Raw genomic sequence first — 64719 nt, 5'->3', positions numbered from 1 at the left:
TAATACATTAAAATTAATCCAATAAAATCAATTGTGCAAATGAAAAGATGTTTAAGTCGTTCAGTTTTATTTAGATGTATTGGTCCGCTTCCAGATCCAATCACCGTCTCTAACTTTTCACAGGGATGGATTCAGTGAGTGTAGACTGATCTCCTCTCTGCCCTCCACCCCCCTCCTCATTCTCCACCCTGCTCCCCTCCCCGCTCTACTCTTCTCCACTCCCCCCCTTACATCCCCCTCTCCCTTCCTTCTCCCATTCTCCCTTCTCCCATTCTCCAACTTTCCCCAACGCCCCCCCGTTTGTGGACCCAGCCTGTGACCAGCGATTCCCCACACACTATCCCACACACGCTGGGGACAATTTATACAAACCTGTGTGCCTTTGGAGTGCAGGAGGAAACCCTAACCCTACTCCAGGTTGATAGGCTCGGTGTAAGTATAAATTGTCCCTAGCGTGTGAGGGATACTGTGTGGGGGGTCGCTGTTCGGTGCGGACTAGGTGGGCCGAAGGGCACTGTATCTCTGAACTAAATGTGACACAGGAGCCGCAGGAGTTGGACTCGAACCCCGAATGTTCTGCCTGCTCCTCATAGGAATTAAACTGTTGGCCATGGGGCAGATCACTCTTCCAATGGTCTCTCCAAACCCCCAGAGGCAGTGGGCTTTTCAACTGGGTACAGTTGTTCCCAAAGTCTGCATTTATCCCATAGTCAATGTTACTAAAACAGATGATATGGCCTTTGTGCAGTGCTATTCGTGGGATCCAGCTGTCACAGGCTGGGTCCACAATGGGGGGCGGCGGGGAAAGTATTTCAGGCTGTCACCAAAAATGTCGCCCAAGTGGGACAGCCCCTTTACAATCATAAAGGATTTTCATGAGTGTCTCTTCCCTGCTGGAAACAGCAGGAAAAATCTTAAGTGATTAACAAAATAATCATTAAAGGTGAGGAATCAGTGGGTGCAAGAGATTCAATGTAAGATTTGTTAAACCCAAAATTAAATTCCAGGGTTTCAAGAAACAATCGTGAGTCATGTGGATAGCTCCTACAAATAGCCATCCAAACATCCTATATATGATCCTATAAATCAAATCAGGCTTTGGTTTGGTATTAATTAGGCAAGGGGGTTAATGGAGTGGACAGCAGAAGGAATCAAATTCCAAAAGAACTAAATGTTTCATTTTAAACTCCAGGTTCCCACCACCATAGTTATATAAAATGGGAGCCCATTTACACATAAAAGTAGGTACTCAGTTGGCCAACAGAGGTGATTCAATTGCCGGCAGGATATACATATTCCTTCTACTTAAAAAAAAAATCTAATTTTGTCATGAAATATTAAATATAAATGGACAAGCTATTGCAAATAAAATATTATTAGAATAATTGGAAGTAAGCTTTGCAACAGGCACCTCATATCAGAATCAACTATCAGACAATATTCTGTAATGCTATACATGTAACTGCAGCCAATGCTAAATATAATCATTCATGTGCAGCAGCATGAGAATTGGATGATAAACCACATCATTATCCAGCACTCTTTTTAATGCAATGAATTCCTATTCAATATTTCAAAACTGTACCAATCATGAAAACATGACAAGAGTTGATTGGAGCAAGAGATTCTTTGCTGAACATGCAGCAGGAAGATGCACAGCACCAAATCAGGGATGAGGGGCCCCGGGTAGTAACAGAAACATTTAGAGGCATGTTTAATGTGTAAAAAAAGAAAATGTGAAGAAAAACATTGATAGAAGTGCAAGAAATGTTAAAAAGGGATGGTTTATGCTAAGTGAATAAAGATAAGCACATGGAGGATTTTTACCCATCAATATAGCTAAAAATAAAATCTTGAAAAACACATCACCTTGCTATATGTACTTAGGTGCTACTAGGTGAATAAGATCAAATTATTCTAATGGGGGTACTCACAGCTGCTAAAGTGTTGCCCTGTTTCTTTCAGGGAGTGATTGTCACTGAAGTAGATCAGTGGGCAGCTAACAAGATAGGAAGGGGCAGTCTATAAAATGACGAGTGAAATACCATTGAAGGGAACCCATCACACCTGCAAAAAAAACGTTAACTTTATCATAGAATGCCTCTTCAATGCTTTAAAAAAATCCATCAAATTTGGCACATTTTTGGATTGCTGGTTTAGTTAGCAAATAATATAAGCATGATTATACACAAGGAACTGCAGATGTTGCTTTAGGAAAAGGGCACTCAGTGAGTCAGGCGGCATGTCTAGAGAATATGGACAGGTGACATTTCGGGTCAGGAACCTCCTTCTGCATTCACTGTGTATAAACAATTCTTCTGAAGGGTTCATATGCTCCAGAGATCCTGCTTGACCTGCTGGATAACTCCAGCACTTTGTGTCTTTTTATGCCGCCACAAATCATTGGAAAATAGAAATGCTGTGATACAGAGAACCAGTTGCTTTTGCAGCACTCCACGATCCCATGCTCCACACCCCCATATTTTAGGGGTTATTTTTCTTGGAGTGCCCATCCAGGTCGCTTTTAAAAGACTTTCATAGACAATGAGTTCTGGATAATATAAGCAAAACATGTCAAGCTGTTTCACAGGTACAGTGCCCTCCATAATGTTTGGAGCTTACTAATCGCAAAGGGACTGGCAGGCCAAGGAAGATCTCCACAGCAGACAAGAAAATAATTATCTCTATAATAAAGACAAATCCACAAACACCTGTCTGACAGATCAGAAACACTCTTCAGGAGTCAGGTGTGGATTTGTAAATGGCCACTGTCGCAGAAGACTTCATGAACAGAAATACAGAGGCTGCACTGCAAGATGCAAACCACTGGTTAGCCGCACAAATAGGATGTCTGGGTAATAGTTTGCCAAGAAGTACTTAAAAGAGCAACCACAGTTCTGGAAAAAGGTCTTGTGGACAGATGAGACAAAGATTAACTTATATCAGAGTGATGGCAAGAGCAAAGTATGGAGGAGAGAAGGAACTGTCCTACAGCCAAAGCATACCACCTCATCTGTGAAGCACGGTGGTGGGGGTGTTATGGCCTGGGCATGTATGGCTGCTGAAGGTACTGGCTCACTTATCTTCATCGATGATACAACTGCTGATGGTAGTAGCATGATGAATTCTGAAGTGGAGACACATCATATGCTCAAGTTCAAACAAATGCCTCAAAACTCATTGGCCGGCAGATCATTCTATGGCAAGACAGTGATTCCAAACATACTGCTAAAGCAACAAAGGAGTTTTTCAAGGCTAAAAAATGGTTAATTCTTGAGTGGCCAAGTCAATCACTCGATCTGAACCAAATTGAGCATGCCTTTTATATGCTGAAGAGAAAACTGAAGAGGGCAGTCAAAACAATCATAAACTAAAAATGGCTGCAATACAGGCCTGGATGAGCATCACCAGAGACGACACCGGCAACTGGTGATGTCCATGAATCGCAGACTTCAAGCAGCCATTCCATGCAAAGGATATGCAACAAAATACTAAATATGACTACTTTCATTTACATGACATTGCTGTGTTGCAAACATTATGGTGCCCTGAAATGTGGGGGGGGGGGGGAACCACGTATAAACACTGCTGTAATTTCTACATGGTGAAATCAAAATATATAAAAATGGTCTTTATTAAAATCTGACAATATGCACTTTAACCACGTGATTTTTTTTCTATTACAAATCTCAAATTGTGGAGTACAGACGCAAATAAATAAATGATGGGTCTTTGTCCCAAACATTATGGAGGGCACAAAATCTGGAACCAAAGTTACAAAGCAAGGTATCAGGCCACTCAAAAGCACTCCACTTTCCCCTCCACACTCCAAAGACGTGCGGGTTTATAAGTTAATTGGCTTCTGTAAATTCCCCTTATTGTAGGATAGTGCCAGTGTACCGGTGATCGCTGGTCAGCACGGACTTGGTGGGCCGAAAGGCCTGTTTCCACATTGTGTCTCTAAAGTCTAAAGAAGTGATTACGCTTAAGTTAATACCCAATATTGCAGGCATATTACAGCCTGGTAATCCAGCAAATTACCTTAAATTTTGATATCTGATGAGCACATCAATAATGTGGGCATGTGGACGGAAGACAGTGGATACTGCATTCATTACATTTTTGAATTGAAGATGAGAACATTTCTCCATGGTGTGTTTTTGACAATGTATACTTAAATAATGTTTTATTTAATATTGTTATGACTTAAGTTCAAGAATATTGGCAAGAAACCAGACATTGAGATTTTTGGCCTCCCAAATTAATTTGTAATTAAGTCAAGCTATAAGAAAACGCTTCAATACAATCCACAAGTACATTTGCCAAATTGTGAGTTTGCTCGCCTCACTGATTTTATTGATGGGTCTTTTTTTAAAGAACAATGTGCAGCTTCAGATTGTAGAAAGCACTTACTGCAATATATTTCACTCAAGAATACAAGTACCATAGATATGCATTTTCTATCAGTTCAGAACAGAGGGAAACAATTTTCTTTTAAAGAATTAATTTTTATTGCTTGACCCGTCATTAGGACACTATAACAAAAGGATTATTTTTAGCACATACAGTAAATCCGGGAACAATACAAAAATGGTCCTTGGATAATCTACATTTTATCACACTATCTTCACTTTGCAAATTTGTTTTTGTAGGTGAGCTAGCTGAGAATGTCTTTAATTCCCATATAAGATAGCTAAGGCAAACTACATCAAACTGTGGTCGTTTGTACATACAGTTCTGATTGCACACAAAAGGTAAAGCTTCAACTGCATCAAATTATTCAATAAACTTATTATCAGCGGCTTTGTAATAAAATCATTTACGTAAATAAAAAATAAGGAAGTGCAACAAGCCAAAGCCAATTTGTTAAGTTGTCAGGTTTTCTTCCAAAATATGAGAATGCTCATAAATCAACATTTATTACTGGAATACTACATTAATATTTTTAAATGATTTGGGGCTCTGATAAACTGTATTGTGGAATGTTTTTAGAACAATCTGTCCAATTACCAAAAGTACTGGAGTTCATTTATCCATCACACTGATGTATCTGGAGATGATACTTTCCAGCAGCCACCCTGGTTGATTGTGTCCATCCCAGAAATAAAACTCAAGCTTACTCTCAACAATGGAGTATACATGATGAAGCAGGAATTACCTATTTAGAAAAAAGTATACTCCAGTTCAACAGTAAAACAGACATCAAATGCCACAAAAAAACAGAAGCCTGCAAACGAAGATTAGATGCAATTTATTACCACAGTGAAAACTGGGGATGGTGCTCCATGATTGCCATTTCATGGTTACTCAAAAGCATTAAACTCCAAATCAAAAACAAGTTTAAAATTAACATCAACCCTTCAATGAAATGCAGAATTCCACCTTCAAGTAAAAGGCTTTATGCTTTCAATATAGTTTTTTTTTCATAGATTTTTGTTAGCACTCTCTTCAATTTACACAGGGAAGTGCGTTGGCATACAGATTTAAAAAAAAACAAGAGTACCATCAATAAGTTTGTATTGTATGCTACATAGAAAGCAGCTAAAATAGTTCAAGTTTTTGTTTTAATCAGGCAGAGCAATATTTAGTACATGATAAATCTTTACAGAAATATTAGCAGACAATCTATAAACATCCTATGCTCAACCCGACCTCACAAACAATTTTGTTTTGGCTTGCCGTACAATCCAAATAATTCTAGCCCAAAGTCATTCTATATAGAATTATGGATATAATTTCTTCTAATTACAGCTATGTGGAATTAGTAGAGTGTGTGTGTATATGTGCGTGCGTGTATATATATATGTGTGCGTGTATGTGTGTGCGCGTGTGTATGTATATAATGGATGCATATTTAACACCAAGCTGTGAAATACTGAATTGTCATTAAGACTCAGCAAAGTTTCCACCTTTCTTAAAAGCCTCAAAATAAAATGCACTTCATGCCTTACTAAAAAACTTGAGTACATTTCAGAATGCCAACGTTATTGGCTAATTGGGATCAATTGTCCAATTTTTGGTTTCTGCCCTTTACTACAGTGTGTCTGGGTTTACATTTGCATAATACTGGCTGAGCTCTGGTGTATGTTAATAATGGAACAGCAGCGCCAGCTACTGAGAGCTATTGAAAAGTGCAACTATGATTAAATGCAAACTGCACCAACTTAAATATAAGCTATTGATCTTCATGTAAATAGCTATCACATGGCATCATTCTAGTCTAATGCAGGACAGTTAGTAAATAGCTATACTTGTCCAATGCTATGAGAGAACCAAGAAACAATGTATATTTTACATTGGGTCAGGACTGCAGCGGATTTGGTGATGTGCTGGGCAAGTACTAGTGCATGAAGTATCAGCATCAGTACTGGTGACGGTGCTGGTTTGTTTCTGAAAGGAATGTTTACTTTTTTTGCCCTTGGAATGAAATTACAAATGGTTCTCAGACACAGTCTTATTTTGCAACCCTTTCTCTAGCTCTGTCTCAGACAGATCGAAAGCTCACAACATGTGGCGAGGGAATAAATCCACAGATTATCTAATCATACTAAAAGGAACTCCTTCCATCCATGGGGTTATTTTGTTAAGATCCGAACAGCAAAAAGGGATTTGGTCAAAATCACACTGTGTCAAAACATGATCCACTCTTACAAAAAATACTTTATAATTCCAATGACTTTCACTGATTAACAACTGAAATTGGTATTTCCAATGTGGTCAGCAAACAGTAACAGACATTCAGACTGTTCGCCCCACATAAACAAAGGGCACCACTCTAAAATTGATCTTTTCACCTTGTCATCAATTTTAAAATTGAGTAAAAAGTCTTTGGAACAGAGTTATCATATTTCTCATCTGACCCTTAAACCCTTCCTTGTAGCTTTCAACATTCTAGATCTATACTCAATTTAGAAAATAGAATCTTCCATAGCTAATGCCAATATAACTTCACAACTGACCACAAGAAAACACAGGTTTTCTGGCAAGAAAAGCCATTTTAATATTTGTTGCTATAGATGAAATTGCTGTGTCTCCATGCAGTGCTCTATCAGAATTGGCAACTCATTCAAAACCAAACTCAATGAGCACATTCAGAACTAGTAATTTTCTGGCTACAACTCAAATGCTTCATCCTTAATTAACCAAGGGGGACTAATAGGTCCACTAATTACTAGTTCACAAAATAATATTTTGATATGGGGACACAACTTATTTTAAGTATCCATAAGGAAATGACTCTCTGATTTAGATCTTGTTATCACAGGTTTGATCAATTGAGAAACATGCTGACCCTTGAGCTAAACTCTACAAACTAGAGCATCACAGGGACTGATACTCTGCCATTTTGGCTAGCTCGGCTTTGCCAAAGTGTATTACAGCTGGAAAGCTATAACTGTTTCCAATGAGACATTGAGCTATATCTCCACGTGGCACATCCTGGAAGCCACAGTGACTGCAGCTGTAGGCTAAGAATCTTACAAGAAATGGTTGTTTAGAGCCATGCAGATCTACCATTAAAGAAACTAAAAATGATGATGGGCGACCTTAGTTGAAGTCTCTGTTCTCAGATGAGATATTAACTGTGGGAAACAATGCTCCCACTAGGAGTTGTACAAAGGCTCCCTTCCATTTAAATGTAGGCCTTGTGGTCAAAACTTCTCACGCATGTACCCTGGGGCACAAACATCCCAGGAGGACATTTTTTTACCTACAAGATCTTTAGCTTCCAGGGTGGCCATGCATCCTTCACCGACTGGCGATGATGTCAGGGCCTGTGCGGGTGTCGAGGATTTGAATGATTATGGATAATTTGTTTGATTGGATAGCCCTGGTTGAACATTGCATTTTATTAATACTTAGCCTTTTTAATTTAACTTTCTGCATTGCCAATCGCCAGGTAGTCTGACGGGTTGAAGAGTGAGCTTACTATCGTCTCAGGCAAATGATTCCGTTAATTTTAATTCTGCTTGTGATGATGATGGTATTTTAAACTCAGATTTTAGTGTTGATCTTAGGGGGTTTTAATGATGATAATTTTGAGGTTACTATCGGCAGTACTGAGGTTGTTGAGCCTATCAGGGCTAAAGGTGTTTCTGGTTGCCATCATGTCGATATAAGGATTGGAACTAATGATTGCTTGATGAGACAGGTTAATAATATGATGCTGAAATATTTGTATTGTACCCAATATGCATAAATCATAACTGAAGAGTATATTAACTAATCTTTTTCCTGCAAGTATCTGGCTGTCTCATCGCTTACACAAAGATGTCCATTATTTGGTAGACTACTAAATGAGATCAAAATTGACTTAATTTTCTTTCTTTTTTTAATGGTCTAAATGTAACCCTGTGTGTGAATGAGAAAATATATATTTGGAAGAATTGCAGGATCTAATAGAAGAGGGACTAAGGAGAGTCTAAAAGCATATAAAACAAATAACTTGAGTTTAAATAATTTTTCAAATTATTTTCAAAAAAATTTAAAAGGGTAACATTAATCATGGAACTCATTTGTTACCTATAACATGTCCAAGAGATCTGAACCTATTCCTTTTCCTTCCTCAAATTTGTACCAGGTGCAAACAGAAAATGCTGCTTTCAAAACACATTTTATCAGTCCTAGCCATGTTAGACATGTTTGTGGTAATTTACACACCAAGGGTTTAAAAAATCGTCAATTTTAAAGCTGCTCACCCAAGCCTAAAGATGATCAACTCGCACACATTCAGCTGATTCAAGACATGAATGCACTGCAACATCTTGAAAACAGAGCAAGCTAAAGGGTTCAAAAATCCTCTGTTCATTACCAAAGCTTATTACCTGGGTATTAATCACACTGTTTAGTTAAAACAGCAGTGTTTTAATTTTGATAGACAAAAAACATTCGGAGTTCTACACCGAGCAACAGAAAAGTACAATGAAGCTGGATTGACTGTTGAAAGCTGGTGCAATGTGAAAAAGATAAAGCAAATGCGGCATTGAATGCTACAAAGGGGAATGCTTTCTCTGATGGACAGGAAGCTGTGGGACTGGTGGTGGTGGTCTGCCACAGGAAGCGGCACTTCAGACAGACATGAGGCAGTTTGCTCTGGCGGATGCTGCAGCAGAGAAAGGGATTTCAGACAGACAATGATACAAAGCTGTTGTACTGCTGGATGTTTCGTTTAAGTATGTCTGAACAAGGACCCAGGACACGTTCAAATCGAGGTCTGTCCAGTTTCACGCACTTCAATGGACCACGTGCCACCACTGTGGCAGCACGAGGACGGTTCATCAGAAGAGCAATTTCACCTGAGAGAGAGAAAAAGGGGGGGAAAAAAAAAAATCAAATTCATCCGTAATTATGGGAAATTACAAAAAAAGAATCAAGCTACCAAACTCATGATGTTTTAATACCACACATTACATATTGCAAGCTTTTGAGATTTGATTCCTGCTGTTTGTCCCTGGTTAATTTAAGCTACATTTTGTTCTGGAACTGAAGATTAGCATTGTGGTAGTCAATGTTTCCATTAAATTCAGATTTGTAGTCAAAATTCCAATTACTTCAAAAGGGATTTTAATATTAAACCATAAAACAATAAGCAATGACAAACTCACCAAAATAATCTGATGGCCCCAATCTTCCAACTTCTACAAACTCTTCATTCTCTGACCTGCGTTGCAACACAGCTGCTGTACCCTATAAGATATGTGAAGCACACTTGAAGTAATGATATGTAAATCCATATATTCTCAACTTTGATACCGTAAACCAGGGTGGGCAACCTTGTTCTGCATAGGGGCCGGGATGCATGTCCGTGAGCGGATGCCGGGCCACATCTATCACATGTACACATGGGTCCTGCCCTCATCCCGCCCCGGATGGCAGGCATCAAATCACATGTTTACAGAAGGTAGACAAAAATGCTGAGGAAACTTAACGGGTGAGGCAGCCTCATGCAATCCTTACATGTCTCACCTGCTGAGTTTCTCCAGCATTTTTGTCCAACTTCGAATTTTCCAGCATCTGCAGTTCTTTTTTAAACGTGTTCACAGAAGGCGCACAGCCCTGCCGGCGGCTTTGCGCAGGATGCGGTACAGCCAGAGCTCGGCTGCGCTCTCGGCGGGCCGGATGATTACGGGGAAAAAAATCCGCCTGCGGGCCGGATGATTTTGGGTTACGAGCCGCATTCGGCCCAGGGGCCGTAGTTTGCCAACCCCTGCTGTAGACCAATTTGAAATATTGTTCTTAATATATCCAACAAAATACTGCCTGGTAATGGGGTTATTAATAACAAATGACTCATGGACATCCATGAGTGAAATGTATATTGAAAGAAATTCCTGACAAAGCTTAATCACTAAAATTGGATATTTTAGATTAATATTTCAGTTATAACAACTTGGACTAAAACTTTGCATATCATCAAAAAAACTTCACTCACTGAGACCAGAAGTCTGACTGCGTTACAAATTGGACACCAAAAAAATGACTAAAATGCAAGCATTTAGATCTTACAACTATCAAGTTGAAAGAAAAATTTTAATGCAAGCCCAACTCGTGAACCTGATCATCAGGTCATACATTAAGAAACTGATCCAAATTAAGCACCAAGTTTTACAAAATTAATCTCCAACTGACTGCCTAATTGCCCGGGAAAAAAATGGCGATGCCAGAAGATGGAAGACAGTTCCTCGCTGAAGTCAAAATATCGATGGAAACCCTCAATAGGAAACACCCTGAATTTAAATATGTTGTGGTTTGCAATAGATGCCAAAGATGTACATAGAGTATCAACCCTAAATAGATGCAATGCATATTTTGTCGATTCCAGGAAGAATTTGGGAGTTTACAAAGACAGTAAATATTTATGGGTAATTTCTTAATCACACAAATAGCATTCAGCAGGGTGATTCCAGGAAAACTGAACAAAGTAATCTCGAAACAGAACCCAAGAACTTAAGTGTCGAGCGTATGTACTTGAAATAGTTACGTTTCTGGAAAGCGGTCATAATTTTTGAGTTGTGATGTTATGAGGTTCTTAGGAAAAAAATTGGATTCCAAGTCTCATTCAAACCACAGCTTCCTTCTGCAGCTTCGTAATCAAGCTTCAATATAGTTATAATATTTGGTGACAATTTCTAGTGCGCTGTTAAATTGGGAATTCTTTGATTTGTACACAAGTCGCAGGTTGAGATATTGGAATTTTAATTATTTCAACATTAAATTTACTGAAAGAATTTAAACAACCTTTGGCAGAAGGCATGTACGGAATCAACAAAGATTCCTTGTAAAAATGATAAATTGATGAAAAATGACCTTAAAAAAACAATACATCAGCCAAGAAACCTCTTTTGCAGTAGAGCAGATTAAAAATAATAAAGCTTGCCAAGGTAAAACAAGGAATGTCTTCTAACTAAATCTTAAGGGACATATTATGTTCAGGTTTTTAATGCATTACTTTGCCACCAATTTAAACAGTATAAATCAAACATTTCTGGAAGAGACAATAATCAGCAAAACCGTCTTAACCAACTGCACCCAGTGGCTAATCAGAAATTTGCACACATCCATAAAGACGAGTTTGCTAAATATTTATTCTGTATTCAAATGTTATATTGTCTTACATTGATTATTCCTACCTCTAAAATAATGAAAAATTCATCGCCAGGCTCTCCTTGCACCACGATCTTCTGTCCGTCTTCAAACTGCACCGGTTCCAATGCATCGGCCACGGTCAACCGCTCCCATTTATCTAGCGATTCTGTTGGGGAGGGTGATGTGATGGAGAAAGTTACATTTACATGTTTAAAAGAATTATATAAATAATCAATCACAACATTTGCTTAACGTAACTGGCAAAATACATCAGTAATTGTAACTCTACTTTAATTATGGCATTCGCCAAAGTTAGAACGCAGCCAATTACCCGTAACAAATGTTGCTGTTTGTTTTTTGTTCAAGTACTAGGCAACAGAGTTCACTTTTTCAGTTGTAAAAGAAAATCAACAAATAACTGCAGGCCAGATACATGAATTAAACAAAGAAAATGCTGTAAACACTTTGCCCACAAAAAAACCCAACAGCAAAAGAGAAACAGGGTTAAAGCTTCAGGTCCAAAACCTTTTGTTTCCAGCATTTTGTTTCATTTCCCAATTTCAGGGATTGGATGGTCCTCAACAGGAGAAAAAAAGTCAATTTCATGATCATAGTGGGCAGGGCAAATGTTGTAAAATTAAATCTTAAACAGCAAACATCTTGTCTGTTCAAGTAGATGCAAAATGTTCCATGGTATTTATAATTCCAAAAAGCAAAATTCATTGTTTGCAAACCATTCAAATGGACCATCACAAGCTTCATTGTGCAAATATGTACATTTGATCAGAGGTTACATACAAATTGGTTGCTACATTTCTCTAAAACTTAGAAGTGGCCACTCTTCAGAAGACGTATTGGTATGAAACACTTAGGGACTTTAACTATTTTAAAAGTTCCATAACCATACGTCTTAAAATTCCTCAATCAACTGAATAAGAGAAAATTAAAGAGTTTTTTTCCTACCTAAAATGGAGACCTTACTCAGGAACTCTTCGTACATCTTTCTTTTTCTCAGCGTACTTCCCTACAAAATGAAATATTAATTATTAAATTACAAGAACAGTTCAATTTTAACTTCTCAAAGCATTTTGCACCAAACTTGAATTTTAAATGTGTTACTGACTGAATAACTAATACATTTAAGGTTTAAAGGATCTTTATGGCAAATACCCTGTCCCTTTATACACACTAAGCAATCCCCTATGGTATTGTAGTTTTGAGGTGAATCAAAACCATTTAATTGCATATTTTTGGTTAAAAGTTACAAATGTTCAGCAATTTGAAAATATGGTTAACTGTTGTACAAATGCCAATGTATAAAAGTGAACATTGATGGGCATATACAATTACAAGATTACATTTTTACAGGATGGATTCATTACTAATACGGATATCTTTAATAAATAACATATTACAACAATTCCATGCTAATTCAACAGTGTTAGCAACAGTTTAATAAAGTCGATTTCTCACAATTGATACACAAGGGGCAGGAAACTATATGTTGGTGGAAGAAAGGCCAAGCAATAGAAACAATCAATTGGGACCTAAAAATGATTGATAACATGATAGTTAAGGGTTTATATGAATTGAGAGAACTTTATTCCTCAAATTGGAAAGTTACTGATTGTACATCTTCATATCTTAATATTGTAAATATTGCAAGATTGAAAAGATATTCACATCATTTGCTTCCTTGTTCATAGTTTAACGTCAACTCTGACACATTTGGGGATAGTACCCTCTTGAATCATCTTATGAAGTTACATTTACAATGTTGTTAACCTGTAGCTCAGCAGCAATGAAAGAATACATGCAATTCCAAGTCAAGGGGATATGCAATTTGGTGTAGAACCTATAGGTGGTGTTATTTTCATATATGGCAATACTGAGGGTTTGGGGAAGTTCTTTTAAATTGCCAAATGTACCTTGCAGCTCTTATAAACTCAGACACTGATGGAGATGGAAGTGAATGTGTTCAAGCTAGTAATTAAGCAGCACGCCAATCAAGCAGATTGCTTTGCTTTGGACGGTGTCCAGCTTCTCCAGAAGCAGAGATTCCCTAACAGTCAAGTTATTCCATGGCAGCCACCAACATTCATGACTAGATATGCAAGACTACAGGTCTACTATCTGATCTGTTGGTTGTGGGATCACTTAGCTATTTGTTGCGTGTTAAGCACCTTTGAGGAGCAAGGTCACCTGCATTTAAACCCAAAAGGAAATACAGGATCAGAAAGACAGCATTGTTGCATGATTATCTGGATTGTCATGGCCAAGAATGAAACTCAACAACACGATGCTGAAATGAATGCATTGCAAACTACTAAGATTCAATTTTGGATGTTTATCTTTTCTCATCATATAACTGTCAAATACAAGTGACATGAATATATTGACTAGAATAATCAAAACAAAATTAATTTATAAAACTTAACTTACAGAAATTCCAGCAGTATCCATTTATTAAATAATTACCCTTACCATTAAGATTCTTCTGTAGCTGTCTCGATCGATACCCCATAATTTCACATTGGTCTTTGCACCAACAGTTGCAGCTCTTGGGGTTCCATAAATTAATGCAAGTTCTCCAAAACTGCCACCCTCTCCAATGCTAGTCACCCATTCATTGTTAACGTAAACCTAAGAGTAAAATAAGCGGAATCAAAACAAGTTAATGACAGATACGAGAAGCAAGTAGAAGGCAAGGCAGCATCTGAGGGGAAGGAAGCAGATTCAACATTTCAGGTCAAGGACCCTTCAACACAACTAGAAAAGTAATTTGGAGTTTAATTACATGGCTACTTGACAAATCAGTTACTTTTATTGGGCTGTAATACAAAGGAAATGCAGATGCTGGTTTATAACAAATAGTAACTCAGCCGGGCAGGCAGCATCTCTGGAGAAAATGGATAGGTGATGTTCTGGGTCGGGATTCTTGGCCAACATTTTAACAGTGCTATGGCAACACCAAAACTGTCAGTGCATCTCCAACAAAAAGTGAACTTCTAAAAAAAGTTTAATTTTTAATACAACTACTTTCTCAGAAATGTTACACAAAATCCCCACTCCCATAAAGTAGGGATAGCTGGCATAAAAACAACTAGCACCAATGGCGATTTACCAAAATAACAGCAATGTTATATGGAGTTCATTTTAATCCCTATTTTCAATCTTGCAATTTATTTTAAAATATGATCTACTGACAAGGTGCAATACAAAAATATTTCAAAACAAATTGTTGCACTGACTTCTCCTGTAACTTGGGAATGACAGTGTGTATATTTAATACATCTCTTGTATTTCTCAGTCAAAAACATGCCCAGTTTACCACGAAGAACTGTGAGGAAATAGGATATTTTGTCAGCCTTTAACATTTAATTGAGTTTTTGATGGGTGTACCACATTAATCTAGTGGTACTTTATGAATATAAGCAAGTGACATTTAGATCTCTGCATTTAAATCCGAGTCAAATTGGAGTATACAATTCGGTAACAATTAGCATTAATTTCCTGGCATATAGATGAAACAACCATCTCTAAAATAGATTATGCACCGTTTCATTAATAGACAAATTACAAGAAATATAATTCAGATATTTTGAAACAAATGCAAAAGTAGTAAATCACAATCCATTGAACAGACTGCAAACTTACATCCATCTCCCCTTGATCAATAACATAAAAATTATCCCCTTCATCACCTAGAAGACAAAAATACATCAAAACCATGGCAGAGTAAAATAAAGCAATATTTTTTTCATTCATACACACCCACCCCCTTCCCAAGAAAACATATTAACATTTTACCATAATTAAGCTTGCTTCACAGCCATTTCCCTCATTCCCTTGCCACAAACATAAACATCCAACTCTTCAAGTTTTAATCTAGCCTCACCACTTTTACACAAGAAACACACTTCATCCGACCAACTAACACATAGAAGAACACCTGGCCATAATCTCCCAAAGAACCAGTAGGAAAGAACTGCAGATGCTGGTTTAAATCGAAGGTTGACAAAAAATGCTGGAGTAACTCAGCGGGACAGTCAGCATCTCTGGAGAGAAGGAATGGGTGACGTTTCGGGTCGAGTCTGAAGAAGGGTCTTGACTCCAGCATTTTGCGTCTACCTCCTGAAGAACCATCTATCCTTGATATTTCATGGCATTTCCACCTCCAAGTTCCCGCCAAATATTTACTATATTTGGTTGCTATTGACCAGAAACTCAAGTGGACTGACTATGTAAAAGCTGTGGCTACAAGAGATGACCAGCAACTGAGTATCCCACAAGTCAAGATGATCAACAATGTCCTGGACAAAGAACCCCACTAGATTAGCATCTCGTTCATAGGCTGAGTATCATACCAACAATCCATACGATCTGTAAAGTACAATGCACTTCCTTGCCAAGACTCCACAACTTAAGCACCAATAAACCTATGACCACGACTACAAAGAACAGACACCAGCCAACACCTGCCAGTTCACCATTAAGTGGCAGAATACCTTGACTTTGAATTATAAACACTATTCTTTCAATATCATCAAGTTTGAACCCAGCAGTGCCTGAAAGCCAGCAGCAGATCAAGTGAAGGGTTCACAACGATCTTCATGGACAATTAATAAATGTTGGCCTTGCCACTGATGCCCACATCCCAAAAAAAGTGATCAACATCTTAACGTCCCGCTCCCATCACCATCCCCAAATTCCATAATGGTCATGTTTAGCTCTCAGAAGCTTTCTACTCCAAAACTTATTGTCTCTTATAATAATTATGAGCTCCTTCTTCCACCCAACCACACAAGCAGCTTTAAATCCCAGAGGACTAAATGGCTAGCTGCTCTATCTTCACTTAACCAAAAGATGTCCAGCTACTCCTGACCCATACATCTTCACTTTCACCTGATTAAACCATTTGAATTTGTTTCTATTATCACTATCTTCCCCATCCAATTCTGCTCATTGACAAATTCAAATGGTGTAGACTATTCAGACATACCATCAGAAGAAATCAAGAATAAATTCCCTGTAATAGATGACATTGAAAAAACACTTCTACAGCACTTTGTGCTTAATATCCTAACAAAACAAATATTTAAAATATTAATTTCACATATGTGGAATTAACAATGTACAAACTATAGGCAACAGGTCAAGACTGGTCCTGGAGCTGCCTCTAACCTTTTAATATATGGCTATCAAGCATATCAGATATTATTTTCCATCAAATATATTATATTTTCCTGATCAAACATTATTGTAATTCTTATTTTCTCAGTATATATGGATGTTAACTTCAATATCACATACCAAGGCAACCAATAATGGCACCAAGTTATGGCCAGAACTAAAAGCAATACTAAGCTATATTGTACCTCACACCATATAACTTGGTATTTACAGAAAAGCAAGTCGACAAAAATCCCACTTGCAAATCTACAAGAATTGATGGCTTGGACAGCAAGCTAAAAAAAAATAAAATAAGATGTCTTCATTTAATGCCACCTAACATCAGTTTAGAACTATGAGAAGTAAAATCATTTTGCTAGTAACCCACATGAAATTCAAACACGGTTTTCTTCCAGCGGTTACCTTGTTGTATGACTGTTTCACCAGCGATGTATGTGACTGGGAACATTGCATCAAAAATATCACTGCAAAATAAATAAATGTTAAAAGTGCACTTAGGAAAGGTGGAGGTAGTCAGTATTACAGATTAACCAAACAACAAAAGAAAAATGATCATGCATTCACCCTTGACATTCATTCCAATCAAGAACAGTGTAGCATATTAGCTTATTGCACCAGAGAAATCACGGACCAGTATTTTGCCAATTTCAGAGCGCCACTTTAAATCCAAAGATTAATTTACGGGTGAGATAGAGAGGAGGGAAACACAAGTGTCCAGAAATGACAAGAGTCCATAAATAAACGACAACCTTTATATAAATAAATTAATCTATTTAAGAAGTTATTTAGTATTGTGGAGTCTTCAAATCAAATTATCTCCCAAATAATCAATTATGAGATATCAACTTAACCCAAAAGGTAAAGTTTAGACTCTGGACACCAAATGTTCCATTAAACATTTTTCCTCTAGTCAAACCAAAAATCAATTCTCCACAACCAATATTGGTTAAGAAACCAAGGATATCTCAACCTAATTTATAATCAAAAAAATACTTCAGAAGTATTGTGTAGGCAATTTATATGCAGTTAATTCAATTAACGATAACGTACACAAACAGCCACAAATCTATTGTGAAACGCTGATTGGATGTTTTTTAGAATATCAGAACTTCATCTTTTTTTTAAAAAGACTTCATTGCAGAATTTTGAACATCTAACAGGCTGCAGTTTTACATCTTAAGCATAATAATAGCCTGCACAATATTCAGTCCTAACTACATGTCAAGGTCTTTATGTTAAACTCAAATGTAGAAATTTGATTAAAAAAAACAAATGCTGTCAAATCATTAAACCTTAGATAAACTATATAGACCAAATACTTTACATTCATTTATATTAGAAATTCCTCACCTTCTTTCATTGTCATCCAAATGCGAGAATAGCACATTCTTTTCAATGGCTTTAGCCAGGGCAGCCATAGTCTTGTAATCCTTAGTAATTACCTAAGTAGTTACAAAGTAAATATGTACTACTTTTAATAGGTGATAAAATACAAAACATTCTTGGATAATCTTCCTCTTTGGGTGCTATAGGAGATTGTCAGGTTGCAGATTCCAATAAAATTGATTTGCATCACCAAAAGCATGAAATCTTCAATAATCCACTAATCAAGTAGCATAAATTTATACTGTTTCTTTTCAGTTCATTCCATTGAAGTATATTTACAAGGGGCAAGAACTTTTATGAACCTCCACCAAAAATAAACCACAACTATCACTAACAATTACTTAAAAAGTGTACCGAACCATTTAATTTTGACTTTAATGGACACCAGTAACTTGTTGAGTAAATGTCTAGGCAATAAACTGATCTATAACTGAGCCAAATGTACATTTTCAACCACTAGACTGAATAAACATGTGGATTTGGTTGTAGTTAGATCCTTGATCTTGCATCTTGGTGTAGCTGAATATCTAATACACACCGATCGTATGAGATGAGACTCTATCCTAACACTTGCAATCAAATAAATTGTGGCTTTGATGTGGTGATTAACTAGCTTCCTATATGGAAACTATGTCCTTCGGAAGTCAACAACGGTGAATTATGATATATTACATTAAATTTTTCAACATGCTGGCCAAAATATGGACCTACCTTTCTTACATAAGATGCAGCATCTTCCTCTGTATAAACTTCAGCACTAATTGCTCCGCGCCGCCCTCGCTCTTTCATAATTGGATTCATGGGTGGAGGGGGAGAGATTTCATCCTCACGCGAGTCAGAACGAGAACCTGATTTCTGCTGACTGTGCATCTGTTTGGCCTCCTCCTTTTTTACATGAAGAAATGGGAAAAAGTCATTAATGAGATAGGCACCGAGACCCAAATGGCCTTCATCTGCAGATCCTGTATAAAATGAAAAACAACCAATTTGCCATACTGTTCATAACACAGAACAATTGCAATCTCAATTCAAGAAAAAGCATTTGCAATAGATAATACTGGATAGGAAAGAAGAATCGTTTCATCATTCCCAGTTCTTTGAGGGAACAATCTAACAACCATTTCACACAAGGAAAAGTTGCTGATTTAACTGGACATAGAATTCAAGGTTCCCTTCACTAAAATAGGTATCCAATGTGCAATAAACCAGTTTCCAGAGGCTGGAGGTGGAGAACCCATCATTGCCAAACCTTCTGGCCCAGAGTGCAGTCTTCAATCAAGTAGCTGGTTACAGGAGATAGCAAGGCCTAAGATAAGGGCAGGGCCTCTGAATGCAAGTTTGTGTTTTGCTATCCTGATTTTCTGGCTGTTATTCAAATTGAATTGAATAGATATTAAAGCGATTTAAAATAAACCATTCATTTATAAAAATTAAAAGAAAAGCAATGGAATAATCAAATAATTAAGAAAATGGACATTGTTCTTTCCACAACCATTTTTTTCCCCAAACTGAAATCAATGGACCTGCTGGACTTGTGCTAACCCGTTCAGGCACTTCCCCAGCCTAACCACTGTCAGTTGTGTGCCATAAGGGAGACAAGACCTTGGAACTCCTGACCACCCAGCCAATAAAATACGTATACAATTTGAGAAAAATGCATTAGAAACAGCTTTCTTTGAGATGTTTTGTTCTGTAATGGAGAAACAAAGTTGTTGTCATTTGTTCTTGTATGTCTGAAAGTGTCAACGGTTCCAATTACTTAAAATAGTTAAAATACATTAAATAGTTGATAATCTTTTTACCCCAAGATGATGCAATTTTATTATTTCAAAAAGGTTGAATTCTATTCTGTATATCAAATGTTTGGGTAGTAATTTGTGAATTGTGCCATACCCAAATGGCTATAATGTGGGATTGTAGATTTTCTTTCTACAATAACAAATGGAGTTGTGTGCAATGATTGCATAATGTTTAGTTCTGTAACTCTTTAGATAATGCATGTGTCTAGGATTTGGACAGGATTCTAGCTTGGGCTGTCAATACCATTACTTACCATTCACGTGTCAGACAATAAGCATGTCCTCAGGAAGAGCTACCCTCACTCTTTTCAGTTTTAGCAGCAAGATTATCATTATCAACATGAAATTCACCAATGTCCAGATATGCAAGTTAACCAGTTATAAATATGTGGTAATTACTGTTTATCAGAAGCTAAATTTCCCTTTCGTGACACACGCTAAAGGATTTGTTTGGCTCAAACATCGTGAACCAAAGGCTCCGTTCCCATGCTGTACTGTTTGTTCTATGTTCGAACAAACTTGCCTTTCAATTTCATGCCTTGTCACAATCTACGCAGGACAACACAAATATGACAATGTCAGTGATATTTTAAAGAAACTCCGTAATATTCTGCTTTCTTCATCAGCACCAATCCACCACTTCTCAAAGCAGCTTTGATTCTTCAGCCTACAAGTTGCAACTTTAAGGCTTCTCTGAAGGTGTATCTCAAATCTGGAGTGACAATGTCAGTAGGTGCATGGGACTACTACACATACCAACCTGGCTTGGAAATTAAGCACTTCTCACTTGCTGGAATTCTCTCCTTAACTATACTATAGGAATTCTAGATGAGAGCTCATCATCACCCAAGGATAATTGAAGCAGAGAAATATGTTCATATCCAGTAAAACAATTAATAAGAGGAGGCACAGCCTGTCCCATCACCAATTCTTCTCATAAAAAATAAAAGCAGTTTAAAATGGACCAAAGCACAGGAAATTGAATTGACCTAATGTTCTGCCCCAAATTATGCAATTTTATTCCCAATTAGAAGCAGTATTACTAATGGCACAAGGGAAACTGCCTCATCTAACACACCTTTAAAGCTTAAGATCAGCCCCTCCAGACTTATCAACTCAGAACTGGGTCTCTGCTAGTTCGTATGTAATTGGATCCTCTACTTCCACATCGGCAGACCACAATCAGTTTGAATTGGCAACAACACTTCCTCCTGATAACCAACAACACAACACCTCAAGCTGTGTTCACAATCTCCTGATCTACTCTCTATATTCATGACTGTGTTGCCAAAGCTCAAAAGCTATCTATAAATTCACCGACGATACCACTGTTGGAAGAATAATGGGAAACAATGAATCAGAGAACAGGAGGGAGATTAATAATCCGAGTCAATGGTGCCAGAACAATCTTGCTCCCAACATTAGCAACACCGAGGAATTGCTGACTTTAGGAAGGGAAAGTAGGGATCCATGGCGGGTCTTCGCAGGAGATTCAACAGGCTCAAATTTCTGGATGTGCATATTTCTGAAGATTTGTCCTGGGTCCTGAATAATGGTGTAATCACAAAGAAAGCTCATTAATCTCTCTTGTTCCTTAGATGATTGAGGCATGTCACCAAACACTCCATTGAACGTATGCAGGTGTATGGTAGAGCATAATGACTGGTCACATCAAGGTCTGGTTCTATAACTCCAATGCCCAGCAACAAAGTAGGGCACAGAGACTTGTAGACATTGTTCATTCCAGAGGTACTGGCCTGCCGACTATCGAAGGGATCTAGAGGAAGTACTGCCACAATGAGGCAGCCAATATCAAAGATCCACGCCACATTGGTCACCATCTCATTTCACTACTACCATCAAGAGGAAGATAGAGGAGCTTGAAAATCATGATGACCAAGTTCAAAAACAGCTTTTTAAACCAGGAATTATCAGACTCACTGTATAACAATAACCCAAAACTACAATCTTCTATGGACTGTGTTTTGGTTGCAATACTGACCTTGGTTTTGCACAACTACAGTTACCTAATATTATTTATATTAATATATTGTATTATTGGTACTCTATGGGCCCATTATGGGCCTCCAGAGAGTGGTGAATCTCTGGAACTCTCTGCCACAGAGGGTAGTTGAGGCCAGTTCATTGGCTATATTTAAGAGGGAGTTAGATGTGGCCCTTGTGGCTAAGGGGATCAGAGGGTATGGAGAGAAGGCAGGTACGGGATACTGAGTTGGATGATCAGCCATGATCATATTGAATGGCGGTGCAGGCTCGAAGGGCCGAATGGCCTACTCCTGCACCTGCACCTAATTTCTATGTTTATGCAAGTAAGAATTTCTTTATCCAACTGCCAGTTCACATAACAAATAAACTCTTTTGATTCTTAAGTAACAGTTAACAATTTCAACTTCAATTTCAAACGGCACGCCTGCATTTATTGGTCAGGGTGCCGAGTTTCAAAGTCAGGAAGTCCTGCTGCAGCAGTATAAAACTTTGATTAGGCTACATTTGGATCACTGTGTGCAGTTGTGGTTGTCACATTATAGAAAGGATGTAGAGGTTTTGCAGAGGGTGCAGACAAGGTTCACCAGGATGTTTCTGTATTAGAGAATATTAGCTAATATGGTTGGACAAACTTGGATTATTTTCTCGGGAAGTCAGAAGCCGAGAGGCATCCTGATAGTAGAAATATATAAAATTATGGGCCGCTTAGAGGGTAGACAGTCAAGAGTCTTTACAGCGAAGAAATGTTTAAAGGAAAATTACTTGACAAACTATATTTTTTAACACAGAGAATGGCAGGTGCCCAGAACACACTGCCAAGTAAGGTGGTGGAAGTAGATATGATAACGTTTAAGCAGCATTTAGATGTGAAAAAAAGGCGTGAAGAGGGGTACAGACCATGTATCGTTTAAATTAGCATCACAGTCAGCAGTGACATTGTGGGCCAAAGGGCACGTTCCCTTGCTCTACAAGCAATTCTCAAATGATGGGTTAAATTTTGCTGGAAAATACTAGCAGTTCCACTGTGAATTGCCAATGCAAACGGATAGGTATGCGGAGGTCTCAAAACTTGCTACAGATTCCAGTCATCCGGACTTGAACTAAGAATGCTCATGGATCCTGCTCCAGAATCTGCAAGCTCATTCACTTCAATGGGCATTTTATGACACAACAGAGAGATTTGTTTTTTTCGATTGCAGCGATTTAAAAAAATTAAAACTATTTTTATTAATTTTGAAAACCTAATTGCAGGGAAAGGTGGTGACATAATAGCTAAATTATCAACCTAGTAAAAGTTCAGAGATGTAGGTTTAAATCAACAACAGTTGTAAAATATTAATTCTTAATAATTTGAAACAAAAAAACCCACTAAATCATGTAAAAGCCCAGTTGCTTTGGAGAAGGAAAATCTGCTCCCCTTACACAAGTTTGGCTTCTAAACAACATCTGATCAACACTAATGTCATTGACTTTTAGCTGCCTTATGAAATGGGGCATTTGTTTCATAAACATTTCAATAAAATACAAGTAGAAAGCCAAATGGTGTTCGGGCTCCATCACAGATCCTTGGTCCCTGCTGGTATACAAGGAGGGGCAATCCTCGACATTTGACTTCCAATGTCAAAAATGGAAAGGGATATATTTTCTTTGTTATCACCCATCTTCTTCGTCTATTGATGAATCAGTGTATTAAACTTGGAAGAAACACTGAAAAGATACAAAGGCACAGAGTGTTCCTTGAATGAGGAACTTCAGAAACAGTTACGTGATGACACTACCACGTCTGTCTTCGATACTGGACTGAAGAATATCACCACCAGACAGGGTCAGTGGCAAATTGCAGACAACTAAAACAAGGTATAAACTTATGTTACACCAGCATGTTGAATGCACTATCTAACCCCACCTCCTTCTGAGAGTAAAGGGCCTGTCCCACTTGCATGCGATTGGCGTGAGGTCGCGCTAAGTTCGAGCGTGAGGTCATTTACATCATGCTTACAAATCAGCTGGGCAGGAGGAGGTGACGTCATCACGCAACCTCATGCCGGGCAGTGACGTCATCACGCAACGCCACGCTCTCGGCGTGCGCCATCAAGATGACGCCTACGACCGCAATGCGCCTGCGTGCGTAGGCGGGCCGACAGGCCGTTGGCGTGTGAAGATTTCGGCCACTGCAAGAATTTCGGAGCCCCGCGCGATGTCGGGACCAGCTCCGCACAACTCCGCGCTTCTAAGTGGGACCGGCCCCACGCAGCCATACGGTGCCCGTACAGCTCAAGCGGCCACGAGGTCGTGGAATTTACGAGTCAAGGTCGCGTAAGTGGGACAAGCTCTTCAGTCTTCATCAGAGAGCCAATTCACACCACGAGCCATCAAGAAACAGCTGCAAGCACTATATACAGAAAACCCGATGGAACCAGACAACATCCTATTTTAGTACCAAACAGTCCAGAACTGGCTCTGCTTCTAGTAAAGTTTCAAATATAATTAGAACTGTGATATCTACTCACTATGGAAACTTACCTAGAGGTGACATGAGAGTGACATGGGACAATAATAAACCACTTCCATGCTAATTCATAAAGACAAAAATAATGTACAAGGATTGTACAAAGCCAATCCAAATTATTTTAAATATCTTAATATTTTAGTGTTGCAATGTCACACTGCATAGATACAAGTCAAACTTAGTTATACTTCCCTCTGAATATTAAAAAAGTGAACAAGAACCCTTCACAAGGAAATTCTGATCACCCTCACCAATAGCTAACACATTCTACTTCATTAGCTCGGGTATCTCTGTTCTTGTATACAGGATTGAACGGGAGTTTAAAACATCAAAGATATAGTCCAAAAATACATGGTCGCCAATTCCTTCTCTCCACAGATGCTGCCTCACCCGCTGAGTTACTCCAGCATTTTGTGCCTACCTTACCAACATCACAGCATAATGAAGTAATGGTTACATCGGTTATTGCAGTTATACACTCTTAAAATGTCTTACCACTTTAATGGACTGCACTTTATTGGTACTGCTGGCTATCTTTCTTACTAAAAGTCTAATCTTGACCACTTCCTGTTGTTCTGTACATTGATTTTAGAAAAAACGCTGCCATTTACGGCTGTGATTTTTGGACATCTCAGGATAAGAGGATTTTTCCCATCGATGAAAAATAAGAGTTATTAGTATTTAAAGAATGTTGAGATTCCCTCTCTCCTGAAAGCCATGCCCCTTCCGGAGGGACTATAAAACCCGGAAGTCTGGAGGTACCTCGGTTCTCTACAGGTTGGGGGTGCGAGAGGTCGCAATTCTCAGTCTGAGCTGTGAATAACACTGAACACATGTCTACTAAACTGAATGGTTTTACTGACCTGGCAGTGCTCTTAATGGCTGGTTTGAAAATGCTAAAGTGTGTTTTGCTTTGAAAGTGCTAACACTGTGTTGCCTTTGGTTTTGAAAGTGCTAAAGCAAGCTGCGTTGCCTAATTAGAGCTACCTTACCTAATTAGAGCTGCCTTGTCTAATTAGAGCTGCCTTGCCTTCTATATAATTAAAAGTCTAATCTTGACCACTTCCTGTTTGCGCTTTACATTGATTTTAGAAAACACGCTACCATGTACGGCTGTTATCTTTGGCCATCTTACTCGGAGTCCCCCTCCACTCATCAGGTGCCGAGGATTTTTCCAATCGATTAAAAATAAGAGTAATCAGTGTTTAGAAAAAGTTTAGATTCTCTCTCCTGAAGGCCACGCCCCTTCCGGAGGGACTATAAAACCCGGAAGTGTGGAGGTGCCTCAGTTCTCTGCAAGATGGGGGAGCGAGAGGTTGCAATTCTCAGTCTGAGCTGTTAATTACACTGAACACATGTCTACTAAACTGTGAGTGGTTTTACTGACCTGTCAGTGCCCTTAATGTGGTTTGAAAAAGTAGTTTGAAAATGCAAAAGTGTGTTTTGGTTTGAAAGTGCTAAAGCTGTGTTGCCTTTGGTTTTGAAAGTGCTAAAGCTGCCTTGCCTTTGGTTTTGAAAGTGCGAAAGCGAGCTGCCTTGCCTTTGGTTTTGAAAGTGCGAAAGCGAGCTGCCTTGCCTTTGGTTTTGAAAGTGCTAAAGCGAGCTGCCTTGCCTTCTATATAATTAAAAGTCCCTTCTGGGGCAAGGGACTATAAAACCCGGAAGTGTGGGCGTGGCTCAGTCTCTGCAAGATGGGGGTGGGAGAGGTCACGACCTGATGTCTTTAGTGGCCTTGCACCCTGCTTGAAATGGTATGAAACTGCACTTGAATTTGGTGCCCTTGCACCCTGCTTGAAATGGAATACCCGTGAGTCAACTGCGAGCCCACCTGCCGTGAGTGAGCTGCCAGCAAGACAGGCTTGAGTGGCTGTGCCGCCAGTGCAAGAATCCATTTGGCTCACAATGTCCATACTAGCTCTCTGGAAACCAGTCCCTTCAGCGCACCACACCCATTCTAGCGCTCCAGAAAGCCCCCCCCCCACTCCCCCCACTGGCCACCAATACTGGAATTGGTGGAGAGGTGAAATATTACATTGGGGACCTGCCCTCCCTTGTGATGCTGGGACCCAAAGGGTCCCACTTAGTCTAGTACCATTATAAAGTTAGAGAATTTGTGATATAAACAGTCTATAAAAGCATTTATTCCATGATAATTTATTTAAATTGTTCCCAATTTATTAATGTTAAATACTTGCGTATGACCACTAATCCAGAGATAACCAGTCCATTCACAAACTTTATGTGCACAGGTCAAGTTTTTTAATATTTATAAGATGTTCCAAAATAATAGCAAGTCTGCTCCAAACATATAATGATGGGAACCAATATTTCTGCAAACATCCATAACCTGTTAACAACTATCAATATAATCAACTCCTACCTATCAATATAATCAACTTCTACCATCTATCAATTGTTATCTGAAGCAATTCAGACAGAGCAGCTCATCACCAAGCAACAAATGTGTGCCAAAAATGCAAGTTTCAGCGTTGTTACTGAAATCATTGTATTTGTGATACAAGACTTTAAAAAACAAAGAAATACTAAAAATTCCATGATATCCTTAAAGTTGCAGCAAAATTTGTTGGAGTATTGTGTGCAGTTTTGGTCCCCTAATTTGAGGAAGGACATTCTTGCTATTGAGGGAGTGCAGTGTAGGTTCACCAGGTTAATTCCCGGATTGGTGGGACTGACATATGATGAAAGAATAGATCGACCGGGCTTATATTCACTGGAATTTAGATGGCATTCTTGCTATTGAGGGAGTGCAGCGTAGGTTTACACGGTTAATTCCAAGAATGGCGGGACTGTCATATGCTGAGAGAATGGAGCGGCCGGGCTTGTACACCCTGGAGTTTAGAAGGATGAGAGGGAATCTTATTAAAAACATATAAGATTGTTAAGGGTTTGGACATGCTAGAGGCAGGAAACATGTTCCCGATGTTGGGGGAGTCCAGAACCAGGGGCCACAGTTTAAGAATAAGGGGTAAGCCATTTAGCATGGAGACGAGGAAACACTTTTTCTCAGAGTTGCGAGTCTGTGGAATTCTCTGCCTCAGAGGGCGGTGGAGACAGGTTCTCTGGATGCTTTCAAGATAGCTAGATGGGGCTCTTAAAGATACCAGAGTCAGGGGATATGGGGAGAAGGCAGGAACAGGGTATTGATTGGGGATGATCAGCCATGATCACATTGGCTCGAAGGGCCGAATGGCCTACTCCTGCACCTATTGCCCATAAAATCAATGGGATAAAGGGCTCGATTTCCATGTTTATCTTTCCATGGCTCTAAGAAATCTTTAAAAGTGTCAACCTCACCAGAGGCAAGGTAGGGCAGTATCAACCATACACAAGGTAGGCGGCGCGACTCTCGTCAGCAGGGGCCTCTGCAGCCCGTCTGCGTTTTTATTATTTTTTGTCTGTTTCTATGTAGTTTTTGTTATTTTTTGTTGGGGTGTGTGTGTGGGGGGGTGGGGTGGGAGGGAGGGGGTAACTTTTAAATCTCTCCCTGCACGGGAGACCCGACCTTTTCTTTGTCGGGTCTCCGTTGTCGTTGGGGCTGCAACGAGGAGCGGCCTCCAACAGGAGAAGACCGGGGACTTTGGTGCCGACGACTCACCTCACCGTCGCGGAGCTGGCCGAGTCCAGAGCGGGTGGCCCGACCTCCGGAGATTCGGAGGCTGCAACTGCGGGTCTGGCGGATGGCGGCACCGGGAGCCCGCGGGTCCCTGGAGGGAGACCGCTTTTCAGGGCTCTCGCAACGGCGACTTCTCCCGCCCGAGTTGCGGGGTTGAAGAGCTCCTGGAGCGGGGCTTGACATCACCGCCCCGCTTGGAATGGCCGCGGGACTCTGCGAGCGCACGCCGGGGCTCTAACACCAAGACCCGGTGTGCGACCTCGCACCACCCGGCGTGGCTTTAATGGCCGCGGGACAATCGCCATCGCCAGCCGGGGGCTTTGACTTGGACTCTGACGTCGGGGGGGGGAGAGTGCAGTGGAGAGATAAGTTTTTCTGGCCTTCCATCACAGCGATGTGATGGATGTTTATGTAAATTATGTTGTGTCTTGGGTCTATTTGTTTGTAATGTATGGCTGCAGACACGGCATTTCGTTTGGACCTCAAGGGGTCCAAATGACAATTAAATTGAATCTTGAATTGAATCTTGAATCTATAGGAAAATATATATTTTCCTCACAATATTTAACTGGAGGAAATGTTGACTGAAAAAGGATCATATGAACAAAGTACTAGAAAGAAAAGTTCACTACTAGAGGGACACAGCATATCAGGCAACATCCGTGGAAGGAAATGAACAGACATAATTTAGATTGGAACCATTCTTGAGACTTTGGTGCCAACCTGAAACATTGTCCATTTCCTTCCACGGATAGACACAAAATGATGTGAATAACTCAGCAGGTCAGGCAACATCTAAGGTAGAGATAGATAGATTCTTGATTAGTATGGGTGTCAAGGGTTTTGGGGAGAATGGGGTTTGGAGGGAGACAGACCACCTATGATTGAATGGTCGAGTAGACTTGATGGGCCGAATGGCCCAATTCTGCTCCTATCACTTATGACCTTATGATCTCTGGAGAAAAATAATGTCCATGGATGCTGCCTGACTCCACAGTTTGGCAATTTGCCTATTGTTCAAGATTTCAGTATATGTTACCTGAAAATTTAGATTTAGATTCCTTTATTGTCATTCAGACAATTATGTTACGAAACGAAATTATGTTGCCTGCAGTCATACACAGAACCAATAAAAACAAAACATACAATAAACACAAATTAAACATCCACAAAAATGTAGAGGCAATGAAAGTTAAGAATATCAAATTAGAACATCTTAGTTAAACCTAATATTTAGGTAAAGTCAACAAGGGATAACATACATGTGCATTTGGAGGGAACTAATAACACCAAACAATAGGCAACAGTTCAGAGATGTGTTGGTTGTGATTGGATAAGACTGGAAAGAATGTTTATACAACTGCAGACTGTCAGCATTAAATAATATAAAACAATTCACACGTCATTCCTCGACATTTCAAATGAAATGATCTGATATTTTAAAGATCTAACCAGCAGGAAATACAATACAATGTGGACAAGCGATAACACTTTTATATCTAACCACATAACAGGCTGTTGTTTTTAATTGCCAAGTAACCTTCTTTGTTTCAAACTTATTTGTACGTGCCTTCCCGATGTTTTGACTAACATGGTGTTCGTATCCTGCTTTGTCTTTGTCAATTGGCTCAACATAATGTGCAAAAACGTAAACAAGTCCCGTCCCATCCCCATTAATGTCTGTAACATTTAAATTGTATAACACGTTCTCCAACCAACCGCCACGAATTATATACGCATGACTAGGTTAAACTTACGTTTACCACCAAATAGGACCCCATAAAAAACAAGATCACGTTTGCTCCCCGCGCGAAAAAGAAACGTAAACTACACTCCAAACTCACTTTCTCGAGTTTCTCGAAGTACTCCCTGAGGTAGGCGATGGGTTTCTCGGGCCTGGAGATACAGAGCTGCACAATGCAGTCCTTGAGGACCTGCTGTATGTTGTGTTTGTGAACATATTGCTCGCATTCTCGCAGGCTGCGCTCTTCTTCCCCGCTCCCCGCGGCCGCCATCTTAACCACCCAGCCGACGCTCGCCGCTCACAGCCGATTCGCCAGGCCCTGAGCGACCCGTCGTCGTCGTGTCGTCGTCGTCGTCGCTGCTGCTGCTGCTACCGCCGCCGCCTCCTCCTCCTCCTCCTCCTCGCCGCCCTTCAAGAAAGAAAAACACGGGCCCGACGGTAAAAGGGCGACTTCTTCTTCCTCCGTCCGGGGAGTTTGAGGGGAAAGAGTCGAGGGCCGAGCGGGTATTGCAAGCGGCGGCTGGAGGGCCCGGTTTGTGCAACGGCGCAGGGCGAGTGCTCCCCGTCACTGTCACCTCGCACCGGAAACCAGCCGCGCCGACTGACGTCAATCCGCCCGCGGGGGGTTGGGGGGAGGCGGGAACACAGGCCGTCAGCGCACAGGCGCGCGCACGGTGCACCCGCATTCTGCCCTCTTCCCGGTGCACCCGCACGCTGCATGCTCCTTGCTCCCGGTGCACCCGCACGCTGCATGCTCCTTGCTCCCGGTGCACCCGCACGCTGCATGCTCCTTGCTCCCGGTGCACCCGCACGCTGCATGCTCCTTGCTCCCGGTGCACCCGCACGCTGCATGCTCCTTGCTCCCGGTGCACCCGCACGCTGCATGCTCCTTGCTCCCGGTGCTCCAGGTGCGCCCGCACGCTGCATGCTCCTTGCTCCCGGTGCACCCGCACGCTGCATGGTCCTTGCTCCAGGTGCGCCCGCGTGCTCTCTGCTTCCCAGCTGGCTGGGCAAGTGGGATAACATCGAACTAATGTGAATGGGTGATTGATGGTCTCTTTTCATGCTGTATCTCTAAACTCAACAAGACTGGGTACACTTCTTTTGGATGGGTGTTGTGAGGCAAATGAATCTTTTCACTACTCGTAATTTACTTAACTTTATTTAAGCTTTAAGCAACTTATTTCTTTAATACATAAACTCAGAAACGTCTGGCAAATATGGCTGATTCCCAGGCCTTTCCCGCCCGAAATACTTCGCACATGCGCACACTCCGGAAATGTCCTGCACATACGCACACTCTAGAAGAGCCCCACACATGCGCCCACTTCCTTCTCCCCTCCTATTTATAAGTTGAGACGGTCAGGAGGTTTAATACATCTTGATGACCGTCGCAGCACTGAAGCTTCAGGAGATAATGGCGTTTCAATAGCTGGTGGTAGATATATTGCTTGGTCATCAACTTCACTCGTATTGTTATTTAGATTTACAATTTTAGAATTTCTTATAGAAGTTTCCATAGGGGATGCTGGAAGTGTTGGAGGAAGTTATCGATTAGTGTTATCAAGAAGTGACGGAGCTGATGGAGAAGACGGACATGGTGCCAGGTCACGAAGTGAGACAGTTGACTTACGTCAATCCCGATACTTGATAGTTGCATAAGAAGGGTTGACATCAGTCAGTTCAACTTCATCAACAAAAGGCTCATTCTTATTTAATCGGACATAACGACAAAGCAACACAGGCCCAGGGCTAGTCAACCATGATGGCAGAGAAGTACCACTAGAAGAACGCCGTTTGAAGTTAAAGAACCGCTCGTGTGGAGTAGTAATGGTAGCAGTTGACAGTAGTGATCTGATGTAATGTAATGCATCTGGTAGACACATTCCCAATGCTGATCTGGTATGTCATTTGACTTTAAAGCCAGTTTCACTACTTTCCAAATGATTCCGTTGTACCTCTCAACCTGACCATTTCCAATAGGATGATATGGTGTTGTTTTCCTAGTTGCAATTCCTCTATTAGAAAGGTAGTCCTTTAAATATTTTGACATGAATGAGGTGCCCCTATCAGAATGTATGTAACTTGGAAATCCACAGAATGAAAACAGTTGATCTAAACATTTGATAACCATAGCAGCTGACATATTTGGACAAGGAAAGGCAAATGGAAACCTCGAATATTCATCAACTAAGGTAAGTATATAAACATTTCGAGAGGAGGATGGTAAAGGCCCTTTGAAGTCAATACTCAAACGTTCCATAGGTTGAGTAGCTTTGATCGATCTTCCTTCTTCAGGACGGAAGAACCTTGGTTTTAATTCAGCACAGATTCTACATGAAGCACATGTCATCTTCACATCTTCTGTAGAGAAAGGTAAGTTTTTGGAACGAACATAGTGTAACAAACGAGTGACCCCAGGATGACACAGCCCATTGTGAAGATCAGTGAGTGCAGAAGAATGAACAGAGGCACAAAATGCTCGAGTTAATGTATCCGGAGCAACATTATCCTTACCAGGGCGATACTCAATTGAATAACTATATGCAGATAATTCAATCCTCCATTCATGAATTTTACTGTTTTTAATCTTCGTTCGTTTCCGATTATCCAGCCTAAAAGCTACTGAATGCTGATCTGTTATCAAAGTGAAGTGCTGGCAAGCAAGGAAATGACTCAATTTTCTCACTGCTTCAATAAATGCTGTAGTTTCCTTTTTGACGGGTAGGTAGTGCAATTCACTACCTTGGAGAGTATGAGACTTGAAAGCCACTGGTCGTCCTCCTTGATTTAATGTTGCTGATACTGCTAAATCAGAGACATCACATTCAACAACAAAGGGGAGATCCTCATCGATGGCGTGTAATGTTGCAGATTCCAATTGTTTCTTTAAAGAAGTAAAGGCACCAATTGCTGTAGTCAAGGGGGAAGGATTTTGTTCTAATCAAAGGTTGAATTTTGTCATAAAAATTTGGAATCCATTTAGCATAATATGCAAACATCCCAAGAACCCTTCGTAGAGAGTTTAATGTAGCTGGAACATGTATTTCTTGGTGTGGGCGGAGTCTTTCTGGATCAGGCTTGATTATATCATTTCCAACCCAATAACCAAGAATATTAATTGATGACACGGATGTTATTGACTTAGCCTCATTTAATGTTAGATTTTTAGAATGTACAACATCTAAAAACCGTTGTACATTTTCATCGTGTTCAGCTTGGTCTTTTCCTGCAATAGTTATATTATCAAGATAAGGGAAAGTATCTTCAAGGTTTTCCTGTTCAACAAGTTTGTCCATCTCTCTCTGATAAACAGCCACGCCATTAATTACACCAAAAGAAACTCTGCAGTAGTGATATAATTTCCCATTTGCTTCAAACGCAGTGTATTTCTTCTCTGATTCCTTCACAGGAATTTGGTAGTAAGCACTTTTTAAGTCAAAAGTAGAGAATATCTTATACTTTGCTAATGTATTGATAATCTCTTCTATTCGAGGTAATGGATATGCATCAAGCTCCGTGAACTGGTTTATAGTTTGAGAGTACTCAATGCAAGTCTCTTTCTATGTCTCTCCAAGGGGTCCTTAACCATGACAACTTGTGCCCTCCAAGGGGAAGAGCTGGGTTCCATAATCCCTTCTTGTAAAAGATTAGTTATTTCTGTGTTAATAAAGTTCCTATCATCTTTACTAAAATGTCTTGATTTTGTAGCAATTGGCTTGCACTTGGAGGATAAATTAGTGAATAATGAAGGACATTCAACAGATGCAGCAGAAAAAACACACAATACTGATGGCTTTGACAATACAAAATCAGGCATAGTTCCTTCATGCATTATTTGAAGTGATCTGTGCAGTTTCTGGAAATCCTGACCTAGAATTATATCGCTACACAAATTTTTCAAAATACCAAGACATACAGATTTATAGCTAGTGTTTAAGAAGGAACTGCAGATGCTGGAAAATCGGAGGTACACAAAAAAGCTGGAGAAACTCATCGGGTGCAGCAGCATCTATGGAGCGAAGGAAATAGGCAACATTTCGGGCCGAAACTCTTCTTCAGATTGGAGTCTGAAGAAGGGTTTCGGCCCGAAATGTTGCCTATTTCCTTCGCTCCATAGATGCTGCTACACCCGCTGAGTTTCTCCAGATTTATAGCTAGTTTTGTTCAGAATAAAGTCTACAATACATGATCCTATAATTTGAGTATTGAGAGTTGTCAGAGCCATCGAGATTTCTCCATTTGAAGGAATTATAGTTAGATTTAGTTGAGACACTTGTTCACTTATAAAACTTTCTGAACTGCCAGAATCAAGCAGTATATTAAGTGTATGAGACAAGCTCTGAGGAAATGCAGCTGTAATTGCACATAAAGAAGGCGTATATATGGCAGCAGTCACAATTTTAGTAGTTGCTTTGGACTTGGATACACTTGAATAATGTTCCTTCTTGCCACAACTATTACAAGTTGCCTCTCGAGCGGGGCATCTCTCTCTCTTATGAATATTACCCCCGCAAAAGTAACAATTCCTTTTTGAATAATCATGTGCTGCAGCAAGGGCACCTTTATCAGTAGAAATTGTTTTAGTTTGCTCCATATTAGTACTTGTGTGAAATTCTTTTGTAGTAGTTGCAGCAGAATACACATTAGATGAGCCATAAGCATCTGAATTTTTCTGAGCCAAATCTAAAGAGAAAGCTTGATTGTAAGCTGACTGTAAATCCAAGGTTTTGTGTTCTAATATTCTCTGTCGTATTAAAGGCGATGCCAAACCATTAATAAAAGAGTCTCGAATAACTCCCTGTCGATATTGATCAGCCATAACTGCTTTGAAGGCACAGACTTTACTAAGACTTTGAAGTTCTTGTAAAAATTCATCAAGTGACTCACCAGGTTTTTGTTCCCGAGTAGCAAGGAGGTGTCGAGCGAATATCACGTTGGATGTCTTAACGAAGAGTCTGCTTAGTACATCAATAGCAGAATCATAAGTTGTACATTCCTCTATGTAATCATATACATCAGAAGAGACGAAGCTTATTAATGTCTTGAGTTTGTCTGGTGCATCATTGCCACATTCATCAAATAAGTTATTTAGTATACAAAGCCAGTGCTTCCAATTCTTTGCAGCAGCAGGTGAGTTGGGATCCAGATCCAAGCGTTGTGGTATCAATAGTTTCTCCATCCCAGGTCGGACTGTTTGACTTCTAAGATAAGTTAGAATCAGCCATGTTTGGAAATAAGAAATAAGTTGCTTAAATTGTTGTGAGGCAAATGAAACTTTTCACTACTCGTAATTTACTTAACTTTATTTAAGCTTTAAGCAACTTATTTCTTTAATACATGAACTCAGAAACGTCTGGCAAACATGGTTGATTCCGCAGGCCTTTCCCGCTCGAAATACTTCGCACATGCGCACACTCCGGAAAAGTCCTGCACATGCGCACACTCTAGAAGAGCCCTGCACATGTGCACATGCGCCCACTTCAATGGGCAAGCCAGAATAGGAATGCTTTGTGTACAGTTCCAGTATTATCTCTCTATATATTCTATGCCTGTTGGACTAATTGGAGATGACGATATAAGATGTGAGTTTTTTATAGACTCTTGAAAGTGAACAAAGGTTTAGTGGGTAACCCTTGTATTCAGTGCCTCTTTCAACTTCAACCAGAAGTGGTGAATGAACATCATATCAGGAATGAGCTGGACTATTATCTCAGCATTCCCTCTGCAAAGTTAGTTTTTGCCTTATGATGCTGAGGCTTATTCTAACTCTAATATGGAACCAACACCCTATAGCTATCGCACAATAGCTAAAATCAAACCATTCCTCCAATTCGACGACCTTGAAAAAATCATCCATGCATTCATCTCCTCCCGCCTTGATTACTGCAATTCCCTATACACTGGCATCAGCCAATCATCCCTGTTCCATCTGCAATTGGTCCAAAACACCGCAGCAAGACTTTTGACGGGTACCCGTAAAAGGGACCACTTAATCCTGATTCTGGCCTCTCTCCACTGGCTCCCAGTACGATACAGAATCAACTTCAAGCTCCTCCTATATGTAAACAAAGCCTTTAACGGGCTCCCCCCCCCCCCCCCCATATCAAAAATCTTCTAACCCACCATTCTACCTCCAGGTCCCTCAGGTCGGCCAACTTGGGGCTACTGACTATCCCGCGGTCCAGGTTTAAGCTCAGCGGTTACAGCACCTGGACTGTGGAACAGCATCCCTCTCCTCATCAGAACTGCCCCCTCCATTGACTCCTTTAAGTCTAGACTTAAAACCTATTTCTACTCCCAAGCGTTTCTTGAGGTCCTCTGAGGGAGCGCTGTAAACAGTTTATGTATGTATTGTTAGATCTATGTACCATTGTATGTAGCACGTTAGTACCTGCACTGATGTAAAGCACTTTGGTCAACGAGAGTTGTTTTTAAATGTGCTATACAAATACAATTGACTGACTGACTGATCATCAGTGCCTACATCCCAATCCTGGAAGCTTCGGATGAGCCGAAGGAGAATTTCTACACTGATCTTGAATGTCCTGGTCTTCAATCCCAAATAATGACAATTGAATCCTACTGGTCAACTTCAATGCCAGGGCAATGAGCGATATTACTCTCTGTCAAGGACTGATTACCAGGGAAGGAGTAGGGAACGTTAGCTCCAACCGGAGTTTTTGTGACAAAGTGCGTTGAGTGTGGTTTTGTCTTAACAAATACCCTTCATCTTAACAAATACCCTTCATTGTTCATACCCGTCTGAAACATAGAAAATAGGTGCAAGAGGAGGCCATTTGGCCCTTCGAGCCAGCAGCACCATTCAATATCATGGCTGATCATCCAAAATTAGTACCCCATTCCAGCTTTTTCCCCCATATCCCTTGATCCCCTTAGCCCTAAGAGCTAAATCTCTCTTGAAACTCTTGAAAACATTCGGTGAATTGGCCTCCACTGCCTTCTGTGGCAGAGAATTCCACAGATTCACAACTCTCTGGGTGAAATTTTTTTTCCTAAATGCCCTACCCATTTATTCTTAAACTGTGACTCCTGGTTCTGGACTCCCCAAACATCGGGAACATTTTTCCTGCATCTACCCTGTTCAATCCTCTAAGAATGTTATGTTTCTATAAGATACCCTCTCATCCTAAATTCCAGTGAATACAAGCTCATTCTTTCATCATACATTAGTCCTGCCATCCTGGAAATTAATCAGGTAAACCTACGCTGCACTCCCTCAATAGCAATAATGTCCTTCCTCAAATCAGGAGACCAAAATTGCACACAATACTCCAAGTGCGGTCTCACCAGGGCCCTGTACAACTGCATTAGGACCTCCTTGTGCCTAAACTCATATCCTCTTGCAACGAAGGCCAACATGCCATTGACTTTCTTCACTGCCTGCTGTACCTTCATGCTTACTTTCAGTGACAAATGTACAAGCACACCCAGGTCTCGTTGCACCTCTCCTTCTAATCTCACACCATTCAGATAATAAACTGCATTCCTGTTCTTGCCACCAAAGTGGATAACTTGGGTTGGAAGATTGCAACCTTCACATGGTCTGCCCTGTTTTGACGAATGCAATCAACCCGGTGTGCACAATCAAATAAGATCAAATAGAACTAGTTGTCCTACAACTTTAGGCTGTGCACGCCATACACAAGAAGAAGAAGGTGGATAACATCACATTTATCCACATTATACTGCATCTGCCATGCTTTCACCCACTCACCCAACCTATCCAAGTCACCCTGCAGCCTCATAGCATCCTCCTCGCAGCTCACATTGCCACCCAGCTTTGTGTCATCCGCAAACTTAGAGATATTACATTTAATTCCCTTGTCCAAATCGATAATAAATATTGTAAACAACTGCGGCACCCCACTAGTCACTGCCTGCCATTCTGAAAAGGACCCGCTAATTCCTACTCTTTGCTTCCCGTCTGCCAACCAGTTTTCTCTCCATATCAAAACCCTACCCCCAATACCATATGCTCTAATTTTGCACACTAATCTCTTGTGTGGGACCTTGTCAAAGGCTTTTTGAAAGTCCAGGTACACCACATGCACTGGCTCTCTCTTATCAAATCTACTTGTTACATCCTCAAAAAATTCCAAAAGATTAGTCAAGCATGATTTCCCTGTCATAAATCCATGCAGACTTTGACCGATCCCTTCACTGCTTTCCAAATGCGCTGCTATCACATTTTCAATAATCGACTCCAGCATCTTCCCCACTACCGATGTAAGGTGAGATGGTCCATAATTCCCTGTTTTCTCTCTCCTTCCTTTCTTAAAAAGTGGAGTCACATTGGCTACCCTCCAGTCCACAGGAACTGATCCAGATTCGAGAGAACATTGGAAAATGATCACCAATGCATCCATGATTTCTAGGGCCACCTCCTTGAGTACTCTGGGATGCAGACCATCAGGCCCTAACACCATTTTCTGACTAATGTGGATTCCCTTCAGTTCCCCGCTCCCACTAGATACTCGGTCCCCTAGTATTTCCGATACGGGGATTGGTTCTGTCTTCACTAATGAAGACACAAACTAAGTACTCGTTTAACTGTTCTACCATTTCCTTGTTTCCCATTATAAATTCACCTGTCTCTGATTGTAAGGGACTTACATTCTTCTTCACTAATCTTTTCCTTTTTACATACCTATAGTAACTTTTACAGTCAGTTTTTATATTCCCCACAAGCTTTCTTTCATGCTCTTTTTTTCCCCCTCTTGATTAATCGCTTTGTCCTCCTCTGTTGAGTTCTAAATTTCTCCCAGTCCTCTGGTTTGCCGCTTTTTCTGGCCAATTTATATGCCTCATCCATGCGGCCTTAAAATCTTCGCTATTCTATCTCCACTGTTAACCATTTAAGCATCATTTGCCAGTCTATCCTCACCAATTCCTGTCTCATACCTTCAAAGTCTCCTTTAATCAAGTTCAGGACCCTAGTCTCTGAATTAACCGTGTCACTCTCCATCCAAATGTAGAATTCCACCATATTATGGTCACTGTTGCCCAAGAGACCTTGCACAACAATATTGATAACTAATCCTTCCTCATTAGACAATACCAGTATAGGATGGCCTGCCCTCTAGTCGGTTCTTCTACATATTGGTTTAAATACCCATCCCGTATACATTCCAGGAAATCCAATTTAGTTGGCCCAATCTACATGTAGATTAAAGTCACCCATGATAATCGCTGTACGCATCCCTAATTTCCTGTTTGATGCTATCCCTAACCTACCTACTGCTGTTTGATGGTCTGTATAGTTCAAGGTCAAGTTCAAGTTCAAGCTTATTGTCATGTGTCCCTGATAGGACAATGAAACTCTTGCTTTGCTTCAGCACACAGAACATAATAGGCATTGACTACAAAACACATGAATAAATAAACTGATAAAGTGCAAAATGACAGATAATGGGTTATTAATGTTCAGAGTTTTGTCCGAGCCAAGTTTAATAGCCTGATGACTGTGGGGAAGTAGCTATTCCTGAACCTGGTCGTTGCAGTCTTCAGGCTCCTGTACCTTCTACCTGAAGGTAGCAGGGAGATGAGTGTGTGGCCAGGATGGTGTGGGTCTGATGATACTGCCAGCCTTTTTTAGGCAGCGACTTCGATAAATCCCCTCGATGAAAGGAAGGTCAGAGCCGATGATGGACTGGGCAGTGTTTACTACTTTTTGTAGTCTCTTCCTCTCCAGGGCACTCAAGTTTCCGAACCAAGCCACGATGCAACTGGTCAGCATGCTCTCTACTGTGCACCTGTAGAGGTTAGAGAGAGTCCTCCTGGAAAAACCGACTCTCCGTAATCTTCTCAGGAAGTAGAGGCGCTGATGTGCTTTCTTGATAATTGCATCAGTGTTCTCAGACCAGGAAAGATCTTCAGAGATGTGCACGCCCAGGAATTTGAAGCTCTTGACCCTTTCAACCATTGACCCATTGATATAAACGGGACTGTGGGTCCCCATCCTACTCCTTCCAAAGTCCACAATCAGTTCCTTGGTTTTGCTGGTGTTGAGGGCCAGGTTATTGTGCTGGCACCATATGGACAGTTACTCAATCTTTCTTCTATACTCGGACTCATCCCCATCAGTGATACGTCCCACGATCGGATACTGGTAAGCGGCGCGACTCTCGTCAGCAGCGGCCTCTGCAGCCCGTCCGCGTTTTTATTATTTTTTGTCTATGTTTCTATGTAGTTTTTGTTATTTTTTGTTGGGGTGTGTGGGGGGGGGGGGGAGTGGGCGGGGGGGGTCGGTGTGGGGGGGTGGGGGTGGAGTGGGAGGGAGGGGGAAACTTTTAAATCTCTCCCTGCATGGGAGACCCGACCTTTTCTTTGTCGGGTCTCCGTTGTCGTTGGGGCTGCAACGAGCAGCGGCCTCCAACAGGAGATGACCGGGGACTCTGGTGCTGACGACTCACCTCACCGTCGCGGAGCTGGCCGAGTCCAGAGCGGGTGGAGCGGTGGTGGAGCGCTGCTGCTGCTGCTGCTGGCCCGACCTCCGGAGATTCGGAGGCTGCAACTGCGGGTCTGGCGGACGGCGGCACCGGGAGCCCGCGGGTCCCTGGAGGGAGACCGCTTTTCAGGGCTCTCGCAACGGCGACTTCTCCCGCCCGAGTTGCGGGGTCGAAGAGCTCCTGGAGCGGGGCCTGACATCACCACCCCGCGCGGCTTGGAATGGCCGCGGGACTCTGCGAGCGCACGCCGGGGGCTCCAACATCAAGAACCCGGTGTGCGACCTTGCATCACCCGGCGTGGCTTTAATGGCCGCGGGACAATCGCCATCGCCAGCCGGGGGCTTTGACTTTGACTCTGACATCGGGGAGGGGGGGGGGGAGTGCAGTGAAGAGATAAGTTTTTTTGGCCTTCCATCACAGCGATGTGATGGATGTTTATGTAAAATGTAAATTATGTTGTGTCTTGGGTCTATTTGTTTGTAATGTATGGCTGCAGAAACGGCATTTCGTTTGGACCTCAAGGGGTCCAAATGACAATTAAATTGAATCTTGAATCTTGACCGTGGTGTCGTCAGCGAACTTGATGATGGAGTTCGCACTATGACCGGCTACGCAGTCATGAGTATAGAGGGAGTACAGCAGGGGGCTGAGCAATCAGCCTTGAGGTGCTCCCGTGCTGATTGTTATCGAGTTTGACACATTTCCACCAATACGAACAGACTGGTCTGTGGATGAGGAAGTCGAGGATCCAATTGCAGAGGGATGCGCAGAGGCCCAGTTCTGCGAGTTTGGTAACCAGCTTGGAGAATATAATAGTATTAAATGCCGAGCTGTAATCAATGAATAACAGCCTGACATGAGTTTTTGTAGTCCAAGTGGTCCAGAGTGGAGTGGAGGGCCAGCGAGATCGCATCCACCGTTGATCTGTTGTGGCGGTAAACAAACTGCAGTGGGTCCAGGTTTTTGTCGAGGTAGGAGTTGATTTTCGCCATGATCAACCTCTCAAAGCACTTCATCACCACAGGCGTTAGTGCCACAGGTCGGTGGTCATTGAGGCACGTCACTATAGCACTCCAACAAGTGTTTTCTGCCCTTGGCTATTTCGCAGTTCTACATATACCAATTCTACAGCATCTAAGCTAATGCCTGTCCTTGCTATTGCATTAATCTCCACTTTAACTAGCAATGCACCCCACCTCCTCTTCCATTCTGTCTATCCTTCCTGAATATTGAATACCCCTGCATTTTTAGCTCCCAGTCATGGTCACACAGGAGCCATGCCTCCATAATTCCAACTATATCATATCCTTTAACTACTCACTGCGCATTCAATTCATCCACCTTATTTCGAATGCTCCTCGCACTAAGGCACAAAGCTTTCAGGTTAGTCTTTCTTATCTCCCTTCTACCTTTTGCTTCTGTCCTTCTTTTATGGCCCTCTGTCTCCTTGAATTGGGTCCCAATGCCCCTTCCCCGTTAGTTTAAACGTGACCTTACCTACACTCTCTTTCCCGCTAGCTGCATGAATACGCTTCCACACTGTTGACCCCAGCCCCCCACATTGTTGACCCCAACCCACCCGTGTAACACTAGCAAAGCTGCCTCCCAGAATGCCGGTCCCCTTCCAATTAAGGTGTAACCCGTCCCTTTTGTACCGGTCACCCATGCCCCAGAAGAGATTCCAGTGATCTAGAATTCTAAATCCGGTCAAGCCTCAGCGCTAGGATTCGAGTCACAGACCTGTCCGCTGCTCGGACTGGCAGCGTTGTTTGCCGTGACACCTCCCAAGAAGTAATTCCACCGAGATCTCCTGCATTCGCTTCATCCCCTTTCTTTCCGTCTCTACCCATCGCACCTCCTGCACTCTTGAAGTGACGAACTGACTGTAGGTCCTGTACTGTGAAGAAGGGTCTCAAGGCAAAATGTCACCTATCCATGTTCTCCAGAGATGCTGCCTGACCTGTTGAGTTACTCCAGCACTTCGTGACCTTTAGTGGATTAACCAATATCTGCATTTCTTTGCTTCCACATTATTCTAATAGTAACAGGTCCAAGTACTGGAACCTATATGATTCAATCATCATCTGTGTGAGGACTGCAAGGAAATCTGCATCACACAAGCACCTATAACTGATGACCGACCCCCTGCCTACTTCACTCTATTATCTCCATCAACAAGGTCCTAGAATGTTAACTTTAACAGAAGATCAATCTTCTCGGACATTGCTCCACAAACAACTTGTCAATTTGTCACTAAACACCTTCAAGACCAAGGAGCTGATTATTGACTTCAGGAGGTCACATAATGGAGAATACGCCCCAATCCCCATCTACGGGGACAGGGTGGAGAGAGTGTCCAGCTTTAAGTTTCTGGGCACTCACATTTCAGAGGACCTCACATGGTCCACCAATACTGCTGCGCTGGTCAAAAATGCACAGCAATGACTGTTCTTCCTGAGAACATTAAAAAAGACTGGTCTGCCCCAACAGCTGCTGTCAACCTTCTACCGCTGCACCACAGAGAGCATATTAACGTAATGGCATCTCTGTGTGGTATCTCAGCTGCATGGAGGCGGAGAGGAGAGCTCTTCAGTGCGTCGTCCACAGAGCACAGAAGATCATTGGGACACCGCTACCAGCCTTGGAGGGCATCTACCACACACGGTGCCTCAGGAAGGCCGTCAGCATCCATAAAGACTCCTCACACCCTTCTAATGGACTGTTCGAACTACTTCCCTCCGGCAGACGTTACAAGGCCTTCTACGCCCGAACCTCCAGACTCAGGAACAGCTTCATTCCCAGAGCTATAGCGGCTCTGAACCGGCCCTGCTGAGTGCCCCCACCCCCCATGGACTGTCTCCCTCGGATGGTCACGTCGCACAGACACATCTGCACTTTAGTCTGTTTGAACTGTTTTACTGTTGTAATGTTCTTTTTACAAACCATGTTTCTCGAGGTATCTATATCTAAATCTATATTTTATTAGTTATTTAAATTATGACATCGGATGGAAGCTGCAAACCCAAATCTCGTTGCACCTATGTGCAATGACAATAAAATATATTATTATTATTATTATATTATTCCGAATCTGTAGGTGATGTGGGCCTTGTATAGCTATAGCTGCCTTGAAATCCATCCTAATGAACATTCATTAAGTGACTCTTGGCTTCTCTACCAATAAATCTCTTGCTAGTTTTGTGAGAATGACGAGGATGTTGAGCAGCCTGTTAACCCCAAACCTCAGTCATTACTGGATTGGAAGCTGCATAACTCCTGAAATAGCAGCTTTATAGGCAACTGAAGACAGACATGCAGCTGTCCAGAACGCCACCATTAATTTCCTTGGGGACGTTGGGGCAGGGTTGCATGTGGAAAAGAGGTGGCATATGACCAGATTGACCAGAAGCATCTACAAAAACACTATGACTACAAAGGCATCTGCCGTGCAGAGTAACACGTCTCCAAATCTTACCACAATCTGCAAGGCACATCAGAAATATAATGGAAGACTCCTCAATTGTAAGGGTACATACATTTCTGCCACACTGAAAGCCTGAGGCCATCCAAGGCAAAACAGACCACTTGACTGGTAATAAATCCCACCAACTCATACATTGACTCCTTTCACCATCAGTGAACCATGGCCATAGTGTTTATCCTCAAAAAGACGCACTGCACTTTTTTGTTTCAGCTACGTTGACAGGACCTCCCATACACACAAACTCTATGGGAACATTAGGGCTATTAAGTCCTCCTACAAGTCACACACCAAACCCGTTTGGAAAAGTATCACGTCCTTCATAGTAACTAGCGAAAATCCTGCAGCTCCATCCCTCACAGTACTGTAGGATTATCTTCGTCAGAAGGACTGCAGCAGTCACCACCACCTTCTTCAGACAATGATGGAGGGGGAATAAGTGCAGGTTTTCCAGCAATATCTTCACTTCACTCACAAGTTAACAAATGACTATTATTAGAAGCCTTCAGATGCCTGAGGCCTTTAGTACAGCTTTCAGGTCTGCTATTTCAACACTCTATAAAGAAAACCTTTCTGAGCAAGCTCAGCATCTACATAGATCATGTCATGGTGAAGCACATTTACGATAGAACTTTATTTATCCCAGGAGGAATAAATGCACAAAATAAATATGTTATCATAGTAGATTGCTATGAAGATGTTCAACGAACTGATCATTTTTATTGGACCTACAAGAACTCAACTGAATCCAGAAACTTGTTTCGCAAAGCCACCTGTTGACAAAAGCTGGCACCAATATTGTTACAGGTAAATGTTTACAACTAGGATTTAACTCTGGATATATACATGGTGGTTCCAAACTTAAATGTTGACATTAGTGCATAACCAATTGTGATTGTAGGGTGTGCAGAGTTCAAATGATAACTTCTTGATTTAAGTGAGCATCAGTGGTGCCGAAGTGGAATTCGCTGAGTGCTTCTAGTTCCTTGCCCCTCATTTCATATATTTCATGCCTCTCGAAACCTTTCTATCCAATGTAATTGTCTAAATGTATTTTAAATGTTGTACTTGTTTAATCTCTACCACTGCCTCTAGAAGCTCATCCATCTATTGTCCTTATTTCCACTTCGAAGAATTCTTCAGCATCTCAACTTTTCAATTTCAGTTTTATGATGAAAATACGATTGACTGCTATTTACTAGATTTGTCACTTTAATATACACAGAGATTTATTCCATCCTTTAAAAGTTACAGTTTACTGAATATATTAAAATAGTTATAGTTAAAGCTGTATTCTACTGGCATGTTGGTTTGGTTTGGTTTGGTTTGGTTTGGTTTTAATTTAGATTAGTGATACAACGGAAAGAATTCCTTCAGCCCAGCGAGTTCATACTAGTTCTATATTATTCCACTTTCTCACCCTCTTCCTACACATTAGGGGGAATTCACAGAGGTCAATTAACATAAATCTGCACATCTTTGGGATGTGGGAGGAAACCAGAGCACCTGGCGTAAACCCACAAGGGAGAACATGCTAACTCCACACAGACAGCCCCTGAGGTCAGGATTGAACCCAGGTATCTGGCACTGAGACAGCAGATTCTCATGCTTTTTGATTATCTTATTAAAACAGTATCTGCAAGGGTTTAGGATTTAATAGTCATACATTTTTTGCACGCATGTTTTGGCTGATTGAAAACAGGGAACCTAGCTCCCCAAACGTAGTCTATGCTGTAAAAACTGTTATTTGTGACATTATATTAACTTCTTTACTGGTTTGTCCAGGCTTTATGGGGATTCTCCACTCCTTAATACTGAAGTGGAAGCAAGCCATCCTCAATCCAAGGGAAATATAGGATTTCCTCGGAAAAGATAGGGATATTTTTATTATTGTTGTTGTTGAATGTGGGAGACAAATGGCCATAGAATTAATCCATTATTATTTATAGATTCAGAATCTTCCATAACAATTTAAGATAAGCGATAAGACATATAACATTCTAACATTGCCCAAGAATTAATAATTATGAATTTCATTACTGTACCTCAGATTCTTTAAGGAGATTCTAAACATATCAAAAAACGTACTTTTCCTCTCTTGATTTGTTTTCCTCCATCCTTTTATATATTTTTTAAAATTTCCCTTTCTGCTCTTGATTTAAATTACATTCATTCACATCATGCCTTCCTCTACGATTTTAATCAAATCTCATTGGAATGCATTGTCTATACTGTTGACTTCACTAATCTGTTATCAACTCACACTTTCAGAACATTTTGGGTGATTTTTGTTTTGAAACCTCACTATATCTGAGCAAATGTCGCTACTGTGGAGTGCAGCCTTTGAATGTTAATAGTATGTTCTATATCTATGTCACCAAACCTATCTGCTTATGTGGATCCTTAGATGTCAACCAAATAGCCGTGCTCCTCTTTGCTGGATTGTAAAACTAAACAAGATTTATGTCAAAAGGCAAAAGGCTGGAGGAACTCAGCAGATCAGCAGCAGCCATGGAGGGAACAGACAGAGGCATTTCAGGTTTGGGCTCTTCTTCAGACCGATGAAGAACATCAATCATAAGAAGGGTCCCATCTCAAAATATTGTTTGTCCAATCCCTCCACAGATGCTGCCTGACCCACTGTGTCCCCCCAGCCTTTTGTCTTTTGCTGAAGATTGTAGCATGTGCAGTCTCTTGTGTCTGACATTTGTATCAGTTAAGTGATTAGTTATCAGCATGAGAAACATTGAAGAATCATTACAATAGCTGCACTATGATTATTATTTTTTGCTCTCTCATTGTGATTTTAAAAATTGCATTCTGAGAAAATTGGATATTGGAAAAGAGTAATTTTATCAGCAGGTTGGAAAGAGAAAAAACTTTTCTTCAACGGTAAGAAAATTGTTAGGTATCACATATATGCACAAAACATACCTTTAGTATCTCCATGTGGGTAGATTATTTCATACAGCAGCGGAGGAAGAAGTGGAGCAGTGGAAATGTCAGCTCTTGTAGTATATCCCTGGAATGGGATTTTGAGAGTTGGAATATCTGTTAAGATGGCAAATCAGGAACCCATCAATATACAGGGATCTGGCTGTCATTAATACATGATGATTGATTTGCACTTAGCCATATATTTTATTCAAATTTTATTTGCTGCTATGGAAAGACAGTATGTCCTTTATATATGTGAATCATTTAATAAAGTATAGATTTAATTTTCTGTCAGAACACTTAATATTTTAAGGCGCATTACTGGATGAAAGCTCAGTGAAAGTTTTTCCAGGCTGAGGGACTGGAATTAAGGGACTCAACATCAGAATAAAGATTTACTCTCTCAGAACCAGCAAGAAAAAAGGGTGGTATGGTAGCACAGTGGCAGAGTTGCTGCCTTACAGTGCCAGAGACCCGGGTTCAATCCTGACCAAGGGCACTGGCTGTACGGTGTTTGTATGTTCTTCCCATGACCGCATGGGTTTTCCCAGGTTCTCCGGTTTCCTCACACACTCCAAAGACATACAGGTTTGTAGGTTACTTGACTTTGGTAAAAATTGTAAATTGTCTCTAGTGTGTAGGATAATGCAAGTGTGCGGAGATCGCTGGTCGGCACGGACTCGATGGACCGAAGGGCCTGTTTCCGCACTGTATCTCTAAACTAAAACTAAACTAAGGAATACATGTTTATTGCAAAGATTGTTCAGTCAAACATATTCCAGACATCAAATACATTCTTGGATGCAAAAGGAATTATGAGATATGGTGATGGAGCAGGAAGGTAAGGTTAAGACAAAAGATGAACCATATTCTTATTGCCTGGAAGAGCAGCTTTACAGGCTAACTAGTCGACTCTTTCTCATATTTATTCCACCCTGAGTAAAGTGTAAGACAGCAATAAATTCTGCAGAGGAAATGGGAGAATTGAGTTGTTATAAATTTCAATGCTGAAATCTGGGATCACAGCAACCAAAAACTGAATGGATGAAGTTTCCATCTATTGGCTGGAAAGGTCTATCTCAGAGGATTTTTGAACAGTATCAAAATTATTTTAAAGGAAATATGTCTTCGTTCCAGATTCATCACAGTAAAAATGATTTTAATTTCAATCTAATAAACACTCTAAACCTCTAAACAACTAGTTCCGTTGGTAACCGCTAATATTACAATGTGTAGGTTATGTTACAGTTTCATAATATTTTTGTGATTCAAAACCATCAACTTTAAGGTATCCTACTTAGATTGAACTGTGCAGGGATGATTCCATTTCTTGAACTACCTGAGATTTATGCAAATAGCAAGTCTGTACAGAAAATATATAAATATCATGAAGCATATAGGGCGGCACTGTGGCACAACTGGTAAACTGCTATCTCACGGCGACAGAGACCCGAATTTGATCGTGATCTTGAGTGCTGCTTGTGTGGAAGTTTGCATGTTTTCCATGTAGCGTGTTTCGCGTATTTCCTATGGGTGCTCTGGATTCCTCCCACATCCCAAAGACATTCAGGTTTGTAGGTTGATTGGTCTCTGTTTTTTAAAAAAAACGCTCCTAATGTGTAGGGATAGAATGAGAAAATTGGAGAACATAGAATTAGTGTGAATGGGTGATCAATGGCCAATGACCTATAAGAAGGGAGGGAGAGAGAAAACGGGGAATTACAGACCAGTTAGCCTAACATCGGTAGTGGGGAAACTGCTAGAGTCAGTTATTAAAGATGGGATAGCAGCACATTTAGAAAGTGGTGAAATCATTGGACAAAGTCAGCATGGATTTACGAAAGGTAAATCATGTCTGACGAATCTTATAGAATTTTTCGAGGATGTAACTAGTAGCGTGGATAGGTGAGAACCAGTGGATGTGGTGTATCTGGACTTCCAGAAGGCTTTCGACAAGGTCCCACATAAGAGATTAGTATACAAACTTAAAGCACATGGCATTGGGGGTTCAGTATTGATGTGGATAGAGAACTGGTTGGCAAACAGGAAGCAAAGAGTAGGAGTAAACGGGTCCTTTTCACAATGGCAGGCAGTGACTAGTGGGGTACCGCAAGGCTCAGTACTGGGACCCCAGCTATTTACAATATATATTAATGATCTGGATGAGGGAATTGAAGGCAATATTTCCAAGTTTGCGGATGACACTAAGCCGGGGGGCAGTGTTAGCTGTGAGGAGGATGCTAGGAGACGGCAAGGTGACTTGGATAGGCTGGGTGAGTGGGCAAATGTTTGGCACATGCAGTTTAATGTGGATAAATGTGAGGTTATCCATTTTGGTGGCAAAAACGGGAAAGCAGATTATTATCTAAACGGTGGCCGATTGGGAAAGGGGGAGATGCAGCGAGACCTGGGTGTCATGGTACACCAGTCATTGAAGGTAGGCATGCAGGTGCAGCAGGCAGTAAAGAAAGCGAATGGCATGTTGGCTTTCATAGCAAGAGGATTTGAGTATAGGAGCAGGGAGGTTCTACTGCAGTTGTATAGGGTCTTGGTGAGACCACACCTGGAGTATTGCGTGCAGTTTTGGTCTCCAAATCTGAGGAAAGACATTATTGCCATAGAGGGAGTGCAGAGAAGGTTCACCAGACTGATTCCTGGGATGTCAGGACTGTCTTATGAAGAAAGACTGGATAGACTTGGTTTATACTCTCTAGAGTTTAGGAGATTGAGAGGGGATCTTATAGAAACTTACAAAATTCTTAAGGGGTTGGACAGGCTAGATGCAGGAAGATTGTTTCCGATGTTGGGGAAGTCCAGGACAAGGGGTCACAGCTTAAGGATAAGGGGGAAATCCTTTAAAACCGAGATGAGGAGAACTTTTTTCACACAGAGAGTGGTGAATCTCTGGAACTCTCTGCCACAGAGGGTAGTTGAGGCCAGTTCATTGGCTATATTTAAGAGGGAGTTAGATGTGGCCCTTGTGGCCAAGGGGATCAGAGGTTATGGAGAAAAGGCAGGTACGGGATACTGAGTTGGATGATCAGCCATGATCATATTAAATGGCGGTGCAGGCTCGAAGGGCCGAATGGCCTACTCCTGCACCTAATTTCTATGTTTCTATGTGGACTCAGTGGGCCAAAGAGCCTGCTTCCATGAGGAATCACTGAACTAAAACTAAGGTATCTGTAACAATAAAAAAAGCTGCATTCTATTTTGTATTTGTATATATTTTTTATAGATACATTTCAGTTTTGAAACATTAAAAAAAGTTTTTCCCCTCCCTTATGTTTAGCTTACTGCAATATTTTGCCAGCCTTGGGTGGTGGGGAGGGGGAATGGAGGGTTCAGCTAATAGAGGTCTACTAAAGAGACAATGTTTCAACTGCGGCGAAAGTGCAAATGTAGAAGCCATCAACATAAAATTATTACCAAGAAATCCAGCAGGGAACTCAAAATCTATTGTGGTGCTCTATTGGATATCAACGGGAAAATGGTTACATAGACGGGCACAAAGCGCTGCAGTAACTCAGCGGGTCAGGCAGCATCTCCAGAGAACATGGTTAGGTGACGTTTCGGGTTGGGACCCTTCTTCTAAATTTCTTGACCCGAAACATCACCTATCCATGTTTTCCGGAGACGCTGCCTGACACACTGAGCTTCTCCAGCACTTTGTGTCCTTTTGTGTAAACCAGCATTCTACAGTTTCTTCTTTCTACATTTTGTTACATAGTTAGATTTCATTCAGGAGAGATGGGAGGATAAATACCAGGATAGATGGGTTTAGAAACATAGAAACATAGAAATTAGGTGCAGGAGTAGGCCATTCGGCCCTTCGAGCCTGCACCGCCATTCAATATGATCATGGCTGATCATCCAACTCAGTATCCCGTACCTGCCTTCTCTCCATACCCCCTGATCCCCTTAGCCACAAGGGCCACATCTAACTCCCTCTTAAATATTGCCAATGAACTGGCCTCAACTACCCTCTGTGGCAGAGAGTTCCAGAGATTCACCACTCTCTGTGTGAAAAAAGTTATTCTCATCTCGGTTTTAAAGGATTTCCCCCTTATCCTTAAGCTGTGACCCCTTGTCCTGGACTTCCCTAACATCGGGAACAATCTTCCTGCATCTAGCCTGTCCAACCCCTTAAGAATTTTGTAAGTTTCTATAAGATCCCCTCTCAATCTTCTAAATTCTAGAGAGTATAAACCAAGTCTATCCAGTCTTTCTTCATAAGACAGTCCTGACATCCCAGGAATCAGTCTGGTGAACCGTCTCTGCACTCCCTCTATGGCAATAATGTCCTTCCTCAGATTTAGAGACCAAAACTGTACGCAATACTCCAGGTGTGGTCTCACCAAGACCCTGTACAACTGCAGTAGAACCTCCCTGCTCCTATACTCAAATCCTTTTGCAATGAAAGCTAACATACCATTCGCTTTCTTTACTGCCTGCTGCACCTGCATGCCTACCTTCAATGACTGGTGTACCATGACACCCAGGTCACGCTGCATCTCCCCCTTTCCCAATCGGCCAACATTTAGATAATAGTCTGCTTTCCCGTTTTTGCCACCAAAATGGATAACCTCACATTTATCCACATTATACTGCATCTGCCAAACATTTGCCCACACCCAGCCTATCCAAGCCACCTTGCAGTCTCCTAGCATCCTCCTCACAGCTAACACTGCCCCCCAGCTTAGTGTCATCCGCAAACTTGGAGATATTGCCTTCAATTCCCTCATCCAGATCATTAATATATATTGTAAATAGCTGGGGTCCCAGCACTGAGCCTTGCGGTACCCCACTAGTCACTGCCTGCCATTGTGAAAAGGACCCGTTTACTCCTACTCTTTGCTTCCTGTTTGCCAGCCAGTTCTCTATCCACATCAATACTGAACCCCCAATGCCTTGTGCTTTAAGTTTGTATACTAATCTCTTATGTGGGACCTTGTCGAAAGCCTTCTGGAAGTCCAGATACACCACATCCACTGGTTCTCCCCTATCCACGTTACTAGTTACATCCTCGAAAAATTCTATAAGATTCGTCAGATATGATTTACCTTTCGTAAATCCATGCTGACTTTGTCCAATGATTTCACCACTTTCCAAATGTGCTGCTATCCCATCTTTAATAACTGACTCTAGCAGTTTCCCCACTACCGATGTTAGACTAACTGGTCTGTAATTCCCCATTTTCTCTCTCCCTCCCTGCTTAAAAAGTGGGGTTACGTTTGCTACCTGCCAATCTTCAGGAACTACTCCAGAATCTAAAGAGTTTTGAAAGATTATTACTAATGCATCCACTATTTCTGGAGCTACTTCCTTAAGTACTCTGGGATGCAGCCTATCTGGCCCTGGGGATTTATCGGCCTTTAATCCATTCAATTTACCCAACACCACTTCCCGGCTAACCTGGATTTCACTCAATTCCTCCAACTCCTTTGACCCGCGGTCCCCTGCTATTTCCGGCAAATTATTTATGTCTTCCTTAGTGAAGACGGAACCAAAGTAGTTATTCAATTGGTCCGCCATATCCTTGTTCCCCATGATCAACTCACCTGTTTCTGACTGCAAGGGACCTACATTTGTTTTAACTAATCTCTTTCTTTGTTTGAATGACCTGTTTTTTATACTGAAAATCCATTTTAATTATCTGTAAGACCTATACTCAGCATTGTTAATCTTCTGATTATGGCCAGGGAGTGATGATAATAACTTTTGTTATTTCAGCCATCCTTATTCATGCCAGCAAGTTTCTGTTAGTCCCTTGTTGTTTTTGTTTCTTCCACTAGAATTTCAAAGCAGTTATCAGAAAGAAGAGTAATATTCTTAGAACTCCTCACTGTAGGAAAAACCAGTTCAAGAGTTGTCCGATTACAGAGCCATGCCAGAAATGCAATCTTGCTTTAAGAAAGACATCCCTGCTTTAAGTAAACTTTGGAGTAAAACTGGAACATTTTTCTCATAACGTAAGTGGTTGCTTCTTTTGAACATAACACAAGGGCAGCCCTTCGGCCAACAATGTCTGTGCTGAACATGATGCTAAGACCATCTCTTATCGACCTGCACATAATCCATATTTGAAAATTCGGATCTTATTTGACAATTAAACTTTAAAGTCAAAGTAAAAGCTTTCTAGCAACATTTCAAAAGCATCATAGGCTTATGCTACTCACCTGATTTATGGCTTGAGTTAAAATTAGGATTTGAATGCACCTCAACATAAAATGTAATCTCACATATTGTTGTATGATCAGTCTGAAGAAGGATCTTGACCTGAAACGTCACCTATTCCTTTTCTCCATAGATGGTGCCTCACCCGCTGAGTTTCTCCAGCATTTTTTGTCTATTATTGTTGTATGGGATCAATTTGCAAAACATCATGTTGTACTCAGTGATATGAAATTATGATGTAGTCAAATTTCAACGGATAATCTTATGGCTGACCTAGAAAACTTTAATTTATTTTGGATTTTGTTTAATTATAGAAACATAGAAACATAGAAATTAGGTGCAGGAGTAGGCCATTCGGCCCTTCGAGCCTGCACCGCCATTCAATATGATCATGGCTGATCATCCAACTCAGTATCCCGTACCTGCCTTCTCTCCATACCCTCTGATCTCCTTAGCCACAAGGGCCACATCTAACTCCCTCTTAAATATAGCCAATGAACTGGCCTCAATTACCCTCTGTGGCAGAGAGTTCCAGGGATTTACCACTCTGTGTGAAAAAAAGTTCTTCTCATCTCAGTTTTAAAGGATTTCCCCCTTATCCTTAAGCTGTGACCCCTTGTCCTGGACTTCCCCAACATCGGGAGCAGTCTTCCTGCATCTAGCCTGTCCAACCCCTTAAGAATTTTGTAAGTTTCTATAAGATCCCCTCTCAATCTCCTAAATTGTAGAGAGTATAAACCAAGTCTATCCAGTCTTTCTTCATAAGACTGTCCTGACATCCCAGGAATCAGTCTGGTGAACCTTCTCTGCACTCCCTCTATGGCAATAATGTCCTTCCTCAGATTTGGAGACCAAAACTGTACGCAATACTCCAGGTGTGGTCTCACCAAGACCCTGTACAACTGCAGTAGAACCTCCCTGCTCCTATACTCAAATCGTTTTGCTATGAAAGCTAACATACCATTCGCTTTCTTCACTGCCTGCTGCACCTGCATGCCTTCTTTCAATGACTGGTGTACCATGACACCCAGGTCTCGCTGCATCTCCCCTTTTCCTAGTCGGCCACCATTTAGATAATAGTCTGCTTTCCTGTTTTTGCTACCAAAATGGATAACCTCACATTTATCCACATTATACTGCATCTGCCAAACATTTGCCCACTCACCCAGCCTATCCAAGTCACCTTGCCGTCTCCTAGCATCCTCCTCACAGCTAACACTGCCCCCCGGCTTAGTGTCATCCGCAAACTTGGAAATATTGCCTTCAATTCCCTCATCCAGATCATTAATATATATTGTAAATAGCTGGGGTCCCAGCACTGAGCCTTGCGGTACCCCACTAGTCACTGCCCGCCATTGTGAAAAGGACCCGTTTACTCCTACTCTTTGCTTCCTGTTTGCCAGCCAGTTCTCTATCCACATCAATACTGAACCCCCAATGCCGTGTGCTTTAAGTTTGTATACTAATCTCTTATGTGGGACCTTGTCAAAAGCCTTCTGGAAGTCCAGATACACTACATCCACTGGTTCTCCCCTATCCATGCTACTAGTTACATCCTCGAAAAATTCTATAAGATTCGTCAGACATGATTTACCTTGCAATGATTTCACCACTTTCCAAATGTGCTGCTATCCCATCTTTAATAACTGACTCTAGCAGTTTCCCCACTACCGATGTTAGACTAACTGGTCTGTAATTCCCCGTTTTCTCTCTCCCTCCCTTCTTAAAAAGTGGGGTTACATTTGCTACCCGCCAATCCTCAGTAACTACTCCAGAATCTAAAGCGTTTTGAATGATTATTACTAATGCATCCACTATTTCTGCAGCTACTTCCTTAAGTACTCTGGGATGCAGCCTATCTGGCCCTGGGGATTTATCGCCCTTTAATCCATTCAATTTACCCAACACCACTTCCCGGCTAACCTGGATTTCACTCAATTCCTCCAACTCCTTTGACCCGTGGTCCCCTGCTATTTCCGGCAAATTATTTATGTCTTCCTTAGTGAAGATGGAACCAAAGTAGTTATTCAATTGGTCCGCCATATCCTTGTTCCCCATGATCAACTCACCTGTTTCTGACTGCAAGGGACCTACATTTGTTTTAACTAATCTCTTTCTTTTCACATATCTATAAAACCTTTTGCAGTCAGTTTTTATGTTCCCTGCCAGTTTTCTTTCATAATCTATTTTTCCTTTCCTAATTAAACCCTTTGTCCTCCTCTGCTGGTCTCTGAATTTCTCCCAGTACTCCAGTATGCTGCTTTTTTTGGCTAATTTGTACGCATCATCCTTTGCTTTGATACTATCCCTGATTTCCCTTGTTATCCACAGATGCACTACCTTCCCTGATTTATTCTTTTGCCAAACTGGGATGAACAATTTTTGTAGTTCATCCATGCAGTCATTAAATGTCTTCCATTGCATATCCACCGTCAACCCGTTTAGAATTAATTGCCAGTCAATCTTGGCCTTTAATTATATAAAAAATATTATTACCAATCTGTAGATGTTTTTGGATGAAACAACCAAATGTTAATCTGTTACAAAGGACACATTCCTCATGCATTCAAATTCCACCTACGGCAATAATTATTATGACACCACATTCTGCATGGGATTTATGCAAGCACTTTGGCCGCCTGTGGTTTTAATTAGTCAACATGCCTCCATATCAAAGAGGTTGCAACATTCAATATCACTAGTCTAACACTTGTTACCACCATGTAGCACGAAAGCATTCCTGATATCTGCAAAATGCCCAATATCATATTCATGTTAGATCAAAAGTTAGCAGAAGAATTTTTTGAAAGATAATAATTTCAGAAAAATCATGGCTTGCTGTTGTGACTGTTAAGAATAATAAGCTTGACATTCACATCATTGGAAATAAAAGGGGAAATTGATATATTTCAACATAATTAGCATTTCAAGAGTGAACTTGAGGGAACCAGCAATTTATGAAAAGGCGATTTTGTTAGAGTCTATCATGGACTCATCATACAAAAGATTTTCAAGCATTAAATAAAGTATGTTGATCCAGTCTTGAAATATAGGATGAAAATGATAAGCAAGAAGATGATGATTGAACAACAGGCTCTGAAATGCGCTGTAATCTCAATATTGGAGAAGATATAACACATTTTCCAATGGTGGTTGAAGCTTGCAGCTGTATTAATGAGATGTGTTAATTTGTTTAAGAAAGGAAATAGACCGAATCCAGGGAACTATTGGCCGGTGAGCCCCACGTCAGTGATATGGAAACTATTGGGGATAGGATTTTCAGGATAGGATTATCTCCCGTTTGGAAGGGAATGGGCTAATTAGGGATAGCCAACACAGCTTTGTACATCGCAGGTCATGTCTCGCTAACTTAATTGAGTTTTTGAGGACATGACAAAATAGATTGATGAAGTTAGGGTGGTGGATGTTGTTCACATGGATTTTAGTGAGGCTTTTGATAACATCCCTCATGGTAGGCTGATCGAGAAAATTAAGATGTACAGGATTCATGTACACTTGGTCATATGGCTTATTCATAGATGACAGAGTGTTGTGTGGAAGGTAGATACTCAGGCTGGAGGTTTGGTAACCAGTGGTGTTCTTCAGGGGTCGGTGCTGGGGCCTCTGCTGTTTGTGATATATATAAATGACCTGGACATAAATCTAGATTGGTTGGTGATTATGTTTGTTGACGACACCAAAATTGGCAGACAGTGAGGAATGCTGCCAGTAGATACAGCAGGATATAGGTCAGCTGCAGAAATGGGTGGAGAAATGGCAGATGGAGTTTAATCTGAGCAAGTTTGTGGTGTATCACTTTGACCCTGAACAGCATTGATGTGCAGAGGGATCTTGGAGTCAAAGTTCACAGCCCACTGAAGGTGGCAGCTCAAGTAGCTAGGGTGGTAGAAGGTGTATGTTATGCTTGCCTTCATTGTCAGGGACATGGAATATAAGAGTCAGGAAGTCATGATGCAGCTCTATAGGACTTGAGTTGGGCAATATTTGTTATGCGATTCTGGTTGCTCCATCGCAGGAAAGATGTGGAGGCTTTGGAGAGGGTTCAGAGGAGGTATACCAGAAGTTTACCTGGATTAGATGGTTTTAGCTATAGGTAGAGGTTCATTAGACTTGGATTTTTTTCTCCGGAACATCAGAGGTTGAGGGGAGTCTGTCAGAAGGCTCAGAGAGGACTCAAATGCAGGCTCACTGAGAAGTCCTGAATAAAACCCAAAATTCAAACGCGAATGGAACCGAAAGCCACAGACCTGGAACCGACAGAACTCAGAACTGCTATCAAACCAACAGAATGCAGAACTGATTAGTCAGCACCCAATTGGTGATGATCTCGGGTATTTATTCCAAGTGATAGATTAGGGGAGCAGATTTAATGCAGGTGTAACTCCTAATAGCTCAGGGGACAATTGTGGAAAGAGGCTCAAGTGTCTGGAGGCGTGGCAAGTGTGACAGAGTTTTGATAAAAGTATTTATCATTATGAGAGGCATAGATTGAGTAGCCAGTCAGAATCTTTTTACCAGGGTGGAAATGTCTAATACTTGAGGGCATAGCTGTAAAGTGAGAGGGGGAAAGTTTAATGGAGATGGGTGGGGCAAGATTTTTGCCAGAGATGGTGGGGGCCTGGAAAGCATTATCAAGGATGGTGGTGGAGGCAGATACAATAATAGTGTTTAGGGGTCTCTTAGATAGGCACATGGAAGTGCAGGGAATTGAGGGATATGGATGAAATACGGGCAAATTAGATCAGTTTTAACTCAGCATCATGTTCAGCACACACATTATGGGCTGAAGGGCCTGTTCCTGTGCAGTGCTGTACTGTGCTGTATGTTCTATGAAACACCAACTACTATAGACAGAGAGGACTGTCACAACGTCTTAGAGGAAATACATAAGGATCAGAAATAAACTAATTCTTAAGGAACGGAAATAGAGGTAATAAATATATACTACTGCAAGTACAACCACAGATAAATTCCGCCCATTACCAATTTTCCACCAAAAAGGAATCCAAAGAGCTCTGAATTAATTCTACATCAGAAATTGTATCCATGAATGAAACTGATAGTCACTAATAAATACTATATTAATGCAGAAAAATGTTAACAAGGATGTAGTAAATTAAGTATTTTATAGGGTGGGATGAGTAGAGCCATTCAGAAAGGTTTGGAATTTCCGTGTTTCCTTTCCTTCTGCTGTTATGTTTGCATAAAACTCAAATGCAAAAAGGGCATGGGTGGGGTGTGGAGGGAACGCAGGTGGAAACTATAATGTAAGATTATAGATTCCACGCAATAAACAATTTGACTCCTGTTGATAATAGAAACATAGAAACATAGAAATTAGGTGCAGGAGTAGGCCATTCGGCCCTTCGAGCCTGCACCGCATTCAATATGATCATGGCTGATCATCCAACTCAGTATCCCGTACCTGCCTTCTCTCCATACCCTCTGATCCCCTTAGCCACAAGGGCCACATCTAACTCCCTCTTAAATATAGCCAATGAACTGGCCTCAACTACCCTCTGTGGCAGAGAGTTCCAGAGATACACCACTCTCTGTGAAAAAAGTTATTCTCATCTCGGTTTTAAAGGATTTCCCCCTTATCCTTAAGCTGTGACCCTTTGTCCTGGTCTTCCCCAACATCGGGAGCAATCTTCCTGCATCTAGCCTGTCCAACCCCTTAAGAATTTTGTAAGTTTCTATAAGATCCCCTCTCAATCTCCTAAATTGTAGAGAGTATAAACCAAGTCTATCCAGTCTTTCTTCATAAGACAGTCCTGACATCCCAGGAATCAGTCTGGTGAACCTTCTCTGCACTCCCTCTATGGCAATAATGTCCTTCCTCAGATTTGGAGACCAAAACTGTACGCAATACTCCAGGTGTGGTCTCACTAAGACCCTGTACAACTGCAGTAGAACCTCCCTGCTCCTATACTCAAATCCTTTTGCTATGAATGGAAGGTATTACGGCATTAGAAATTGTGCACGTTGTAGATCCACTTAATTTACACCATATTAACATAAGATTAATAAATATTTCTTTGCATCGTGGACAAACACATAAAATTACTTAAGATCACAATACAGTTTCTAAATGATTACACCTATAATGCACCATCTACCTTCTTCGCAGAGTCTTAAGAATTCAGCAGGCCATTGGGTACACCCAAAAATATCACATACTTTAGCAGAACTATTGCTACACTCAAAGCAAGCACCAACACATGCGTACACGACAGGAAAATTACACAGCAGCAATAATGAGGAAAAATAAGATGAGACATTTACCAGTAATCAACAAGATTTAGTTTCTCAGAGGTAACTAAGACATGGTAAGTGCAGCATGCTAAAGTTTTGTGAGAAATAGATCCAAGTAGTTTTTTTCTCAAGCACGTTATTCCAGCGGCAACACTTACCTTTGTGCACTTTAGTTCAAAAGGCAATTTGCTGTGGGAGGAGCCAAGCAAATAGAAACACCCTATAATCTCCCATGTGAGTCATAACTTGCAACACCAGTCATCGCTTTTAACTTTGTTTTTGCAAATATTGCATAATTACTAATATTTGCAGAAAATAATTCCCACATGAATTCCAGATACCTGGAAGACATCTTTTTCATCTTTGTGGATGTTCTCATTGCTGCCATGGATTCTCTGGGATCGAAGCTTCAAGATACAAAATTATCTGTCTTCAAGATGCTTGACAAAAGTGACAGTAACCAAAATAGAGGGATGTGTAAACCTCACTCTTTGATTTAGTTTTCTTTAAGTAGGTATGTGCATTTTCATTATGAAAAATTACTTGATTTCAATGCTGCAGTATTACAGATTATGCTGTGATTCTTTCTTTTAATCCAATGTAAAAATGTTTAGATTATTTTGATTTCCGTTTCTGGAGCAACCAACATAGAGCCTTGGGGAAAGCACAATTATGAGATTAAGGTCAACAACGTTTAGTAATTGTCCTTTCATCTTATTAACGCAACAACAAAACCAAGTTGAACACAGAACTAAAGTTGCATGAATTAAAAAGGTAGATCAGATGAGATAGTTATAATCCAAAGCATGAGGACATTTCTCCAGTTCTTCCAGTCATTATTCTAGCCTCGACTTTATGTGGCAGTAATTTAAGAACTAATAATCTTGTGCAGTTGTATCGAATTGACGGATGCAAATTCCTGAATAGTATAGTGCTTCTTTTAGTTTAATATTATGTGATTGCATACAGGGTGGTGACCTAGTCTTAAATTCAACAGGAAAATGTACAGACTCATCAATGTGTGTCACACTGTCAACAGGTGCAGCTTGGCTGAATAGCTCCAAAAAAGGATCTTTACACATGGTTTGCACTGGATCATGTTTTGGTGCTAAAATTTCACGCAACCATTGGTATTTCAAATAGTTTGGGGTGATATTTGGGAAAGCATCTTGCATCAAATCACAAGATGAAACTAGTTGACCCAGGATTTTCATAAAAATTATTTGTAATGAGTCTTTGTGTTTAATGATCCCATTTCCTCATTTGAGTAAATTCGAAGCAAACTCTCTAGCAGATGGATGATCTGTTAAATGAGCTCATGCATTTTATTTCAAGTGTAATGGTTTCACATTTTCCCGATACATGATGCTTTGATACAGGCTTCCAAATTCATCTGCTCCTCAATATCTGTACCTCGTAGAGCCATACAGCATGGAAAAAGACCTTTTGGCCCATCTTGCCCTTGCCAACCAAGATGCCCCACTAGTCCTACCTGCCCATGTTTGGCCCATATCCCTTTAAACCTTTTCCTTCTCATGTATCTGTCCAAATGTCTTTTAAATGCTGTTATAGTACCTGCCTCAACTACCTCTGCTGGCAGCTCATTCCGTATACCCACCACCCTCTGTGTGAAAATGTTGCCCCTCAGTTTTCAATTGTCTTTTTCCTCTTATCTTAAACCTATGTCATCTGGTTCTTGATTCTCCTACTCTAGGTAAAATACTCTGTGCAGCTACCCTATCCATTCCCCCTCACTATCTCCCACACCTCTATAAGATCAGGGCTCATCCTCCTATGTTCCAAGGAATAACGCCATAGCCTGCCCAATCTCTCCCTGTAGCTCAGGCCCACAATTCCTGGCAACATCCTGTTAAATCTTCTCTGCACACTTTTCAGCTTAACAACATGATTCCTATATCAGGATGACCAAAACTGAACACAATACTCCAAATGTGGCCTCACCAACCTTGTGTGATTACTGGTAGCATTTGACAAAAGTTGCCCGCTAGCACAACAGAAACACCTCACATGCATTTATTATTCTGTCATATATCTTGCATCATTAGAAAAACTGCTTCAGTTGCTGCTTTGTAAGCCATTGTGCCATTCATTGCAGACAATATGTTTCAAATATTGGATTTTTTTCATTTGCAGTTCCCTGACAAAAGTTATATGTTGGAGTTTCCACATTGTCAAATTAATACAAAGTTCCAAAGCCCAATATCTGTGGTTATTGTGAACAGCCTCTATCAACATCTATTTTGTGGTTTCTCATGGGTGTTGATTCCTTCTCTCGGATATGTTTGTTTAGGTGATTTAAGTCATAGTTGGTCTTCAGCAGAAACTTGGTGCATATAGTTTCTCTTTGTGGTTCAGGTAGACCAAAAGTCAGATCCACTCAAATATTTAGCGCCTCAAAAATAGATCTGCTAAAAATCTTAATGGGAGAATCAAAATTAGGTTCCCTTTGAACGATGGAGTTCCTTATATAGGAATTTTAGTAAAACTAAAGCCCCTGTCCCACTTTCACGACCTAATTCATGACGTTTTTTACTTGTGGACATTTTTCATCATGCTAGAAAAAACGGCATGACCTACTTGATGCCGCGAGTACCTACGACCTCGTGACGACCATGCTGCGAGTATGAGTCAAGGGCAAACTCGGCAGAGGTCGTGAGTTAGGTCGTGACAGTGGGACAGGGGCTTAAGAGTATAGACCGCACCCTTATGGAAGACCAAAATAACACGCCAAATTAAAAAATGTATAGATTGTTCCATTACTGAGCTCAGTCCGGGACATACGGACATTCTATTTCACTATTTCTCTTTAAATTATTAAATAATTAGGCATGCAGCAAGAAAACAGTGGAGGTCAAGGGGGGGGGGGGGGGTCAATGGTCAAGAGCTATTGAGTGTGTGAAATTGATGGTAGCAGAACCTTGGACAAAGTTGGTGAAGAATGAGAGAGGGGCAAAAACATTGGAGTGATCGAGTCTAGAGCTGTAAAAAAATGCAAGTGTCAAAAGGTCTGTGGAGAGTTGAAGTCGTCATAGGAACTAAGCAAAGGATGGACACAAAAAGCTGGAGTAACTCAGCGGGTCAGCCAGCATCTCTGGAGAAAAGGAATAAGTGACGTTTCGGGTCCAGATCCTTTTTCAGGCCCGAAACGTCACATATTCCCTTTCTCAAGAGATGCTTTCTGACCGGCTGAGTTACTCCAGCTTTCTGTGTCTATCTTCGTTTTAAACCAGCATCTGCAGTTCCTTCCTAAACAAAGGATGGGGATGTTTTAAAGCAGGAACTTCTCGATACTGCACTGAAGTCTCCGCCTAAATTGTCACAGTCCGTGCAGTGTACATAAATTTCAAAGTCACAGCGGCTGCCCATGAGCAATATAGAACCGGATTAAATTAGTTTACTTTTACTCTAGCTTGCTTTTTGTCAGTATTTAATTGTACGGAAAGTAAAAGGTCGTGGTCAAAAGTCAAACAAATTTACAACATATCTCTCTTAATATATCCGCTGCAGAGTACTGGAAGGTACCTGCGGCTTTCAGGGCGGCGTTGAGGACAGTTATAATACTTGCTATTCCTTTTGAGGATATTGATCTTAACTACAGATCAGCGTGGAATCGGTGCCACAGTAGGTCAGACTCCTTTGATAGGGAAATTGAAGAGGATTTTTGAAAATGTTAAAATAATTGTATGGTTTAGCGTATATGAGCAAAATAAACTAAAACAAATAAAACTCAATCAATGAATAAAGCCACTAAATAGATCCGAACACCTGCTAAAATGTGGCTGCCCGATAACAGAATGTCTTTGTTCCCACGTGGATTAACAGTTACATCTTCCACAATTACTTTGGTAAACTTCCAAATTAGTAAATAATCGCGTGCGTGTATTAGTATGCAATTCGTGTGCGTGGATATTATTTATTATTGTCGGCTGCAGCAAATTCTTACGGAAGTTAAAAGCGATAGATTAAAGAAATATTGCTCCTAAGCAATATTTCTGTAATATATCGCTTTTAATTTCCAGAAAAAAATTGCTGCAACCAAGATGGATAGAGAAAGAGAAGCCCTCAGACTAATGCCGATCCCCCAAAATTATAAACGGTCGAGAAAACGCGCAAGCTTCTACAAAGAATAGAAGAAAACTTTTTGGAAGGAAATTTGATTTTAACTGTAGCAAGTATGTTGGTCAGGGAAGTTTAACGGGGCAGAGACGGTTGGACGTTTTATTTTGCTCGTTTGCGTTGTGTTTTTTTTTTAAATTTCCCCCAAAATAAACTTTATTCGGAAATGAAAAAGATATACAAAACAAAAAGTGTGCAAAAACTCTTTCGACATTCTGAGCAGTCTATACGTTCATTGGTGTCATATTCACAGCTATCCTTAAATTAAGCACCCTTGCCACCACTCCTGTGGCCCCCCTGGGGTGGTATCCCTTTCGCTTGTTGAACAAGTCTGGATAAGTAACTACACTGAAACTGATGCTGAGATGTTTCCTAACCTGCTCTGAGTTACCCCAGCTTTTTGTGTCTATCTTCGGTTTAAAACAGCATCTGCGATTTCTTCCAACACATGAGTTCATTTTATACCCATTAGCACCACATTTGTGCATTGGCCCTCCCACACTGTAAGGCAATGGGGAAATCCTTTTTGGAAATTTGTGGTGTTTTGGAGTGTTTAATCCTTTGTCTTGCTGGGGATTTTTTGTTGTTGGATTGATTGCAGAGCTTGCAGCGCCGAAGGGGTTAAATCCGATGCCTCCGGTTTTTTCTCTCTCTCTCTCTGCACGTTCTCCCATTCACTTGGCGACCGCTGACCTCTGCCTAGCAACGGTCGGGCCAGGCGAACCCCGATTGGTCAGTGGGTGCTGTGGGTGACGTCACCGTCCGGGGGCCGGAGCGGCAGTTGCGAGCGCGAGCGGAGAGAGGCGGCGCGAATTGGCGGGGAGGAAGGATGGAGGAGCTGAGTGCTGTGGGAGAGCAAGTTTTCGCAGCGGAATGCATCTTGAGGAAAAGACTAAGAAAGGTTGGAGTTTGGGAGGGTTTAAAATTAGTTGAGGAAAACACCCTCACTGTTTTCTACGGGGGGGTTTCACTCGCGTTGAAAAGGAAATAATGATTTGTTGTTGTTTATTTCGCAGGGGAAGCTGGAGTACTTGGTGAAGTGGAGAGGATGGTCTTCCAAGTGAGTGGCATCAGGTTTAACAATACAACAGGGGCAGCGTGCTCCCAACTCCAGCATCGGGCTGGGCTCAGGGCTTCCTCCTTTGTTTCCTCTTTTTCTCCCCTTTCCCCCAACATTTTATTTCTCCTCATCATTTCTGTCGATTTTTTTCTAAAAAGCGACTAGTTTTCTGGTTTGCTTGCACTTTGTTTTTCTTTGCATCGGTTGCTTTTCCAGCCTTTGATCTGTATTTGTTCATTTAGATTACCGTTTGTTTTAATACATCTGGGATATTTTCAATTAGTTTTCTTCCTCTAATAGTTTTCCGTGCAGTTTGTATCTTGG

General features: G+C 41.0%; 2 protein-coding genes across 3 annotated transcripts in view; one reads left to right on the top strand and one right to left on the bottom strand.

Annotated features, from left to right (window-relative positions):
* Positions 1-4487: 4487 nt before the first annotated feature.
* Positions 4488-30404, bottom strand: LOC129708295 (cAMP-dependent protein kinase type I-alpha regulatory subunit). 2 transcript variants are annotated; one of them, XM_055653965.1, is made up of 10 exons: positions 29956-30404; positions 18883-19047; positions 18127-18218; positions 17179-17240; positions 15241-15287; positions 14068-14226; positions 12547-12607; positions 11628-11749; positions 9603-9684; positions 4488-9293 (listed from the first exon to the last, which is right to left on the bottom strand). In XM_055653965.1, exons 1-10 carry the CDS (start codon positions 30124-30126, stop codon positions 9121-9123), a joined length of 1134 nt encoding a protein of 377 aa, XP_055509940.1. In that variant the 5' UTR covers positions 30127-30404; the 3' UTR covers positions 4488-9120. The 2 variants fall into 2 exon arrangements, with proteins under 2 accessions (XP_055509940.1, XP_055509939.1); XM_055653964.1 differs by having other exon boundaries at positions 18874-19047; positions 29956-30400.
* A 33681-nt stretch (positions 30405-64085) lies between these two features.
* The window catches only part of cbx2 (chromobox homolog 2 (Drosophila Pc class)), a 23508-nt gene continuing 22874 nt past the window's right edge, over positions 64086-64719 (top strand). The window contains exons 1-2 of the mRNA XM_055653962.1: positions 64086-64236; positions 64352-64395. Coding sequence (XP_055509937.1) covers positions 64165-64236; positions 64352-64395 — 116 coding nt within the window. The 5' untranslated portion in view covers positions 64086-64164. The remainder of the gene's footprint in view (positions 64237-64351; positions 64396-64719) is intronic.

This window comes from Leucoraja erinacea, chromosome 23 (genome assembly GCF_028641065.1).
Source record: "Leucoraja erinacea ecotype New England chromosome 23, Leri_hhj_1, whole genome shotgun sequence".
Lineage (NCBI taxonomy): Eukaryota > Metazoa > Chordata > Chondrichthyes > Rajiformes > Rajidae > Leucoraja > Leucoraja erinaceus.
Note: the sequence above shows the minus strand (reverse complement) of the source record. Positions and strands in the feature narration are given on the sequence as shown.

Excerpts from the sequence above, each read along its gene's own strand:
- LOC129708295 (XM_055653964.1), bottom strand. The coding sequence starts at position 30,126 with ATGGCGGCCGCGGGGAGCGGGGAAGAAGAGCGCAGCCTGCGAGAATGC. Across the intron at positions 11,750-12,546 it reads GAGTAAGGTCTCCATTTTAG|AATCGCTAGATAAATGGGAG; the intron begins GTAGGAAAAAAA and ends CCTCCCCAACAG. Across the intron at positions 9,685-11,627 it reads AATTTTTCATTATTTTAGAG|GGTACAGCAGCTGTGTTGCA; the intron begins GTAGGAATAATC and ends CATATCTTATAG.